General features: G+C 37.6%; 4 protein-coding genes across 4 annotated transcripts; all 4 read left to right on the forward strand.

The window, feature by feature from the left end:
• The first annotated feature begins 11,246 nt into the window (after positions 1-11,246).
• LOC145955009 (uncharacterized) lies at positions 11,247-14,336 on the forward strand. The gene has a single exon (XM_083069703.1). The coding sequence runs from the start codon at positions 11,247-11,249 to the stop codon at positions 14,334-14,336; it is 3,090 nt and encodes a 1,029-aa protein (XP_082925829.1).
• Positions 14,337-14,432: 96 nt separating this feature from the next.
• Positions 14,433-15,374, forward strand: LOC145955010 (uncharacterized). Its single transcript, XM_083069704.1, has one exon. The coding sequence runs from the start codon at positions 14,433-14,435 to the stop codon at positions 15,372-15,374; it is 942 nt and encodes a 313-aa protein (XP_082925830.1).
• Positions 15,375-23,463: 8,089 nt separating this feature from the next.
• On the forward strand, positions 23,464-24,168 carry LOC145955011 (uncharacterized). Its single transcript, XM_083069705.1, has one exon. The coding sequence runs from the start codon at positions 23,464-23,466 to the stop codon at positions 24,166-24,168; it is 705 nt and encodes a 234-aa protein (XP_082925831.1).
• Positions 24,169-49,237: 25,069 nt separating this feature from the next.
• On the forward strand, positions 49,238-54,205 carry LOC109790621 (uncharacterized). The gene is made up of 5 exons (XM_020349808.3): positions 49,238-49,513; positions 50,101-50,177; positions 51,598-51,707; positions 52,630-52,747; positions 53,792-54,205. The coding sequence occupies exons 1-5, from the start codon at positions 49,288-49,290 to the stop codon at positions 54,020-54,022; spliced, it is 762 nt and encodes a 253-aa protein (XP_020205397.1). The 5' UTR covers positions 49,238-49,287; the 3' UTR covers positions 54,023-54,205.
• Positions 54,206-72,089: the final 17,884 nt, after the last annotated feature.

The raw sequence follows: 72,089 nt of genomic DNA on the forward strand, positions 1-72,089 counted from the left end.
CAATTGGTTGTATCGACTTTGAACCCATTCTGCCTCGGAAAGTTTTGCTTCCATGATTACTCTCAGAGACGGTATCTCGACTTCAACCGGCAGAACTGCCTCCATTCCATAAACAAGGGAGAATGGAGTAGCTCCTGTGGATGTACGTACTGAAGTCCTATAACCATGGAGAGCGAAGGGTAGCATCTCATGCCAGTCTTTGAATGAGACAACCATCTTTTGTACTATCTTCTTGATATTCTTATTGGCTGCCTCAACTGCCCCATTCATCTTTGGTCGGTATGGGGAAGAGTTGTGGTGCTGAATTTTGAACTCTTTGCACAGTTCTTCCACCATCTTATTGTTCAAATTGGATCCATTATCAGTGATGATTTTGTCGGGAATACCGTATCTGCATATGATATTCTTTCTGATAAAAGATGTTACCACCTTTCGGGTCACATGAGCATACGATGCCGCTTCTACCCATTTGGTGAAATAGTCAATGGCCACAAGGATGAACCTATGTCCATTGGATGCCTTTGGCTCGATGGGTCCAATAACATCCATGCCCCACATTGCGAATGGCCATGGTGAAGCCAAAACATTAAGTGGCGTTGGTGGGACATGAATGTTGTCGGCATATGCTTGACACTTGTGGCATTTCCGGACGTATTGGTAACAATCCCTTTCAATGGTCGACCAATAATATCCTGCTCTGAGGATTTTCTTAGCCATTGCAGGCCCGGGAATATGGGTACCGAAAACCCCCTCATGTATTTCTTTGATTACATTTTGAGCTTCGACTTGGTCTATACATCTCAATAAGACCGAGTCATAATTCTTTTTGTAGAGGGTTTCTCCAATCAACAGAAATCCCATGGCCCTTCTTCGGATATGCTTTTTATCATTATCGCTGGCCATATCAGGATATTCCCCTTTTGACAGATATTGTTTGATGTCATGGAACCATGGATGATCGTCAACAGCTTCATCTATCAGTAGGCAGAACGCTTGCTTATCGTGCCGCCGGATATTGATGATGGGCATTTCATGCTCCTTATCCAAGGCGAACATCGATGAGAGCGTAGCAAGGGCGTCAGCGAACTGATTCTCCTCCCTTGGAATGTATTCAAAGATGACACTTTGGAAGAATTGTGTCAAATCTTTGATATGCTCAACATATGGTATCAGTTTAGGATTTCGGACTTCCCAGTCTCCTCGTAGCTGATGGATGACTAAAGCCGAATCTCCAAATACTTTGAGTTTGAGGATACCATTGTTGATAGCCGCTTGGATTCCTAACGCGCAAGCCTCGTATTCGGCCATATTATTTGTACAGTCGAAATTGAGTCTTGCTGTTAGAGGGATATGCTTTCCTTGTGGGGAGATTAACACTGTCCCAATCCCCTGTCCAAGCATGTTGGAGGCTCCATCAAAATACATGGTCCACGCATCGTTCTTGGGATCTTCATGTTGTATACTCATTATATGTTCATCGGGGAAATCGTCCTGAAGGGATTGATAGTCATTGGTCGGCCCGTGTGCTAGGTAATCAGCTAAGGTACTACCCTTGATGGCCTTTTGTGTGACATGTATGATGTCAAATTCTGATAATTGCACTTGCCATCGGGCAATCTTCCCAGTGATTATTGGTTTGTCGAACACGTACTTAATTGGGTCCATTTTGGAAACCAACCAAGTAGTATGCCTTATCATGTACTGCCTGAGCCTTTGTGTTGCCCACGCTAACGCACAGCAAGTCTTTTCTAATGGCGTGTAGCGGGTTTCATAATCAAGGAACTTTTTGCTCAGGTAGTAGATGGCTTGTTCTTTCTTTCCAGTTTCGTCCTGTTGCCCTAGCACGGCTCCCATGGACTCATCAAGCACTGTCAGATAGAGGATTAATGGCTTTCCCTCGACAGGTGGCACCAATATTGGTGGATTGGCCAAGCACTGTTTGACCTTGTCAAAAGCTCGTTGACAATTCTCATCCCAAGTTTCGGAATGATTCTTGCGCAACAGCTTGAATATTGGTTTGCACGTGTCAGTCAACTGTGCGATGAACCTTGCGACGTAGTTCACCCTGCCGAGGAATCCTCTAATTTCTTTCTCAGTTTTAGGAGGAGGCATTTCCATTATTGCCTTTACTTTATCGGGGTCAACCTCTATCCCTTTTTCACTGACGATGAACCCAAGAAGCTTACCCGACCGAACTCCGAAAGTACACTTAGCCGGGTTTAACTTAAGCTGATACTTACGAAGCCGATTGAATAATTTTCTCAAATATTGGATGTGGTCCATTTCGTCTTTTGACTTTGCGATCATGTCATCCACGTATACTTCAATTTCTTTGTGGATCATATCGTGGAATAGAGTCACCATCGCTCGTTGGTAGGTAGCCCCCGCATTTTTAAGTCCGAAAGGCATCACCCTGTAGCAGAAAGTTCCCCAGGGTGTAATGAAAGAAGTTTTCTCGCGGTCTTCTATATTCATCTTGATTTGATTATACCCCGAGTATCCATCCATAAAGGAATAGAGTGTGTTTGTGGCGGTGTGATCCACAAGTGTATCGATGTGGGGCAAGGGAAAATCGTCCTTTGGACTGGCACGATTCAAATCCCTATAATCAACACACACTCTAACCTTCCCATTCTTTTTGACGACTGGCACAATGTTAGCCAGCCATTCGGGATACTGGGATACAACCAAGAATCCCGCGTCCAATTGTTTTTCCACCTCCTCCTTAATCTTTAAGGACCATTCGGGCTTGATTCGTCGAGGCTTTTGCTTAATAGGTCGAAACCCCTCTTTTAAGGGCAACTTGTGTTCGACGATGTTGGAGTCCAACCCGGGCATATCATGGTACGACCATGCAAATACGTCCTTGTATTCCCTCAATAATTGAATTAATTGCGTTTTTATTCCATCACTGATACGGGTCCCAATGTTGACCTCTTTCAATTCTTGACCCTGCCCCAAATTCACGGTCTCCAATTCTTCTTGATTCGGTTGGAGTAGACGAGCTTCTTGATCTAGCAGTCTTTGCAGATCCGGAGAGATGGTCTCCTCATCACTGTCCAACTCAACCCATTCACCCTCGGCTTTCGGATCCCGGTCAGAGCGAACAATCACAGACATAATTATTTATTGGTTCTGTTTAGGTTTAGAGTTTATTAATATTAATGAGAGAGAGAGAATAGAACAAAATGAGAGAATAATGTGTGAAAAATGCCTTTTTATTGATATATGAGTGTAAAACTGTATAAAACCCTTTATTTACATGAAAAGGTCCTCATGATCTCGGGTACTGATCATGAGTCCCTAAAAGAAAAAATGTGGAGGGGCCCTATCATGGCTTGCCCTTCTCTCTACTCTTGCTGCGGTAGAGGATTCTTGCTCACGTCGGGCGCCGTCGAATCGAAAGTGACCCACCCAGCGTCGATAAGGTCTTGGACCTTATACTTGAGAGCTCGGCAGTTCTCCGTTGAATGCCCCTGTGCCCCCGAATGGTATAGACATTTGTCTTGTGGATTGTACCAATCGGGGTAGGGTGGATTCACCTTCTTTGGTGGAATGTAAGCAATAAGACGCGCCTCTACTAGCTTCGGCAGGAGATCGCTATAAGTGGTCGGAAGTTTGTCAAACTTCTTCACAGAGTTGTATTGCGATTTTCCTGACTTCGAAGCGGAAGAAGACGGAGCAATGGTTACAGCGTTGACTCCTCCTTCTTTCTTCTTCCCAAAGGCCTTCTTAGCTTCATATGGTTGGGAAGGCTTAGCCAGCTTTCCACTTTTAAGTCCTTGTTCCACCCTTTCTCCAATGGTGATGATGTCCGAGAAGAGTGTCGTTGTGTTCCCTATCATTTTATCGTAATAGGGACCAGTCAACGAGTTGATGAATAAGGACACCGTCTCCTTATCCGACAGCGGGGGCTCTATCTGTGCCGCCAACTCCCTCCAACGTTGGGCGTACGCCTTGAAGGATTCATCGTTCTTTTTACTCAAGGCTTGAAGATCAGACCTATCGGGTGTTAGGTCGATGTTGTATTTGTAGCGCTTGAGGAAGGCGTCGGCCAACTGCCTCCATGTGTGTACTAGATTTCCATCTAGCTGCATATACCAGTTGAGTGCAGTTTCAGCTAAGCTCTCTTGAAAGCAGTGGATCAAGAGCTTTTCATTTGTGGCATATGCAGCCATCTTGCGACAGTACATGGTGAGATGACTTTTAGGGCAAGTCGATCCCACGTACTTTGGGAAATCTGGCACTTTAAATTTAGGAGGGAATTGAATGTCCCTCACCAAACACATGTCGGCGGCATCCTTAATGTCAAAGTCATGCCCCTCCATAGCCCTTAGCCGATCCTCGAGGGCATGGAATTGTTCCTTTGAGACCTCGGGCTCTTTTATTATAATTCCTGCCCCAAGGGGTACGGCGTTTGGAGGATCTTTTTCATGCTCTTCCTCCTCTCCCTCATGATGGGACCCATGATCACTATGATGAGAATCATGGATGTTGTGATGACGCATGAGTTCCATCATTTGCGCCATCTGCTCTTTAAGCTGTGAAAGCTCGGTTGTGAGCTTCTTGTTTTGCTCCTCCAATGCTTCCATTTTCTTGATTTTCCGTGCGCGCGTAAGGATAGAGAGATGACCAGCCACTTTCTAAAATGAATGTTTAGTTAGTTTATTTTATGGAATGAATACACTCTTTAACACGAGCTTGATAAACCTCCATCTTTAAGGCGCTGCCTTTTTAAGACGGAAGTTTACCACCCTTCTTTATCTATGATTTCTCCCCAACGGAGAATCTCTATAGTCATGGGTCTCTTTCACTCATGTCAAGAGGTATTGGTGATCCTAAAATGTATGTTTTCATGAGGATGCATGATGTCTTATTGGTAATGATGTACATGCTCCTCACTTTTATTATATTTTCACACATGGTCTTTCCTCTCATGTCATGGTTTTTTATGCATGGGGATTATTTTTAGACCTTATCACGAGGTTATTTATTAATGCACAAACAATGTCACATAACGAATGCACAAACAATTCACTCATCCACGAACAGTCACGAGCGAATTACGAGGTAGGGGTCTCCTGCAGAAAAGTGCATATTCAAGGAGGATCTAACTGTTCTCACTTGGTCAAAGGCCCCCAAGGTGCCCCCATTATAGGGACCCAATTCCTCTCGTCGTAGGTCGATGGAAAGCTCCAACGCACCGTCGGACTCAAGTTCATGGTTATCACCTTGAGTGATGCTTTTCGACAACGGTCTCATAGGCTCCTATAAACCCATCAACCGGCCGTACTAACATCCACTCCCTATGGATTACCACTCATGCCCCCGGGTATAGAGGGAACTGTTGTGTGCAAAGGTTTGTGTGCAGTTTTTATTTCAAACAATTGCGGAATTTAAGCATACAACAGTTATTTAAAGCCATATAATAAAACATATTATAATACAAGCAAGGGGTAATGAAGTAATTTTAACTATTATTTGTTAAAAATAATCTGTCACTAAATGGGACTGACTCTCAAGGCTTCCCCAGTGGAGTCGCCATCTGTCGCCACCGGCCCGAAACGGGCTTTCGGCATTCGCGAAGGATGGTTGGACTCGTTTATTTTGTTTAAAAATAGTGGATTGCTAGAATGACTTATTCTCAAACTGAGACCTCGTCAAACGAGCAATTTTATTAAAAGGCTCACTAATCCATATTAATCCCAAGCGGGACCCTCCATGGACTAGTGGTTTTCATAAAAGGAGGGTTCGTGGAGTCGCCACCAATGTTTTACTCAAAACATTGGAAAAAGGGATAAGGCAATTGATTTAAAAATCAACTTTGGCCACTACAACCAGAGTTGGGTAAGGGAGTCGGTTACGCGTGGGGAAGGTGTTAGCACCCCACAGCGCCCCTTTCGGGTTCCCTATGACAGATTATTTTCTAAAATAACAGCGTAAAATTACTAAATTACCCCTATTTACTCTAAACAATTATGATTTGACTATCTACATGATGACAGTTTAAATATGCACACAGAAAGCAGTAAAAGGAAGGATTGAAGGGAAACCTCTTGAAGCGTGCTTTTTATAAAAAATGAACTGGGAAGCGTTTTGGCGTTCCCTCGCTCTACAAGCCCGCTCCTCGCTCTCCTAGAACAAAATTTTAACTAAGGGAATCCAAAAGATTTCCCCTCGACTAGGTTCGATCCTCAAGCAAAATGGCTCGGGGCTCAAGAACTTCGTCGGATCAACTCTCCGAGTGATTTCTAGGGCAGAACACTGCTCAAAAACCCCAGAATACTCAAGGAGAGGGTTCAAACTATGTTGAAAAGTGTGGAATGACGTCCAATTGACGTCATATTTATAGGGAATAGGCGCAGTACGGCCTACAGGGCCAATACGGCCGTATTGAAATTTTTGAACTTCAATACGGTCGTATTGGAGTTCAATACGGTCGTATTGAAAGTCAGAAATTTCAATACGCCCGTATTGAGTTCGCAGTGGTCGTATTGAAGTGTCAATACGGTTGTACTGACTTCAGTACGGCCGTATTGAAGCTTCAATACGGCCGTATTAAGTTCAGTACGGCCGTATTGGGCTTTTTCCCTCCACTTCTTTATTTTGAGCTATTCTAAGACCTCTGGACCTACAGAGAACCCTCCTAGGGCCTTCGAGGAGTCCTTCTGGTTGATTATCCTTCAGTCTTCGAGAGTCTTCAAGCTTTATTTCCGACCCGGACAATTTTAGGGGTCTACACCTATGCCTCAAGTCGTCCAAGTCCTGAGGTGGCTTCTTACATAAGTTGTTGACGAAAGGGCCGGGCCTTAGTGTCGTGGTCAGGTGGTGCATTGCCACAACCGGGTCCAGGTCTCGAATGTCATTTTTCCGAACCTTTCCATGAAGGTTCTTAGAGGTTCCTTCTTCTCTTGGCGAATGTTGACCAGTGCGATTGAGGTGAGCTGATGAGGACGGCTCGTGGCAAACTGTATCGCGAACCGGGAAGATAAGGTTGTGAATGAGTTTACCTATCCCGGTGGGAGTTTCGTGAACCAATTAAGTGCTGGTCCTTTAAATGAGGTGGGGAAGACTTTCCACATGATAGCATCGTCGTCAGTATATAAACTGACTTGAGTAACGAATGCATCCAGGTGTTCCTCTGTGTCAGTGGTTCCGTCATACTTTTCTAAAGCCAAGTTTTTCTAATTGTCGGGCAGCCGGGCACCGGCAATGTCTGGAGTGAAAGGCGTCTTCCCTTGCCTTCGTTGTTGATCCAAGGTCGTCGTTGTTACGCCACCAGTCGGCCGGGGGGCCCTCGTTTCTTTGTACCATCTGAAGACTCCCCTAATCTCGGGTTGACTGGGCATTGGGGGTACCATGGGATGGATGCCATGATCGGTTGTCGCTTCTAAGCTCTGCGTTCTCTTTTCTTAGGACCGACAACTCGTGGGTGTCTTTTTCTCGGAGCTTCTTTAGTTCCATCATTTTGGCCTTCAATTGCTCGATGGCCGATGATGGGTTGGGTGGTTGAGACCGGGTTACATAAGACTCCTCTACTCCTTCGTTATGATTCGTCTGTTGCCTGGGTTCTCGGGGCATACCGAGGTTGGGAGCTGCGGCGTTTTCCTGCTGACTTCTGGTTGCTACCATCTTGATGACTCAGGGTCGAGAACCGTTTTGGTTTTCGGCCCCATAGTGGGCGCCAAAATGTTCCTGCATAGAAACACTCCTCTTGTCACTCCTGCTTGATGATCTTCCAAGTCTTCGGTGTCGGCCGAATACTGCCTCCAAGGGGTGGGGAGGGTACCTGCAAAGGCACTCCGACGATCAAGTAAGTGTTCGGTATAGAGCAATAAAGCTTTTATGCTAGATAAACCATACCTTTTCAATCAGTCCCATCAATACCGTATTTATAGTGACGTTCTTGGGCCTGGTGGGCTTTCTGGATTATTGGGCTAGTGCACAAGGTTTTGCACACTGATTACAACTGACGTGGATGTGTTTAATGTAATTAATATCTATTTTTCTTTTTCTCATGGAAATTCGTTATAGCTGAATACCCATTCGATATGTTCATCGGCCGAGGGGGTATTCGGCATGTTCATTGACCGAAGGAGTATTCGGCCTTTTCCTTGGCCGAAGGGGTATTCGGCCTTCCCCTTGGACGGAGGGGTATTCGGCCTTTTCCTTGGCCGAAGGGGTATTCGGCCTTCCCCTTGGACGGAGGGGTATTCGGCCTTTTCCTTGGCCGAAGGGGTGTTTGGCCTGTTCATTGGCCGAAGGGTTATTCGGCCTTCCCCTTGGACGGAGGGGTATTCGGCCTATGGTGGTACTCGGCCTATTCATTGACATGATGGGTATTCGGCCTGAAGGGGGTATTCGGCCCATGGTGGTACTCGGCCTATTCATTGGCCTGATGGGTACTCGGCTTGAGGAGGTGTGTTTAGTGTTGACTTTGACAGGGTAGTGTGTAGTCCCAGTACACCTTATGTTGTGGCTGAAATGCTTTTTTTTCTTCTTACTTTATTGTTTGTTGACTAATTGTAAATTTGTAATATACCAAGGATTACACGACTCGCAGTCAAACATGTGCTCCTAAGAAAGGTTTGCTTCAAGTATTCAGATACATGATTGAATTTCCTTTGGCACAAGGATTTTCGTGTTGGCATTTTACGTTCATCAAGTGCGGTGCATGCTCATAACTTTTTCCTCAATGTTGTATAGGGTGTTCTTGGTATCAAGGTGAAGATCATGCTTGATTGGGATCCTAAATGGAAATAGGGTCTTGCATAACCTTGATCATGCTTGATTTGGATCCTAATCAAATTCGTTGTGTGTTTTGCCACTCATGCTTGAATGTATCTTGAACTTTCTCCTTGTTGGTTTCTTCCACCGTTGAATCATTGTTATAGCTGCTTTGGGCTTCTCATTTGGTTTGGATCATCCCATCTTGTTCTCCTATGACAGTCCATTTACCAATCAGGGGCCTTGAATATGATTGACATCTAGCTAATACCACTTCAACGCAGCTAACACTTCTCCCTCCCTCAAAACTATATATGAAGCACTTATATTTTAATTTGTTTAATGTATTCTTGTCTGATATGTATCCAATACAATATTTTCTTGATGAAGTATTCTAATCTTTAATATTATGAAAATTTTATTTAATTTTAATACTCTTAAATGTTTCACTTTTCACCAATATTTATCGGTATTAATAAAGTATTCAAATTTTTAAAAAAATTATAAAATGTCTATTTCAAGTAAATAAGATATACACACATGTTTAATATGGAAATATATATAGAAACATTGGTAATTGATGAATTGTAAATCAATTTTTTTTTTATGTAGATAATTTTGAAAAAGAAATGAGATTAATAATATTATTTCTACTTGTAAAGAATAAAAGGTAATTTATGATGAAATGATTTATAATTTATTTTTTTTAGTAATGTATAATAAATATGTTTTTAATTTGAATTTGCAAAATAGCAATTATATAATCAATGTTTACGAATTTTGATCAAAATTACAATTATATATTTATTATATTACATGAGTACTGATATATATGATGACACGTATTTTACATTCCATATATTTTTAAATAATTGAATACGACGAGTATCCAATAAATATAACGTTTTGGTGCATCATAGAAAATGACCTTATCTTCAAGGTCGAACACTTCGTAAAGCTCCATGAATGGTTCCATGTTTTCCCAAGTGGTGTTTTCAGTTGGACTGTGTGACCATTGCACTAATATCTATTTCTACAATTTGTCACCTTGTTGGCTGATGCATGCAACTAAAATTGTTATTGATCTCGATAGTAACACTTCCTTTCGGTAAAGGATAACTGATGTTGGCAAGGTTGCCTTTGTAAGCCTTCAATAATGAAATATGAAAGGTTGGATGAATCTTACTACCCGGAGGTAGAGCTATTTTATGATTGAGAATGGCCCAAAATGTCAACCACATAGTTTATGATTGAGCCTCTTTGTAACAGTGGATTGGCTATATATAAAGCTGGAGCTTAACCAAGACCAACTCCCCTTCCAGAAATTGGACATCTTGTCACTTCTTATTGGCTTGCTTGTACCATACGATTGTGAGCCTAAGCAAGGTTCTGTTTTAGATAATGTAAGATAGTGTCTCGGGTCAACAAATTCCCTTCAACAACTTGGAATATTGTTGCCCCTCGTAAATAAGCTGGTATGATGGGAGGTGGACAACCATAAATAGCTTGGAATGTAATCAAACTGTTAAGAGATGCAATGGGCAGCAAAAATATAAAACATAAAAATCATACATAATCATAAAACAGAGAAGATGAAAGATTAGGGAACAAACTAATTTCGTATTTGCTGGATTAACCATGTCATTCTACATGTTTTTCATTCATATATAAGACAAATACATGAAAAATGACAGCCATACATATAATCCATAAATGTTGTCAGTAAAATACATGTCCTTACCATCATTAAGTGTGTAAATTTGTCTAAAATGAGATATTTAGCAAAATATAAACAAACATAAATACAACAACACTTTATCCACTAATACAAACTGTACCGGAGAGACCGTATCGGTCACGTGGGCCAACACGTGCCATTTCGTCAGACACTCATGCATAGCCACGTACAAGCATCACCATCAACGTCGGCTCGGCATGAAGCCGAGAACCGACATCAGTCTGGTTAATGCCAATATGGACCATCATCACTCATCGAGTCGGCTCGGTCAAGTACCGTTCCGACATAGATCATACCGGAAGTATACAGGCTGCCGTATACGGACTAGACGGTTCGGTCATTTGCCGTTCCGACTAGTATTGAATAGACGGCTCGGCCTCTTGCCGAAGGGTTAAGCAAGTCATAACGGTAATCACAATCAAGAAAGGTAAGTACATGATTAAAGCCTAACGACCAATTAGTACCGTATTACCTAATTTGGTAAATATCTGAGAGGGCCCATCACGCTCAGGCCCATGTCAGATGCTATAAATAGGTCACACATAACAAGGTATGTCACTGTTCATTTATTACCCTAGAAAATCGTGCTCACACTGACTTAAGCGTCGGAGTATCTTTTGCAGGTACCTCCCCCTCCGAAGAATCCACCTGAAGCTCTCGTTCGGTCCTCATATTCCCCTGAAGATTACGAGTGTACCCCCAGGCAGGTACATTTTGGCGCCCACCGTGGGGCCGAACCGATAGCTCTCGAAAAAGATGTATCCAGCACTGTTTCGACGTCATGGTGAAGACAAGGAAGACTAACGCTGAACACCAGTCCGAGGAGGAGCATCAGTCCGGGGTCGAAACGGTAGAGGAGACAAACTTGACCGATGTGGTACGACAGATGAAAGAGGAAATGGTTGCCATGAAACAGCAACGAGAGAGAGATGCCGCCGAGATGGCTGCATTGAGAGAAGAGAATGCTGCCCTGAAAAACCAATACCGAGATCCCACATGGAAACCATCCGAGACGACCCATACTCAGGGGTCGTTTCATTCACACGGACACCAGACCCCTGCCAACCACACCTCTATTGCCACCCCAGCCGCTCATGCTTCAGCTAGTCGGCCGATACTGCCGATGCCGGTCGGAGCACATCGGCATCCCTTTACATCAAATATCATGCAGACCGCGCTTCTTGATCATTGGAAGTCGTTGCCTCTCGACAAGTACGATGGGACCACTGATCCCGATGAACACGTAGATGTGTTCTTGACTCAAGTCACTTTAAGCACAACCGATGATGCCGCCCTATGTCGAATTTTCCCAACATCGCTAAAAGGACGAGCTCTGAGTTGGTTCACTCGGCTTCCGGCCAACTCAATTGATTCGTTCAGTACATTGGCCTCCCAATTCACAATTCAGTTTGCTACCAGTAGGCCTCACCAACTGACCTCGTTGGCACTGGTGAGCATTTGTCAGGAGAAAAAGGAATCCCTTCGGACATTCATGAGCCGATTCAACAAGGCGGCATTGGAAATCCGAGACCTAAACCCGGCCGTCGCCTTGCATCATCTGACTACCGCCTTGAAGCCAGGTCCCTTCGCCAACAGTATTTGCAAGAAGCCACCATCCGACATGGATGACCTTCGGCGACGAGCCGATAAGTATATGCAAATGGAGGAGCTAGCTGAGTTCCGCAACCAAGCTAGAGCAGAAGTAGCGGCAAAGCCTGAAAGGCCAGCCGAGAATAATTTTCGAGGTTGCCCGAAAGAATTGGTACCTCGGGAGAGACCCCCTCGCGGCCCAAGGTATTCCCAGTACACACCACTTAACACTAACAGAGCGGCCATACTCGAGCAAGCGCTGGCCTCGGACGTGTTGGCCGTTCCAAAACGAGCTTCGACCCCCCCCAGGGCCGACACAACAAAATCTTGCCGCTACCACCGCAATCGGGGGCATTCGACAGAAGAATGCGCGGCTTTAAAAGACAAAATCGAAGACCTAATCAAACAAGGCCAGCTACAAGGTTTCATCGACCGACCGCACACAACCCGGCACGCCGACCGGTCAAGACGGCATGATCCTGAGCAAAGGAGAATGGAAACACGTCAGTATAGAGAACGGAGCCTATCCAGAGAAAGACGAGATGTCGAACCCTCGTCACAGCCTCGGCGAGTCATCAACACCATAGCAGGTGGATTTGCTGGTGGTGGCTCATCTTCCTCATCGCAACGGAGGCATCTACGGGCCGTTCGGCATGTTCACGCCGTTGAAATAGTCCGTCGGCAATTACCTACTATCACCTTTACCGAAGCCAATTTCAAAGGCATTGATCCGGAGCAAGACGACCCAATGGTAATCAGTGTAGAAATCCATAACTGCATTGTGCGTAAAACGTTGGTAGATCAGGGAAGCTCGGCAGATATCTTGTACTGGAACACGTTCAAGCAATTGGGTATTCTAGAATCCGAATTGGTCCCCTACAACGAGCCACTGGTGGGGTTCTCTGGTGAGCGAGTGAAGACGAAGGGGTATATCAAGCTGTCCACACGGTTCGGATTTGATGAAGCTGATCACCGCGATATCCCAGTCAAGTACGTAGTGGTGCATGCCAACACATCTTATAATATTCTGCTAGGACGACCGTCCTTGAATCGGCTCGGAGCCATTGTCTCCACTCCTCATCTGGCCATGAAGTTCCCGGCTGAGTCCGGACGAATCGTCACCATACACGCTGACCAGAAAATGGCGCGCGAATGTTATTTTAGTAGCTTAAGGTTGCCGAGAATGGAGGAGCCGACCGAACCGAGAAGGGTGCACTCGGTTTCGCAGCAGTCGGCCATCGACCTCGATCCACGAATCGATCAGGATGAGAGGGTAGAGCCCATTGAAGATAAACAACCCTTCCAAGTAGGAACGACAAAATCCCAAGTTACTTACTTGGGAACCTATTTAACCGAAGGGGAGCGCCTAGCCATTCAGCGTGTGGTCCTCGAGAATACAGACTTGTTCGCTTGGCACCCATCCGATATGCCTGGCATTGACCCCAATTTCCTGTGCCACAAGCTCTCCGTTAGCAAAGAAGCTAGGCCGATTGCTCAACGGCGCCGGAAGACGGGGGAAGAAAGAAAAACCGCCATCGAAGCAGAGGTGACCAAGTTGCTAGACGCTCAGTTTATCCGAGAGGTGCACTACACGACTTGGCTGGCTAACGTTGTCATGGTTAGAAAGTCAAATGGGAAATGGCGTATGTGCACCGATTATACCAATTTAAATAAAGCTTGCCCAAAAGACGCCTACCCACTCCCGAACATCGATCGGCTCGTCGAAAGGGCATCCGGCCACAAATTCTTGTCTTTTCTGAATGCTTACTCGGGATACAATCAGATCCGGATGCACCCCCAAGACGAAGAAAAAACTGCATTCATCACCGAAACAGCCAATTACTGTTACCAGGTGATGCCGTTCGGATTAAAAAATGCCGAGGCCACATATCAACGTTTGATGAATAAAATCTTCCACAACCAGATCGGCCGAAGCATGGAAGTGTATGTTGATGATATGGTGGTAAAATCAAGTGATGTATCGGCACATACGCATGACTTGGCCGAAGTGTTCCAGGCGCTTCGGCAACATCAGATGAGACTCAACCCCGAGAAATGTGTGATTGGAGTTTCGGGCGGCAAGTTCTTGGGATTCATGCTATCCAACCGAGGCATTGAGGCGAATCCGGATAAATGCCAAGCCATCTTGGACATGAAAAGCCCGGCAACGTTGAAAGAGGTTCAAAAGTTAGCCGGACGGCTCACTTCGTTGTCTCGCTTCCTTCCCTGTTTAGCCGAGATTGCAGGGCCGATCCTACTCTTGCTGAAGAAAACGGAATGATTCAAATGGACCCAAGGGTGTGAAGAAGCTTTTCAGCAGTTTAAAAACCGGCTCGGCATGCCCCCAGTATTATGTAAACCGGTCGTCGATGCAGACATGATTATCTATTTGTCGGTTTCGGACAGCTCCATCAGTGCCGTTATGATGCAAGAAAACCAAGGTCAACAGCTCATCTATTTTATTAGTCGGACGTTGCAAGACGCCGAGCGACGTTATCAATTGCTCGAGAAGGTTGCCCTAGGACTCGTCTACGCCGCCCGACGGTTGAGACAATACTTTCAAAGCCATAAGGTTGTCGTCCGAACCGACTGTCCGATCGCAAAGGTCCTTCGGAAGCCAGAAATTGCCGGCCGAATGATGGCGTGGTCGGTTGAGTTATCCGAATTTGACATATCCTTCGAGCCGAGGGGCCCTATTAAATCACAACACTTGGTAGATTTCGTCAATAAGCTCACTCCTCCAGGATCTTTCGAAGACCAACCTTGGATCCTTCATGTGGATGGATCATCTAACGCCCAAGGTAGTGGTGCGGGCATAATCCTCGCTAATCCTTCGGGCATCACAATTGAGCAATCCCTTCGGTTCGGCTTCCGCGCGTCCAATAACCAGGCCGAGTATGAAGCTTTAATAGCCGGACTTAGACTAGCAACAGAGATGAATGTTAAGAAGGTCATATGCTGGACCGACTCGAAAGTAGTCGCCGAACAAGTCAACGACAACTTTCAAGTCAAAGATGCTAATTTGTTGCAGTATTATCACCTCTTCCGAAAACTCAAAGATGATTTCACCGAGGTTCAAATTCGGAATATTCCAAGAAGTAACAACGAACGAGCCGATCAGTTAGCTCGGCTCGCCAGCACCAGAAAGCCGGGACAGCTAAGAACAACAATTCACCTCGAAGTCCCCTCTCCAAGTGTGGCCGTCGAGTGCATGGCTGCCGAGGTCGAACTTCCAAGCTGGCTGACTCCTATTCGGAACTTCATCCTCCAAGGAGAATTGCCAACTGATTCGGTGGAAGCCAGAAAATTGCGAACCTAAGCAGCTCGGTACTCCATCATAGCCGGCGAACTCTACAGGCGCGGATTCTCCACCCCGTTGCTTAAGTGTATTGACAATCTCCAGGCCGACTATGTGATGAGGGAAGTTCACGAAGGTATCTGCGGATCCCATTCCGGAGGCCGAACTCTTGCGGCAAAGGTGTCACGAGCCGGTTATTATTGGCCGACTCTAAAAGGAGATTGTGCTGAGTTTGTTAAGAGGTGCATACAGTGTCAACGGCATGGAAATCTCATCCATGCCTCGGCCGCCGAACTACACAGTATCAGCTCTCCATGGCCGTTTGCGTTATGGGGAATGTAGACCCCTAAAATTGTCCGGGTCGGAAATAAAGCTTGAAGACTCTTGAGGACTGAAGGAAAGTCAGCCAGAAGGACTCATGGAAGGCCCTAGGAGGATTCTCTGTAGGTCTAGAGGTCTTGTAATAAGCTCAAAATAAGGAAGTGGAGGGAATGAAGCCCAATACGGCCTCCCAAAAGTTCAGTACGGCCGTATTGAACATTTTGAACTACAATACGGCCGCACTGAACTCAATACGACCGAATTGAAGTTCACTACGGCCGCACTGAACTCAATACGGCCGTATTGAGGTTTCTTGAACTTCAATACGGCCGCACTGAACTCAATACGGCTGTATTGAGGTTTCTTGAACTTCAATACGGCCGTACTGAATTCAATACGGCCGTATTGTAGTTCAAAAACTCAATACGGGCCGTATTGACCCCCAGAGGCCGTACTGCGCCTCATCCCTATAAATATGACGTCAATTGGACGTCATTTGACACTTTCACACTGAGTTTTAACCCTCTTCTTGAGTATTCTGGGTTTTTTTGAGCAGTGCCCTGCCTAGAAATCACTCGGAGAGTTGATCCGACAAAGTTCTCGAGTTCTGAGCTCTTTGCTTGAGTCTCGAACTGAGTCGAAGGGAAATCCTCCGGATTTCCATAGTTAAAATTTTCTAGGAGGGAGCGAGCGGGCTTGTAGAGCGAGGGAACGCCAAAAAGCTTCCCAGTTTTACTTGAATATAAAAGCACGCTTCAAAGGTTTCTTCTTAAGACCTTCCTTTTACTGCTTTCTGTGTGTATATTTAACTGTCATCATGTAGATAGTTAAGTTATAATTGTTTAGAATAAATAGGGGTAATTTTGTAATTTCGCACTATTATTTTTAGAAATAATCTGTCATAGGGAACCCGAAAGGGGCGCTGTGGGGTGCTAACACCTTCCCCACGCGTAACCGACTCCCTTACCCGACTCTGGTTGTCATGGCCGAAGTCGATTTTTGAATCGATTGCCTTAAACTTCTTTTTCCAATGTTTTGAGTAAAACATTGGTGGCGACTCCATGAACCCTTCCTTTTTATGAAAACCGCTAATCCATGGAGGGTCCCGCTTGGGATTAACATGGATTGGTGAGCCTTTTAATAAAATTGCTCGTTTGACAAGGTCTCAGTTTGAGAATAAGTCATTCTAGCAATCCATATTTTTAAACAAATAAAAGAGTCCAACCATCCTTCGCGAGTGCCGAAAGCCCGTTTCGGGCCGGTGGCGACAGATGGCGACTTCACTGGGGAAGCTTCGAGAGTCAGTCCCATTTAGTGATGGATTATTTTTAAAATAATAGTTTAAAATTACTTTATTACCCCTTACTTGTATGATAACATGCTTTATCTATTTGGCTTTAAATAACTGTTGTATGTTTAAATTTTCGCAAATGTTTGAAATAAAAACTGCACACAAACCTTTGCACACAACAGTTCCCTCTATACCCGGGGGCATGAGTGGTAAGCCATAGGGAGTGGATGTTAGTACGGCCGGTTGTCGAATGGGTCTATAGGTGCCCGTAGACCGTTGTCGGAAAGCATCACTCAAGGTGATAACCATGAACTCGAGTCCGACAGTGCGTTGGAGCTTTCCATCGACTTACGACGAGAGGAATTGGGTCCCTATAATGGGGGCACCTTGGGGGCCTCAGACCGGTGAGAACAGTTAGAACCACCTTGACTATGCACCTTTCTGCAGGAAACCCCTACCTCGTGATTCGCTCGTGACTGTTCGTGGATGAGTGAATTGTTTGTGTAAATGCTTATGTGCAATTGTTTGTGCATTAATAAATAACCTCGTGATAAGGTCTAAGAATAAATCCCCATGTATGAAAATGCCATGACATGAGAGAAAAGACCATGTGTGAAAATATAATAAAAAGCGAGGAGCATGTACATCATTGCCAATAAGACCTCATGCATCCTCATCAATTATTCATTTTAGGATCACCAATACCCTCTCGATGTGAGTAAAAGGGACCCATGACTATTGAGATTCTCCGTTGGGGAGAGATCATAGGCTAGGGAGGGTGATAAACCTTCATCTTAAAAAAGCAGCGCCTTAAAGATGGAGTCTTATCAAGCTCACATCGAGAGTGTATTCATACCATGAATAAACTAATTAGAATAAAACATTCATTTTAGAAAGTGGCTGGTCATCTCTCTGTCCTCACACGCGCGCAGAAAATCAAGAAAATGGAAGCATTGGAGGAGCAAAATAAGAAGCTCACAACCGAGCTTTCACAGCTTAAAGAGCAGATGGCGCAAATGATGGAACTCATGCGTCAACATAACTTCCATGGATCAAGCCACAGTGACCATGGGTTCCATCATGAGGAAGAGGAGGTGCACGAAGAAGAGCCTCCGCACGCCATACCTATTGGGGCTGGAATTATGATTAAAGAGCCCGAAGTTTCAAAGGAACAATTCCACGCCCTAGAGGATCGGCTAAGGGCTATGGAGGGGCATGATTTCGATATTAAAGATGCCGCCGACATGTGCTTAGTGAGGGATATTCAATTTCCTCCTAAATTTAAAGTGCCAGATTTCCCGAGATACGTGGGATCGACTTGCCCCAAGAGTCATCTCACCATGTACTGCCGAAAGATGGCTGCATATGCCACAAACGAAAAGCTCTTGATCCACTGCTTCCAAGAGAGCTTGGCTGATACCGCGCTCAACTGGTATATGCAGCTAGATGGAAATCTAGTACACACATGGAGGCAGTTGGCCGACGCCTTTCTCAAGCGCTACAAATACAACATCGACCTAACACCCGATAGGTCAGATCTTCAAGCCTTGAGTAAAAAGAACGATGAATCCTTCAAGGCGTATGCCCAACGATGGAGGGAGTTGGCGGCACAAATAGAGCCCCCGCTGTCAGATAAGGAGACGGTGTCCTTGTTCATAAACTCGTTGACCGGACCCTATTATGACAAGATGATAGGGAACACGACAACGCTCTTCTCGGACATCATCACCATTGGAGAAAGAGTGGAACAAGGGCTGAAAAGTGGGAAGTTAGCTAAGCCTCCCCAATCATTTGAAGCTAAGAAGACCTTCGGGAAGAAGAAGGAAGGAGGAGTCAACGCCGTAACTATCTCTTCGTCTTCTTCCACTTCGAAGTCAGGAAGATCGCAATTCACCCCTGTGAAGAAGTTTGATAAACTTCCGACCACCTACAGCGATCTCCTGCCGAAGCTAGTAGAAGCCAAACTTCTAGCTGATGTTCCACCAAGAAAGATCGACCCACCTTACCCCGATTGGTACAAGCCACAGGACAAATGTTTATACCATTCGGGGGCACCAGGGCATTCAACGGAGAACTGTTTAGCTCTCAAACACAAGGTCCAAAGCCTTATTGATGCTGGATGGGTCACTTTCGATTCGACAGCGCCCGACGTGAGCAAGAACCCTCTGCCAAAGCAGGAGTAGAGAGAAGGGCAAGCCACGATAGGACCCCTCCACATTTTTCTTTTCTCTTTTAGGGACTCATGATCAGTACCCGAGATCATGAGAACCTTTTCATGTAAATAAGGGTTTTTGCACAGTTTTAATACATATCAATAAAGAGGCATTTTTCACACATCACTCTCTCTTTTGTTCTTTTCTCTCTTTCCTCATTAACATTAATAATTCTAAACCTAAACAGAACCAATAAAATAATTATGTCTGTAATTGTTCGCTCTGACCGGGATCCGAAAGTTGAGGATGAATGGGTTGAGTCGGATAGCGATGAGGAGGCCATCTCTCCGGATCTGCAAAGACTACTAGAACGAGGAGCTCGCCTACTCCAACTCGTCAAGAGAAATTGGAGACTGTGAATTTGGGGCATGGCCGAGAGATATAAGAGGTCAACATTGGGACCCATATCAGTGATGAAATAAGGACACATGTTTCCGCTATGATTATAATAAAATCATTCTTCATTGCTTCTTTTCTTGCTTATAATAAAATTCTAAACCACATTATTTTTAACCCTGTTTGAATAAACATGAATGAGGTTAAAATCATCTTAATAATAATAAACCCGCATCATTTTTTTATGTGGAAGTGTGTGTGACAACTTGGAGCACCTTCCCTTGGCCTCGACAAGTGCCATCATGGATAAAAATAAATCCTTTAAAATAAAAGAAGCTCGGCAGAAAACCCAAAAAGGGGGATGCGTAAAAATAAGAGCAAAGAACCCGCTAGGAATCGCACGAAAGGGTGACCTAGGCAAAAATTAGGGTTGCAAAATAAACAAAAAACAAAAGTCCGCTAAAACACCACAAAAGGGTGTTTCAGGCAAAAATAAGGACAATAAAAAAAAACAAAAGAAATCCATGATGGTACCACGAGCCGAATTCAAGAAAGGTTCAAGGGAAGCTATCCAAGTTGTCGAATCACAACACGACTTTTTAACTTCATAAGTGTTTAATCAAACAAGCCTAAACACATAAGCCTACCTTGGCCATCCATTCTTACAAAAACCATTTTTGAAAAATAAATCCCCTCTAAAACACAAACTTCAGAACAAAAATATCTTTCTTTTCTTTTCTCTCTTGTCCCAAAAGATTTTAGGATAATCTAGTGGAAGCACAGAGAAATAAATCATCACTGATAATGGATCTAATCTGAACAACAAAATGGTGGAAGAACTGTGCCAAGAATTCAAGATCCAACACCATAACTCTTCCCCATATCGGCCAAAGATGAATGGGGCAGTCAAGGCAACCAATAAGAACATCAAGAAAATAGTGCAAAAGATGGTTGTCTCATTTAAAGACTGGCACGAGATGTTACCCTTCGCTTTCCATGGTTATAGGACTTCTGTACGCACATCTACAAGAGCTACTCCATTCTCCCTCGTCTATGGGATGGAGGCAGTGCTACCCGTCGAAGTCGAAATACCTTCCCTAAGGGTAATCATGGAAGCAAAACTTTCCGAAGCAGAATGGGTTCAAAGCCGGTATGACCAGTTGAACCTCATTGAAGAAAAACGGCTGAACGCCATATGCCATGGTCAAGCCTATCAGAGGAAGATCAAAAAGGCTTTTGACAAGAAAGTCCACCCTCGAGTCTACCATGAGGGAGAGTTGGTAATGAAGAAATTGCTACCAACTCAAAAGGACAAAATCGGAAAGTGTGCCCCAAATCACGGAGGACCATACGTGGTAAAACGAGCCTTCTCAGGAGGAGCACTGATCCTCACAGACATGGATGGAAAAGAACTTCGATACCCAGTCAACGCTGACGTGGTAAAGAAGTACTATGCTTGAAGACGTTGCTTGGATAGGCCCGCTAGGATGAAAACCCAAAAAGGGCGTCCTAGGCAAAAGTTAGGGCAAAATAAAAAGCCCGCCAGTACAAGGGTACTAGGCAAAACAAAGGCGAATTTATCCCCGCTAGGATATGTCCTAGGCAAAAATTAGGGGCAAAAGAATAAGATACAAAAACAAAGCAAGCAACGATCACTTGAATCGAAAACCGAAAGGCGGCTCAAGTGATTATCTTCTAGAAGCAAGCGTCTTGCAGCATCTACACTCCTGGCTCAGGCATCTCACCCGAAGCAACTAGGGGAATGTAAAGAGCAACAATTACAGATATAATTGTTAAGCCCAATGTATATAGCCTACCCTGGCCAGCCATTCTTCAGAAATTCCTTCTGTATATCTTTCTGTAAAAACACTTGTGAATATCAATAAAATATCTATTCATTTTCTCTTCTCTCTTGACCATGTGATTATGCCTCTAAAATTGGTATTTCATAAAAATTGTACGAAATTCCTTTAATAATCAGTCAATAAAGAAAATTGGAGGGGTTCCTATAAAATCCGTAATCTCCTGCATAAAAGGCTCAGAAAAATCCTCCCTCGCGTCTATGACAGAAACTCCTCCAAAGAAGAAGAGGATAGGGAGAGCCATTCATTTTCTAAAAAAAAAACATCAACAAAATTAACTTGCATTTTTGTGCATCACACACACATTAGTTGCACATTCAAAGACCTTATCATGAGGCAATTGCATAAAATAGAAAAAATAGAAAATTGCTTGTGTATGACAGCAGTCAACAAAGGCCAAAAAAACGACAAAAAGGCAAAAATACAGAAAAAGCCAAAAAATCGACAAAAAAGGCAAAATACAGAAAAAGCCAAAAATCAACAAAAAAGGCAAAATACAGAAAACCCAACAAATTGTACAGAATAACTGAGCCTGGAGAGGCTTGCCGAAATAATACTCTCTCAGAAATAACTGAGCCTGGAGAGGCTTGCCGAAATAATACTCCTTCTTCATACAGAATAACTGAGCCTGGAGAGGCTTGCCGAAATAATACTCCTTCAGAATAACTGAGCCTGGAGAGGCTTGCCGAAATAATACTCCTTCAGAATAATTCAGCCTGGAGAGGCTCGCCGAAATAATACTCTCTCAGAATAATTGAGCCTGGAGAGGCTTGCAGAAACAATACTCCCTCTTAGAATAATTGAGCCTGGAGAGGCTCGCCGAAATAATACTCTCTCAGAATAACTGAGCCTGGAGAGGCTCGCAGAAATAATACTCCCCAGAGAAACCTCAGCTTAAGCTCATGGAACAAATCCCCAGCGAGAGCTATCAAAGCAAGATCGTCAAAATCCCCAATGGAAGCGCGATCATCCAAGCAAAATATTCAGTCAAAGGACTTGAAACTTCCTCAGTGGAAGATAGCTCTCTGACTCAAGCGCTGAGTGAGGCTAAGCCTGCAGAGGCTTCCTAAATAATACTCTGGGATACATAAGATCCCCAAATCCCCAGTCGCCTACTCAAGAGGCACCCCTACAAAAGGAGAAAAATAAAAAATATCAATAAATATTCCCCAAGCGGAATTCGGCATCCAGCCAAAACACCGAACATCAAGATGATTTGCCTAACAGAAGAGGCCAGTCAAGAATTGAATGACAGAATCCCACAGCGGATAACAGCCTACACAGAGGCAGCAAAAATCAGAAAATCCAAAAGAGATACCCGAATAAGGATAACCGGGATACTCCACCAACGTCAAAGGACGTCAGCCAAACATAAGGCATCGCTCAATTCAAGAAGAGCATCTGTGTCTGCACCCCAAGGAGTCAGAAATTCCCCATGGGTACCAACTATGCAAATGCAAGTTGGGGCACAAGAACCTATGAATGACTGCACATCCCCTAGACGGATCCCTGCGTTATCCAGCCCTCAGTGGCACAAAATCAGAAAAACCATCGAAGCAGCATAGTGGACTGTGGAGACAAAAAATCATCTCAGATCCCTGGAGAGGGTAAACTCGCATTGCCGAAGTGATCAGAAGACACGGACGCAGACCCTGGAGAGGGCAAACTCAGTTGCCTAGGTCGTCAGAGACAACCGAAGCAAAGTCTGGAGAGACGGTACTCAAAGTCTGGAGAGACGGTACTCAAAGTCTGGAGAGACGGTACTCAAAGTCTGGAGAGACGGTACTCAAAGTCTGGAGAGACGGTACTCAAAGTCTGGAGAGACGGTACTCAAAGTCTGGAGAGACGGTACTCAAAGTCTGGAGAGACGGTACTCAGAGTCTGGAGAGACGGTACTCAAAGTCTGGAGAGACGATACTCAAAGTCTGGAGAGACGGTACTCAGAGTCTGGAGAGACGATACTCAAAGTCTGGAGAGACGGTACTCAGAGTCTGGAGAGACGGTACTCAGAGTCTGGAGAGACGGTACTCAGAGTCTGGAGAGACGGTACTCAAAGTCTGGAGAGACGGTACTCAAAGTCTGGAGAGATGAATGTTAAGAAGGTCATATGCTGGACCGACTCGAAAGTAGTCGCCGAACAAGTCAACGACAACTTTCAAGTCAAAGATGCTAATTTGTTGCAGTATTATCACCTCTTCCGAAAACTCAAAGATGATTTCACCGAGGTTCAAATTCGGAATATTCCAAGAAGTAACAACGAACGAGCCGATCAGTTAGCTCGGCTCGCCAGCACCAGAAAGCCGGGACAGCTAAGAACAACAATTCACCTCAAAGTCCCCTCTCCAAGTGTGGCCGTCGAGTGCATGGCTGCCGAGGTCGAAGTTCCAAGCTGGCTGACTCCTATTCGGAACTTCATCCTCCAAGGAGAATTGCCAACTGATTCGGTGGAAGCCAGAAAATTGCGAACCCAAGCAGCTCGGTACTCCATCATAGCCGGCGAACTCTACAGGCGCGGATTCTCCACCCCGTTGCTTAAGTGTATTGACAATCTCCAGGCCGACTATGTGATGAGGGAAGTTCACGAAGGTATTTGCGGATCCCATTCCGGAGGCCGAACTCTTGCGGCAAAGGTGTCACGAGCCGGTTATTATTGGCCGACTCTAAAAGGAGATTGTGCTGAGTTTGTTAAGAGGTGCATACAGTGTCAACGGCATGGAAATCTCATCCATGCCTCGGCCGCCGAACTACACAGTATCAGCTCTCCATGGCCGTTTGCGTTATGGGGAATGTAGACCCCTAAAATTGTCCGGGTCGGAAATAAAGCTTGAAGACTCTTGAGGACTGAAGGAAAGTCAGCCAGAAGGACTCATGGAAGGCCCTAGGAGGATTCTCTGTAGGTCTAGAGGTCTTGTAATAAGCTCAAAATAAGGAAGTGGAGGGAATGAAGCCCAATACGGCCTCCCAAAAGTTCAGTACGGCCGTATTGAACATTTTGAACTACAATACGGCCGCACTGAACTCAATACGACCGGATTGAAGTTCACTACGACCGCACTGAACTCAATACGGCCGTATTGAGGTTTCTTGAACTTCAATACGGCCGCACTGAACTCAATACGGCTGTATTGAGGTTTCTTGAACTTCAATACGGCCGTACTGAATTCAATACGGCCGTATTGTAGTTCAAAAACTCAATACGGGCCGTATTGACCCCCAGAGGCCGTACTGCGCCTCATCCCTATAAATATGACGTCAATTGGACGTCATTTGACACTTTCACACTGAGTTTTAACCCTCTTCTTGAGTATTCTGGGTTTTTTTGAGCAGTGCTCTGCCTAGAAATCACTCGGAGAGTTAATCCGACAAAGTTCTCGAGTTCTGAGCTCTTTGCTTGAGTCTCGAACTGAGTCGAAGGGAAATCCTCCGGATTTCCATAGTTAAAATTTTCTAGGAGGGAGCGAGCGGGCTTGTAGAGCGAGGGAACGCCAAAAAGCTTCCCAGTTTTACTTGAATATAAAAGCACGCTTCAAAGGTTTCTTCTTAAGACCTTCCTTTTACTGCTTTCTGTGTGTATATTTAACTGTCATCATGTAGATAGTTAAGTTATAATTGTTTAGAATAAATAGGGGTAATTTAGTAATTTCGCACTATTATTTTTAGAAATAATCTGTCATAGGGAACCCGAAAGGGGCGCTGTGGGGTGCTAACACCTTCCCCACGCGTAACCGACTCCCTTACCCGACTCTGGTTGTCATGGCCGTAGTCGATTTTTGAATCGATTGCCTTAAACTTCTTTTTCCAATGTTTTGAGTAAAACATTGGTGGCGATTCCATGAACCCTTCCTTTTTATGAAAACCGCTAATCCATGGAGGGTCCCGCTTGGGATTAACATGGATTGGTGAGCCTTTTAATAAAATTGCTCGTTTGACAAGGTCTCAGTTTGAGAATAAGTCATTCTAGCAATCCATATTTTTAAACAAATAAAAGAGTCCAACCATCCTTCGCGAGTGCCGAAAGCCCGTTTCGGGCCGGTGGCGACAGGGAATTGACGTACTTGGCCCGTTCCCCATGGCGAGGGGACAAGCTAAGTTCCTTCTCGTGGCAGTAGATTACTTCACAAAATGGATTGAGGCCGAGCCACTTGCTTGCATCTCTGCTGCTAACGTCCAAAAGTTTGTATGGAAGAGCATCATCACCCGTTTCGGCATCCCATATGCCATCATTTCAGATAACGGTCTCCAATTCACGGACAAAAGGTTCAACTCATTCCTCGAAAACCTTGGCATTCGGCACAGGTTCACATCGGTTGAGCACCCTCAGTCGAATGGCCAGGCCGAAGCGGCCAACAAGGTTATCCTTACCGAACTGAAAAGAAGACTCGGCTCGGCAAAAGGAGTATGGGCTGATGAATTACCAGAGTCCTCTGGGCATACCGGTGTACACCACAGTCCACCACTAAAGAAACCCCCTTTCGCCTAACATATGGTGCCGACGCAATGATACCGGTTGAAGTAGGGGAGCCATCATTCAGACGACAACATTTTCAAGAGGACTCCAATGACGCATCTCTTCGGGCTGAACTAGATGTTCTTGAGGAAGTACGGGACAATTCGCAGGTAGTAGCCGAAGCATGCAAGCAACGCATGAGTCGGCGCTTCAATTCTAACCTCAAACCAAGAACATTTCACGACGGAGATCTTGTATGGAGGGCAACCGGCTCGGCAAGGCGCAACCCGTCTGAGGGCAAACTGGCAGCCAATTGGGACGGCCCGTTTCGAGTACGACACGCTCTTCATAACGGGGCATACAAGTTGGAAGAGTTATCCGGCAAAGTCCTCCCACGAACATGGAACTCTACGCACTTGAAGACTTACTATAGCTAGTTGTCTATTTCACAAACTTGTAAACGTTCTAAGGGTGCACTCTTTTCCTTGAACCGGTCTTTTTCCCTCTTGAAAAATAGTGAAAAGAGGTTTTGGCCGGCAAGGTTTTTAACGAGGCATCCATTTATCAATGACAACACGATTCAATCACTCATGCTTTAATTAAATTATTCAAGTCTTTCCTCCCAAGATATCTCTCGGCCAAGGATGTGGCTTTAATTAATTATTCAAGTCTTCCCTCCCGAGATATCTCTCGGCCAAGGATGTGGCTTTAATTAATTATTCAAGTCTTCCCTCCCGAGATATCTCTCGGCCAAGGATGTGGCTTTAATTAATTATTCAAGTCTTCCCTCCCGAGATATCTCTCGGCCAAGGATGTGGCTTTAATTAATTATTCAAGTCTTCCCTCCCGAGATATCTCTCGGCCAAGGATGTGGCTTTATTTAATTATTCAAGTCTTCCCTCCCGAGATATCTCTCGGCCAAGGATGTGGCTTTAATTAAATTATTCAAGTCTTCCCTCCCGAGATATCTCTCGGCCAAGGATGTGGCTTTAATTAATTATTCAAGTCTTCCCTCCCGAGATATCTCTCGGCCAAGGATGTGGCTTTAATTAAATTATCCAAGTCTTCCCTCCCGAGATATCTCTCGGCCAAGGATGTGGCTTTAATTAAATTATTCAAGTCTTCCCTCCCGAGATATCTCTCGGCTAAGGAGACGGCTCACGCAAGTTAAGTTGTTAATCACCACAAGAGTTTACGCCAGTATATAACATAAAGAACGGAGAAATTTCATTAAAAAAAAAAAAAAAAGAGAAGGGTACATTATCAATAGGCGCTATCGGCCCCATAATACAAAAAACATTTAAGATACTACTTCTGGCTCCCCCTGAACTGGACCATCCTCAGGCGCAGCCTCCTCGTTCAGAGTCTCCTCTTCGTTCGGCCCAGCTAGCCGAGCCGGAGCCTCCTCGTCGGCTTCCTGATCAGGTGGAATGGAGGTCATATCCACCAACTTCCCTTGGAAAAAATCTTTTGTCATGTCCAGGTGGAAGTCAGGAGGAAAGTCGCCGAAGTAGCAAGCCTGCCGAGCAGCTTGAGCAAAACCGGCCTGATGCTGACTGAGAACCTTGGCGCGCGCCTTTTCCTGATAAGCACCAAAGGCAGCCTTTTCAGCATCCAGCTCCTTGCTCAGAGCTGTCACCTTATCAGTCTCGCCCTTCAGAGCAAGTTCGAGACGCTGTACCTTTAGGGCCAAGTCATCAGCGGTTCTTCCTCGGCGATCCACCTCGGCCTGGTACTTGCTACTAGCCGTCTGGGCATCGGTCAAAGCAGCCAGTGTCTCTTGAAGAGACTTCTCCTGCTCAGCTAGCTGTTTGCGCAACTCGTCAGCCTCACCGTTCGGCTGCATGACAATACTCTGTGCCATGGCCACAGCGCGCACTTGGAACTCACAAAAGAAGCTCCATTTCTGCGCCGAACTCATTCGGCTCAGCAGCCCCTGGCCTACCTCGGAGGTCAGGTCTTGACTCAGGAAATCCTGAGCGTTAACATTGCCAGCCAAGAAACTTGGTGCCGACAAGCTTTCGGGAACAGGGGGGCTGGCCACTCGGCGCTGTTTCGCCCGGCGACTCTCCTCCTCGGCCCTAGAGTCAGGCCTTCTTTTTTCAGGTTGGGGCCGGGTGGTCTTCTTCGGCCGAGACGTGGGTCCGACCCCGCTACCTTGACCAGCTGGTTGATTCACGCGCGCGGCGGGCGCAGGCCTATTCACGGTATTCGATGCTAGTTGGTTCCGAAGCAAGTTGCGGATATCCAAATCATCATGAGCCGCCATTATACCTGCACATCATTAGTCAAAATCAATGATAACACTTGAATTCAAACAAGTAGGAAAAATACCATACCGATTAATTCTTCGACCACATCGGCCGAATCAAACAATCAGACAAGAGGAGGGCATGGTAAGGGCCGAGGCAACTTGTCTAAAAAATCAAGACTTCCTCTCTCCTCTGGGGACATGCGTGACTTGGAAACCGTGTCATACTTGCGCGGCTTCCGGGTCCAGTAGAAGGGAAATAGTGGATTTCCCTCAGCGTCAAAGAAATACTTTTTCCCTGGTTCCGGCCGAATCATCACCTTCATAAATCCCACTTTAAATTTTTTGTAGGAGGTGGTGAAAGGTTGTAGCAGACAGTCACTGTGGCGAATCAAAGACAGCCACTTGGCCTTCCTCGTCGGCCGAGAAGTATAGAAATGCAAAAATAGATGTGGAGTAGGAGAGAGACCGAGACCCAGACACAAATGCCTGAACCCTTGCATAGCGGCCCAGGTGTTCGGGTGAAGTTGACTCGGCGCCACATTCAAAAGCCGAAGTATACCCATGAAGTAATTGTCAAACGGGAGAGATATCTTCAAATCCCGGAACATATAATCATACACATAGAAAAAGGGGTATTTAGAAGTCCCCTGACTCAAATAAACAAAGTCCGGATTTGACACCCCGTCGCCTCGGCACGGTTGAAAGAAGATGGCAAAAGGCTCCTCATCTTCAGGAAAGTCCAAAAACTTCACGGCCGATACAAAATCCACAAGAGATTTCTTACTTGTATACCGAGAGTATACACTACCAACCTCACCGTGCACCCATGAATATCCCGGAGTTGATATGGGAGGGAACACTCTTGATGATTCTCCACCCCGACTAGGTTGCTCATCGGAACCTACAGCTGATGCCGAATCACTCCCACTTTGAGAATGACCGGACCCAGAAGTCGACTCCACGGAATTGTCCCCATTAGATGCCGAGGCCGATGGTGCATCCTGGTTCGGCGTCGCCCTTAACCTAGATTCCCCTTCGTCCCCAGAAGAGTCAATGTTAACAACATCCAAATTAGCCATTACGTACCTGATGGTTGAGCTTGACCTATCGTTGATAATACTCAAAACGCTTCCAAACAACTTCGGCTCGGAGCAGCTAATGAATTTGTACGAAAGAGCCCTCACCTCCTTACACTTATTTATAGGCGTCTCTAATGAGCACCTGAAACGACACCCCCTCGTGCATACCGTTGGATCATCTAGATCCAACGGTTCGGGATACGCGACTCTTCGCATGCGTCATTAATGCCCAACGGACACAACCCTTCGCCTCCCGCCGCAACTTTGCATGCGTCATTAATGACCAACGGTTATATCCCTTCGCTTCCCACCATAACTTCTCGCGTACGCCATCAAATGCCCAACGGTTACAACCCTTCATATCCCACCATCAGTTGTAACCCTCAGCTTCTTCTTCAAGACACCGACTGAAAAATCCTGTTTTTATTTCATTAACCTTTCGCGTCGCTTCGCTCCTCAAAGGCTGGGGGGCTTGTGTGTACCGGAGAGACAGTCACGTGGGCCAACACGTGCCATTTCGTCAGACACTCATGCATAGCCACGTACAAGCATCACCATCAACGTCGGCTCGGCATGAGGCCGAGAACCGACATCAGTCTGGTTAATGCCAATATGGACCATCATCACTCATCGAGTCGGCTCGGTCAAGTACCGTTCCGACATAGATCATACCGGAAGTATACAGGCTGCCGTATACGGACTAGACGGTTCGGTCATTTGCCGTTCCGACTAGTATTGAATAGACGGCTCGGCCTCTTGCCGAAGGGTTAAGCAAGTCATAACGGTAATCACAATCAAGAAAGGTAAGTACATGATTAAAGCCTAACGACCAATTAGTACCGTATTACCTAATTTGGTAAATATCTGAGAGGGCCCATCACGCTCAGGCCCATGTCAGATGCTATAAATAGGTCACACATAACAAGGTATGTCACTGTTCATTTATTACCCTAGAAAATCGTGCTCACACTGACTTAAGCGTCGGAGTATCTTTTGCAGGTACCTCCCCCTCCGAAGAATCCACCTGAAGCTCTCGTTCGGTCCTCATATTCCCCTGAAGATTACGAGTGTACCCCCAGGCAGGTACACAAACAATCATAATTAATTATAACAGTAAAAAATAAAGGAAAAGTTTTACTGCTTTAACACATACCAATAGAAAAATGGTGGCTAGTATTACAATAAAATTTAGCCCAATTTTAAAACTTGACCCATTTCTTCGGGTGTTCTGCCGTGAATGCTCCGAGGTACTGCTCTAAATACTTGTTTGTTAGTGACCATGATATGTGGAATCCCACGCGACTTAACCACCATTTGTGTGAACAATTTGTCCACCTTAGAAGTTGTATAATTAGGTGGAAGAGACCCAAAATATATATGCATACTTTGTGACACGATCAATGACAACCAAAATGCTAGTGTTACAACCCGTATTTGTTACCCCACAATAAAATCTAATACCACATCTTCCCATATGTGTTCATGCATCTCCAAAGGTTGTATAATCCATTTGGTGTTGTTGTGGAATATTTAATGGTTTGGCAGGTGAGGCATTTCAAAACAAATTCCTTCACATCATTTCGTATTCCAACCAAAAAATAAATAAATTTGGCACTTAAACAAAGTAATGTTCTATTGATCGTTGCATGCCCTTTTGTTGGTGTCTCATGGAACTCTTGCATCAGTAATTATCTGTGATTGTAATACGACATCCCATTGTTAACCTGATAGCACTAATCAATGTCGTGAACCTCTTGGAGTTGCTCATGCATTTCCTTGAGCTCATTACATTCCAAGTTTTCTTTTTGCAGTTGTTCTAAGAACTCAAACTTGCCTGAAGAAACTGAAGCAAGCAAGTTGGCACTTGTGTTTTCACAACGTCATGAAATTGCATCTGCTGCTAAATTTTCTTTGCATGCAGGGACGGATCTAGAAATCCATGTGAAAGAGGGGTAGGGGGAGGAAATAAAGTTCAATAATAAATATTAAATAAAAATTAAATTACAAAAGATAAATATATCGTACCTCTTATTTAAGCTATGCACATCGTTCTTTCATGTCATAAAAATAAATACATCGTACCTCTTCTTTAAGAGTTGCAAGTAATGTTTACTTAATAAATAATCCCTATTGCACATAATGTTTACCAATACTAGCTATTCCAATTTCCACTAAGACAACATAAATTAATTAACAAATAATTTCTAACAAAATTGCTAGCTACTGCACGTACTGTTTTTGAAAAAATTCCAACGATGTGTTTGAAGAACCAGAAAAAAAAAACCGTTGATTTCAATAAAATGTTGTCTTCTTTTCTTTGCTAAAACAACTAGAAAAAAAAAAGTGTTGTTTCCTTTTGCTTGCCAAACCAATCATAGAAGCTCCCTTTGTTTCCAGAAAATGTGCTTGCTAAACCAATCATAGAAAATAATCTTAATAAAAAAAGAATAATGTTACTTGATGCACTTGCAATTGTAGAAGCTCCCCTTGCTGCCTGTAAAAGCTTGAGCACTCACTTCCCTTCCCTTGCAAAGGCTGCAGCTTGAATGTTTGGAGTTGGAATTTGAATGAAAGTAGAAAAAGAATTGACTTCCCTAACAAGATTAAACTTTTGTCTTTTCATGTATATTAATATTAATAATTTAATATTACAAAGTGTAAAAAGTAAAAACTATAAAAAAAAAAAAAGTACAAAAGATGTATTCCGATTCGATTGATGAAATGTCAGCCCAACAAATATTGTTGCCATTAGTCACTGTTTCCACTATAGCATGCAGTTCTCATATGTAGGTTGAAGCTCCTATCATTCATGGCCCAAGTTTTTTTGCTAAAGAATGCCATAGGGTGTCCTTCTTGCATCAAAACTCCTCCTACTCCCACTTTGGAGGCATCAGTCTCTACTACAAGCTCTTTTGTTAAATCAGGTAAGCGAGGAATCGGTGTTTCAATAATCACACTTTTTGTGCTTTTCAAAAGTTGTTGCCGTTGTCTCACTCCATTTGAAACCATTCTTTAAAAGGTCTGTAAGAGACTGCTATTGGCAACATTAGTTGCCATAAATCAATGGTAGTGCCTGGTAAGTCTTAGAAACCCACATAACTGTTTGAGACTTCTAGGTAACGACCAAGTACTCATAGCCTCAATTATCCTCCACTGCATTGTTAGATACTAAGTGCCCCAAGTACTCTATGGTGTGCTGAAAAAGCTGACCTTTTCTTCCTTTTATGTATAATTCTTTTTCAACTCAACATCATAGCACTTGATTTAAATGGAGCACACGATCTTCTATGCTATGGTTACACTACTACTAGAAAAGTGTCATTTTTCTTGCAAATTTTTTTGCAAAAAAATATTCGCAGAAATTTTTTGCGTATTTTCTTGCAAAAAAAATATTTGTAAATTTTTTTTGCAAATTTTCCTGCAAGAAAATATTCGCAGAAATCTTTTGCAAATTTATTTGTAAAAAATAATTTACAAATATTTCTTACAAATTTTGCTACAATTATAATAATTATAGAAATTTTTTTCTATGGTAAAAATTTGCAGAAAATATTGTAAGAATTTTATTTTGTTTCTTGCATATTTTCTTGCAAAAATAAATTCGCAAGTAATGTTTACTAAATGGTAGAAAAATTTTGCAGGTAACTTTTCCTGCGGATTTTCCTGCAAATTTTAATCCCCAGGAAAAATATAAAAAAAATATTTAAATTTATAAGTTTAATATTTTAAAAAAACTTCAAGTCCCACATTGATTGAAAATAAAGCAATTAAAGAATATATAAGTTGGGGGCAACACTTACCTTACAAGTTGATTTGTATGATTAAGTGTTAGACTTATAATCTATAATCTTAAAATTTAAAAGATTATGTATCACATGTTGGAGGCATGAAAACAAATGTTTTGGATGAATTCATTGTGAGCATTTGAAAGTTGAAAAATTATTGATAGAATTTATAGTAATTTACTTATTTTTTTTTTGTAAAAAATATTTCTGCAAAATTTATTGTGAAAAAATTCGCAAGAAAATTTCCTACAAAATTTTTTTTTGTAGGAAACTTTCCTGCAAATTTTTTTTTGCAGGAAAATTTCTTGCGAATTTTAAAATTCGCAAAAAAATATTATCCACGAAGGTATTACCTGCAGATAAAATTTCACAGAAAAATTTGCAGGAACAACGTTTCTTGCGAATTTTTATGAAAAATTCACAGGAAAAGTCGCATGTAATAAGAGAAATTCTAGTAGTGCTATAAATAAGGATGTTATTAAATAATACAATCACATACTGTTGTATAAAGGGTTTGAAGGCCACATTTATTGCCACTAGAAATGTTGAAGGAGCATTTGACAACCCGAAAGGCATAACAACAAACTCATAATGCCCACTATGAGTTTGAAAGGTTGTTTTATGGATATGGCCCCTATCCATTCAAATTTGATGATACCATACCTTAAGATCCAATTTGGTGAATATTACTCCTTCTAGCTCATCCAAGAGCTTATCTGTGGTTGATATTGGAAATAATCCTTGATTGTAATGCCATTAAATGCTCCATAATCAATCCAAAATCTCCACACCCCATATTTCTTTCGTGCTAAAAGCATTAGGGAAGAATAGGGGCTGCTTCTATATGTTGTATGTGTTGTACATTGTTGTTCATTTTCTTGTGATCATACATCTTCACGATCAATTATGAACCATGATTTGCCTTCTTATCTTAAACTTTTACAATTACAAAAGTAATTAACCTGAGATGTATGATAGAACTGTTCTTAAAGACCTATCCCTGTGATGCACAAGTCCTCCCGGATATAACAAGGTCTTCCCAATAATAATTAGAGTAACAGAACTGTTAATTATCAGTTTTTGGACCGCATAATATTTAAAGTTTATCCTTATCGGTTTATGTTTCAGATTTATAATATTTTAGTGGTTTAGTCAATAAATGGTTCCTACACTTTAAGAGCAAGTTAGTTTGTTTTATCTAACATTGCTAAAATATTGGTGTTCGCTGGTTTTCTATTTTTTTTTCAAGTATTATAAATGTAACGTTGGCTGATGAATAAAATACACTTTCCCTATTCTCTTCTTAAATTAAATATTTTCTTCTCTCTACTATTTTGTTTCAATTGATTATTTATGCCATTAGCCTACAAATTGGTATCATGAAGCTTTATTCTTACAGGATTTGTCAAAATGCAAACTGTAACAAGTTTTTCACAAGTTGTTCCTCCTGTTTTTGATGGAGAAAACTATGACTTTTGGGCAGTAAGAATGGAGTCTTACTTGAAGGCTTTGGATCTTTGGGAAGTTGTGGAAGAGGATAACAATCCCACCATGGCCCAAATAAAAAGTCACAAGGAAAAAAAAACCATGAAGGCAAAGGCGAGGTCATGTCTTTTTGCTGGAGTTTCATCAACCATCTTCACAAGAATCATGACTCTAAAAATAGCAAAATAAATTTGGGATTATTTGAAAGATGAATATGAAGGTGCTTAAAGGATACAAAGCATACAAGTGCTTAATTTAATGCAGGAGTTTGAGTTGCAAAGAATGAAGGAATCTGAAACCATCAAAGAATACTCAAACATATTGCTTACCATTGCTAATAAGGTAAGGTTATAAAGCACTGAATTTTTTGATTCTAGAATTCTAGAAAAAAATTATGGCTACAATGCTTGAGAGATATGAAGCATCGATAACAGTCTTGGAGAACACAAAGGATTTGTCCAAGATCACTTTGGTAGGTGTGTTACATTCAATGCAAGCCTAAGAGTAACGAACACTTATGAGACAAGATCGTGTGGTTGAAGGTGCTTTACTAGCCAAGCATCATGAGGTTGGAAATAATAAAAAAAAAACTAGGAGCAACAAAAAACTACAAGAAGTACCTGCCAAAAAATAGTGAAAATATTGCAAAAAACCAAAACACAGGCAATGGTAAAAAGAAAAATTACCCAACTTGTGAGACTGTGGCAAAATGGGTCATCCACCATTCAAATGTTGGAAAAGTCCATATGCAAAGTGCAATAAGTGTAATCATCTTAGGCATGAATAGAAGCAAATTTCAATAGCATGAAGCCAATGCCCAAGTCATTGAGCAAGATGAAGAAGATCATATTTTTGCTGCAACATGTTTTTTAGCAAAGAGTAGTTTAAAATGTTGGCTAATTGACAGTGGTTGTACAAACCACATGACGTATGACAATACTCTCTTCAAGGACTTGAATCCCACTAAAGTTGCAAAGGTCATAATAGGGAACAGTGACTACATTTTCATGAAAAGAAAAGGGACGATAGCAATTTCAACAAGTTCAAGTACAAAAACTATTTCAAAAGATTTTTATGTACCTTACATTGACCAAAATTTGCTAAGTGTAAGCCAGTTGATAGAAAAAGGATTTAAAGTATCCTTTGAATATCAACACTGTCACAATAAAGCACACAAACAGAACATAAAGAAACATGATTGAAAATAGATAAATATTGGGTGTCAGGGATGTTGTGCGTCGGGCGCAAAACAGATGCGTCGGGCTTAGTATTAGTAAAAGTCCAAGAGGTTCCAAATTCGATATCGTGTCGGGCGTGATTTCGACGCGCCCGACGTGGTGGTTCGAGAGACCAAAAATTGATTACTAGGCCGGGCATAAAAGAGTTATGCCTGGCGTGTTGCCACTTACATGGTCAATTTGCCTAAGTTTTTTTCTTTAAGAGAAGGTCTTATCTCCATCCAAAAATAGAGTTGGCTCATTCCTCACACTCCAAACAAGATGTACCCTATATTTACCCACTCAAGCATGATTCTAACAATGAACATATAACACAAAACAAGTATGTATAACAAACATCAGTACTGAAATTTAAAACGCGAATGAAATGAGAAACATATAAAACAAAGTTCAGATCTTTGGGTTGCCTCCCAAGAAGCGCTTGTTTAATGTCCCAAGCTTGACTGAAAGAGACCTCAAGGCTCTCTGAACGAAAGGGTACAATAGAGTCTTTTGACCTCTCCACCCTAATTCTCCTTCTCCTCCTGTTGCTATCATTTCTCCTTGTTGTACGTTCAATCTTAGGATCATTCGTAGCGGGTCAGGATATTTGGTCCCTCTAGTTCAAATAGTGCCTTGCATACAGAGAAACAGAAGACTAGAGTGCACAAGTCAACTTGAAGAATGAATTGCTAAAGTAAAAGTCACAAATAGCTATAAATACTAAATTACCTTAACTAGTCCCTGACAACGACGCCAAAAACTTATTGAGATTTTCATTGAAATTAACTTTTGTTCTCATCATAAATCGTTTTAACTCTGGCAACGGACTCAAACACGGCAAGTATACCGATCGTTCAAGTAATAAATTTAAATCATATCCACAGGGACTAGTTAAGTAAACAAGAATTTAATGACTATTTATGACTAAAGAATAATTCCAATTTTTCATAGATTGTCATGCATTTGAAATAAAGATTATGACTATTGGAATTTCAAAACTACAATATAAATTTTGTGTGTGTGGAAGGGACAGAAATCGTGTTGTGAGTTTGTAAGATTGTGGGGTCAGATATCACTAAACTTCACACTGATGAATCTTTATTCTCTTGTTACATTCATTGCCTAGTCAACACTCAAACCTAATCCCTTAGAGCAAGAGCCTAGGTGCAAGTAATGAATATCAATTCCTTGAGTATCCAATACATAAACCTGGATTACGGGTTAGGATTTAAGACTACTAATGGGCCAAGCTCCATTCCTAGATACATTTCCCACTAGGTATTTTGTTTCAGAGCTAGTTTCAAAGGCTATTTTCCAATACCCAATGGACTCTATATCAGGAAAAGGAAAATCAATCCAAAGCAAGCATTAAGAATAGAAACATAACACAACAATGAATGAAACAACATATATATCATTAATAAAGTGAAGATTACAATAGAGTTTCGTTGGTTACAGCTAACCCCACAAAACAATGGGTAAAACTGCTCAAAATAATGAGGGTGAAACAAAAATAAAGATGGAAGAGAGATGGAAGAATCGAAAGAAAGACCCACACACGAACGGTCCCAAGCACCGGGAATCCCTTCCACAGCTGTGACACCCTCTACCCCAACATATATATATATATATATATATATATATATATATATTTATATTTATATAATAATAAAAAGAAATATCTTATTGGATAAAAAAAAATATTTAAAATTAAAGCGACAATTCCAATAATCATGTGAGTAGAGAATTCACATTCATGTACTTAATCCAAATAGAAAATAAAATTACAAAGAATAAAAATTGAATTTTCCAAAATATATACTTTAATAAAACATAAACAACATCATATTCTAATTCTATCTATGTCCCGATGTCACATGTCCTATCAGAGCAAAATCCCACATAGAAGCCTAAGCTCCATCGCCCACATCCTCAGCCTCATGCTGATAATAACCTGTATGACAGTTAGAGAAATCAACACAAGAGAAAAGGGAGTGAGAAACATCTCACTCTGGCTCACAGTGTAGAAATACATATCGGATAGCCAAACACAAACATGACAGATATAGCATAGATATATTAACAACAACATTACATCTCACTCATCCCAGACATAAAGGTATTAATTCATCATATAACATTAAAAATGCACATGTATGGACACAGACTACATATTATCATGCATGTGGCGCCAGTAAAACATCACATGGCATATTGCCGCTAGCAATACACGAAGAGTAGTCTAGGAGTACATGTCGGGTCACACCCTCTGTGCACTCTCACTAGAAGGATATACTACCAGAGTCTCGTCGGGATAGCTAAGCCGCGCAAGATACATCTCATGCACACAATGGGCGAGACTGGGACTTCCAAACCGAGTTATCCCCAAGGACTAATTCCCAAAGCTTTTACACTAGGGGGTCTTCTCTGGCGGTGTATTCCATATCGTACCGTTAAAACACTTATGCAAATGATGCATGTCAATCAAGACTCTATGCATTCTCATATCACATTATCATTTTCCATGGTTATTTCACATCATCACATTTCGTCATCATATTTCATTATCACATTTCATATCTCATATCTCAATCACATTTCACATTATTTCATCATATTCACAAAGCCTCCATAGAGCACTTTAATTTATATCAAAACTCGTTTATTTATAAAATTAAACACATATTTTTACATATCATCAAATAAGGAATATAATAGAATAATCAAAAATCAAAACAGAAAATATTCATATTTTGCCTATTTCTCATAGGGTTTCCCGCAGGAACCCATAGAGCACTCTAAATCATATCAAAACATATTTATTTTTAAAATTAATCACATACTTACACATTACATTTAACAAGGAATACAATAGAGCAATCAGAAATCAAAACAGAAAATATTCATATTTTGCCTATTTCTCATAGGGTTTCCCCATAGGAACTCATAGAAATCTCAAATCATATAATTAATTGCATATAAGAAAAATAATAAGCAAAATAGATACAATTGGGAGAAATCCCTCATACATGAGCATACAAAAATACAGCAATACACAGGATTGGGAGCCAATCCCACTACCCAACATATATTCTCACACCCAAAGCAAGATTTCTCACTCCCCCCTTACCTCGATAAGCAGGAGCTAAATCTTGTTGGTCGCCCCCTCTAGGTTCCCCTTCGTCTTCAGAGAGGAAGGAGGAAAAAGGTCAAAGTTAAAAATGCATTTTCTGGAGTGCCGGAACGCATTTATAGGCATCAGGCCGCGGCCAGAACGGCCTGTTCCGAATCCGGAATGGCCCGTTCTGAGCCCGTAGAACACGTATAAAAGCCTCTCTAAGAACGGTCCGTTCCAAAACCAGAATGTCCCGTTCTGGGGTTTTCAGAACATCCCGTTTCAAGGTGGAACGGCCCGTTCTGAGTCAATGCTTCGTTCTTTTAAATCACATCCGGAACGTAAAACATAATTTTCTTCAAATAATAATTATAACAAAATATCATAATTAATTATATTATACAAAATAATTTTCATAAATGATTATTAATAAAAAACCTTTAAAAAAATCAATCAAACCCATTTAATTAATCAAAATAATTATAAGGAAATAATCTTCATAAATATAAAAATAAATAATAATTATTCGTAGTATAAGTAGAAAAATTTGGGGTGTTACAACAGCTCCTAGAAGTTACCTAATGTGTGAATGAGGCAGAAAAGCCTTGAAGCTTTGCTCAAATACGAGTTGGGTGAGACAGGATAGGGTTTACACGCCCGGTGCGTTATACTTTGCGCCCGACGCAAGGTCTTCCAAAGGGGTAATTACTTTCTGTCTCGAAGCACGCCTAGCGCGGAGACTCTTGCTCCCGGTGCAGTGCTGAGTTACAGAGTGTGTTGCTCTCTGTCTTGATTAAGCCCAGCGCGAGCACTCTTGCGCTCGGCGTGATATTACTTGTCCTGCTCCTTTGCTCTTTTAATTTCCAATCCAATGAGTCTTCAACTTCAACTCTTCACTCAATACCTACACAAAAAATGAGGTGTATCAGGGTATTGTTAATTAGATGAGTTTTGGGTAAGTTATATCTGCACAAAAATTGAATCAAAAAGAGAATAATTATATTGCAAGAGTGCATGGGGTGAGTAGAATTGTTCAATAATTTTTATCTAAACATATGTATAAATGAGACTTAACACTTCTTTAGCTTGCACCACTATCAACTTATCATCCACCACGAAATTGAATTTCTGGTGGAGTGTGGAAGGTACAACTTTAGCTTGGTGAATCCATGGCCTTCCCAAGAGGCAAAAGTAAGCAAAGGTGATGTTCATCACTTGGAACTCAATGTTGAAGATAGTGAGCCCTATCTGAATACACAAGGTGATTTCTCCCACTACCTCCCTTCTTGATCCTTCAAAAGCTCGAACTATTATGTTGCTCAGGCTCATCTGGTTCCCTTTGGTAGATAGTTGATTGAGTGTGCTCTTAGGTAGCACGTTCAAAGCGGATCCATTATCCACCACTAGTGGAAAATTAGCATATTACGTCACCCCTTTTACGTCAGAAATACGAAAATCTGACGTAAAAAAAACGCGGTGGCATTTTTGTAATTATTGTGAACTTTTTTACGTCGGACCCTACCAGGTCCGACGTAAAAAAGGACGCAAATTTGAATAAGAGAGCGCGAGGCACACCGCGCCCATTCACTCTTCATCACTTTTCATTTTTTTCTCTCTAAACCCTCTCCCTCTCCTTTGTTACTGAATCGTTTTTTTGTCTTTTGCAGAGGGATGAACTCTTTGTTACTCATTTGCACATTGTTGTTGCTTCTCAGGTATGAATCAAGGTTTCGTTAGCACTTTTCTACTTCGCATTGCTACTCTGGCTATCTGTTTTATTTGATTTTTTGGTTGTTCTATTTGTATAGGTAGCGGGCGTTTTCTTTTGGGTTGTTATACGAAGCTGAATGGCTTGTTCTGCAAGCAGAACGGCCCATTCTCCAAGCAGAAAGGCTCGTTCTCCAAGCAGAACGGCCTGTTCTACTTGGAGAACAGGGCGTTCTGCTTGCAGAATGGGCCGTTCTGCTGGCATTTTTATGTTTTTTTTAATATTTTTTTTCCTACTTTTTTACGTCGGATGTCTTAATGTCCGACGTAAATTTACGTCGGTTTTGAAGATCCGACGTAAAATTTACGTCTCCCGCTTCTACGTCAGTACGTTTTCTGACGTAAAAAGCTGAAAATGTCCGACGTAATACACCTCTTTTGTACTAGTGCACCAAGACCTTGGCGATGAGAAACCCTTTACACTTTACAGAGATTTCTAAAGGCTTGTTGTGGTTAGCTCCACCAACCAGAAGGTAATGGTCTTTGCCTCGAACAAAGCCCAAAGTAGGAAATCAAGCCTAGCGCCAATTGCATTTCCAACTCCTTAGTTCTTCAATCTTAGCTCTAGCAAGTCTCAATCCCAGGTATCTTCAACACCAACCTCTTCTACTCAATACCTACACAAAAAGGAGGTGTATTAGGGTATTGTTAGATGATTTTCAAATTAGCTATATATGCACAAAAAATTGGATCAAAAGAGGATAAAGAATGTGCAAAGTTGAATGGAGTTAACATTGCTCAAGAATTTATAACCAAAATTAAGTAAATATGAACCTTATCATTAATTCTCCATAGTATCATTTTTATGTTATAGGTTTGGTATTATATAAAAATGAACAGATATTTTTTTAAAAAAATTATACGTTTTATATCAGTTGTGTCATAACCCATGTAAAATACCATTTTTGCATCCGTTGTAACTAACAAATGTAGAATGTGAACTTTGTACAGTTTATTACTATAACCAATGTAAAAATCTCTCTAGTAAATCAGTTGATGGCCCGATGTGAAATTATTCTAGTTTTACAATCGATGCAAAAAAACTCGTTTTAACCAATTATAAAGACCTCTCACTACCCATATCCGTTTATGATATCATTTAAATAACAACTAAAAGGGGGTGCGGGAGGGGGAGGAAAAAGGATTTGGATAAGTGGTAATTAAGATAACTAAAATTATAGCAAGTGCATACCCTCCCAAAAAGATTGTATGTATATAGTATAGCAAATTGCTGCATCTTTTCTTAACTAAATAAATAGATTGTGAATGAAAAGATGAAAAGAAAATGGGCAAGGGTTTGTGAAGTAGGTTTCGGGTTTCCCTCCTCAATTTCACTTTACTTTGATCACATACTAGATATAGGCTATGGAAGTAATCTAACATAGCTGTATTGAAAGCGATAGTCGAAAGACAAAGAAATGTATGCATTCATAATGTCAAAATTATTAATTGAAGATAAGCTAATTGTGTTAGACCTCAAACCACACCCTACCTACTTTTCTATATTGAAGCACACACGCAATATGAGAGAGAAAATGAAGTGATTTTATCTTGTGATTATCCACTTAATCTTAGGTTTAGGAATTTTCGAACGATTAAATTTTAAATATAGCAACTATTATTTTAAATTTTTATGTCCTTTTATAATTATTTTATGAATTTATTTTCACATGTACACTATTTTTACTAAATCTTCTATAATTCAATCATCTATAGACGGGCCAAAACATCAAATGAACCACTAGAGTCACCTCAATAAAGAGAGGCTAAAATAATACACTAATCTCATCAAGTTCAGATTTTGTCATTTTCATTGTAATTTTTACTAATAAAAAATGAAACAATAAATTAAAAAGTTATTTTATTATATTTAATGAAATCTATCAAATTATTATAAACTTGTCAATTCATGTATTATGCTTTTTTTTTTCAAAAAAACTTGTTATAATTTAAAAAAGAAAAATTGTATTCACTTCTTCTGAGATTTCTTTAAATGATACATACTTCTCTAATTTTTAAAAATTACTAGAAATAATGCCTTTAGTTAAAGTGAGAGATGGAGAAAAAATAAAAGTCATTTCATATTTTGTCAATTGTAAATGCGTCTATCCTTCATTTGTAAATCACGTATAATACTCCATCTTATTTATGAAAATTTTCATTATTCTTCAATTTTAAAAATACTATTTTCTTAGCCCATTTGAAATTATTCTCTAAAGTTTATATATTTTTTTAATCACAACACACATAATATGTAGGATATAATTTGGGAGTTAAAATTGAGTAAAAGATTAAGACTCATTCAATTTAGTTGGTATTTAAATTCTCTTAACAGTGCACAAATAGTATTATCTTATATAAAGAGTTGTATGTGTCACTTGGATAAATAAACAAGAAAAATTAATGTTTACTTAAAAATTAGAGGGGGTGTGTTATTTAAAAATATCTTAGAGAAGATCTGGGTAATTTTTTCTTAAAAAATGTTTTTATAAAATAATAAAATATTAAAAAGGTTGAGTTCAATATCCCTCCGATCAACAACTTGATAATTAATTATAGATGTAGTTTGCATAGTAGATATAATTCCACATTTTTATTCATTATAGGAAATAAAAAACAAGCAAGAGGGCAAGAAAATTTGTGTGAACCTGATGTATTTGATGAAAAATTATGAGGATGCATGTGAAGCAATTCAAGATTTGAGGCGGGTTGTTTGATTGGATCTTTGCAAGTGATGAATGAATAAGGAACATTCTTAATGGCAATATCGGGAAAGCAAACATACATCGCAAAATTAAAAGAGATGCAGCCACAAGTCAAGATTAGAATGATGCTTGCTAGCCTCTTAACCAATAATAATAAAGTTTGCCTTGAAACATGTCAGACATGGTACTATTAGTCACTGCTATTGGCGATATGGTACTATTAGTCACTATCGGCAATAGATACTGCAAAAATGAACAAATTTTTTTTTATAAATAATGTTAAAAATAATATTTATTAAAAAAATCACATTTTACGAATATAAATTAACCTAATTAATTATCATTTTTTAACCATTACTACATCAAAAATACTCATAAAAAAATAATAAATAAATAAATAAGTTAAGGAGTTGCTTCATTTTCTGCTCAAAGGAAGAGAAAGTGTTAGGAAATTGCATACTTTACTGCTTCACGGCCACTCATTGACCTTGTGCCATCAAAATTGCGGCTATATAATACTAGCAATGATACGAACCAATCATTCAACATTTGAAGGCTACTCATACTTTAGGTGAATTCAATTATTTTGTCTATAATGTTTCGAGTAAATAGTATATACTTCACCGAGTAAAGAATTTTTATATTAATTGATAACCAATCAAAAATCATTGTATATGCATAATAATACTTTAAAATTTATATCTAATACGATTTTTAATTAATTGATATTGTTACACATTACATAGAAACTTTAAACTTATGTTATTCCTAAATTAATGTTGATAATAAAATAATACATATCGTACTTAATAATAACTCTTCCAAAATCAGGGTCTCTTTAACTACATTACGAATTATAAGAATTAGATAAATAAAGGCAGAAAAAAATTATTTTTGATCATCATTCCACCACTGATCACTAATTAACAAAGACAGGTAAATACGTCTCCATGTCTAGATACATAGAAACACAAAGAATGAGGTATGCATCCAACTAATAGACATTCTAAAGTGAACTTATGCATATATTAAATTGAAATAGAAAAACACATAATTCAAAACTTGAAATTTAGCTGTGTTATTGATCTTCGTTTCGTGTTGCTTCATATTTGCATTGGTATTTTCCAATAAAGTCAGATTAAAATATGTTTAAAATAATTTCTTTTGCCTTTAGATATATTGATTAGAAATAGTTTTCATCGAGAATTTAATTTTGAATTTCCTGCACCCAGCAATATAATAAGCAATCTGCAAAGACAAAAGTCAAACCGTAAAAAAATATATTTTATATTTATCCAAGGACCATGTAATTTTCTTTCCAACTCTAGTGGAAGTTAATAATTAATAATGAAAAAAATTAGAACCAATCGGGTCAGGCGCGATGATGAAAGATTGTGGAAATATATATACATATATAAAGTTTAAAATTCGAATTTTGTTCATATCATGAAAGTTTTACTGATAAAAAAAAAATATATTGTATAACATATCCCAATCATGACAAGAATGTTAAACAAAGACTAAAAAAAGCAATCATCATACTTATACAAAAACACGTGATTTTTAAATTTTTGAGTTGCAATTCATGGATAGATAATTACCTAATTCTATTTCTATCCCCTTTCTAATTTGTCCAATAAAAAAAGGTTACGTGTGATTAAAACCATCACATTTTCTCCTTATTAATTTTTTTTGAAGTACCAATTATTTATTAGAGGAACAAGGAAAAAGGCATACAAAAGAGGGTAACTAGTTTGAATCCACAATTGATATACCTCATGGTTCCGTAATTGCTTTGTTATTATTGAGCAACTGGGAAACAAAACAAAGATAATTAACTTGCTGTGTACTGTACGCAACACACAAAGCTGCTACTACAACAATTGGGGCCACAATAACAGCAGATTTCAAACACGTTTTTGTTTCGTCCTACGTAGATTATACATAGTTTCAGTGATTTACGAGTCTTCCCTATCCTACTTAATCAATGTTCTTTTCTTTTACTTTTATTGGTATGTGAATTATTCTCATGTTTATTTAGTCTCTCATGGCTTTCTTTTAACTTGATTATCATTAATTTCCTAATATTTCATAGTGTATATCATCTTATCCTTAATCATGTCCTAAACTATTAAACAAACAAAAATCTTATCCCCTAAAATTAAACTTCTTTCAATAATTATTAATTCACGAGAGTGGTTATATAAGTGGAAAAGTGGCTACATGCTATGTCATGGTGGGGGACCATTAAATATAGAGCATGTGGGAATGGAAGCAATAAAATAAAACAAACAAGACTTTTCAAAGTTTTGGAATTAAAATTCCATTTGTCTGACATAATAAGGAATTGAAACCGTAGTTGTAGTAGATACTAGATTACACCTAACAGTGATAAACGAACATTATCAACAATGTCATTTAGCATTGTATTGAAGATTAATTATCCCTTTGTCACTTTCACAAAGGAAAAAGAAATGGACAATGTCCTTTTGTTCGTTTCTTTCATTCTTGATAGCTTGTTTAACTCATTCCTCCTTGGAAAAGAATACCATATAAAAAAAGTATACCCTAAACATTCCTACCCCAGGATAAGAGAAAACAATAATAAAGTGGTGTGAATGAAGAAGCATACCTTTTTTCTATTTCTTTTTTTAATTATGTTATTATCAGTTTGGTCGATATATGACTAATAATTTTTGTCACAATTGACCATTTTTTAATAAAAAATTTCTTTTAACTAAATTTTTTCTATATATAAAATTTAAATTCGAGACTTTTCTTAAAAAAAAAATCAAGTTGAATACCATTTGAATCACAAGTAACATATGAGTAGCTTTATTTGTATGTTCTTTTATGGGTTAGCTAGCTAGCAATAGGGTATACGTGCATGGAAGTGGGACCACCTTGTGATTAATAAGGGATAGTCAAAGTCAAGCAATCAAAGGCTATCCGAGATGGGAACCAGTGGTGGTCCATGATTTTTGATGGACGACGATGCATGGGAACGTGGCCCATGTATACATAATGAACCATTAGAGAAATTCTAAGCATAAGGTTCCTTTTTCCATGGTGCTTGAAATTTGAGGGTAGTTTAGTGTTGAACACGGCAGCACAATTACAAAGATGAATGTATGGGTCCAAAAGTAGGCACCGTCTATTATTGACGTGAAGTTGATTGGAATCACAGAAAGAGAAAGGGAAGGCAATTTGCTCTCTTCTATTTATTCACAATCTTGACTAAAAGCAGCTTTTCATTTTTTGAGTTTTGTCAATGTCAGCCATTAGAATTGATTTCAAATAACCAAATATTTATTTTAAAAGGGAAAAATATTTATCATATAAAAATATAAGACGATGAAAATTTATTTTTTGTTAAGCTTTTTGTACTTTCAGTTGTCTGAAAAGAACTTTTTATTTTTTATTTTAGTTCGTCCCTGGAGTATCCAGGACTGATAGTAGTGACTAATCTCTTTGTTACGAGGGAGATTCCTCAAAAGATGGGATAGCTGTTCCTAAGATTTAACCCGGCTGCATACACAAGGCAGGATTCGAACTCCTGACCTTGCTTAAGCGTGGATCAACCCCTACCACTAAACCACACGCTTGGGATTATTTGAAAATAACTTTAATAATTGATTTTTTACAAAATCATTCTCTTTAAACCTCTAAGATATATCATATATATACTTATATTTAGGTCCTTTAGGTGTAGGTGTGGGTCTAATCAAAATTTCTAATTATAGCCGTACATTTGAATTAATCACAAAATACTTTACAATCATATTTGGATCCTTATACATGTAAATAACATCTAGTCGCAGAGTTGGTTTAGCTGATGTTTGAATTAGTTTATGCCAAAAATATTAACTAAAAACTTAAACTATATATTTTTATGATGTGTGTTTTAAACTTTGGTTAAAATTTTGTCTTTTCACTAATATATTTGTCGTAAAAGTATTAATTTTCAAAAATAATAATTTTTAAAAAATATTTTTCAATTAAAAAGTGATTTTGTAGTTACTTATATCTTTATCTGCGGATCTTATACCGATGGGTCATGCACGAGTGACTACAAATACGCGTCTTAAAAGGTGCATGTGATATGTTCTAGGTATTTTCCTCGTGAGCTTTTAGATTTAACACGTGGGAGAGAGAGAGAGAAAGAAGTGATATATAAATTATGTGGATAAATTGTTTCACACGTATTTTGGTAACTGAGTTTTCTTCTAAACCTGAATAATTAATGAACATAATTAATCATTTTTATATATTAATAAATGCAGAGTTGATATGGAACTATACTATCTGCTAAGATAGTAAGTAGTAATTGAAGTTTGGAAACGAATTAGTTGACTGATTAAGCTTGACTAAACCACTCATTAGAAATATGATTTGAAGCACATGCGGCGATATTTCCTAGTTCTTTTAAATAAACTCAATAATTATTCACAAGAAGACTTACATCGGTTTGGTGTTGCATTAATTTTTTTTTCCGGAAATAACTAGAGTATAAATTTAAAATATTTAAAAATTAATGTAATTATTGAGAGGTGCAATTATTTTTATTTTAAAAGTGTATTTTCATTTCTTGAAAAGTTATATATATAATTCGTTTTAATATGAAGAAATTATTATAGTTTTCTAAACTTTTATTTTATTTAACTTCTAAAATTATCAACAACTATTTTAAAACATTGTATTATTAAATTTTGTACTTTATATTATAATATCAATTTTTTTAAATTGACACCTTTGTTTCATCTTCTAAAATTTTAAAGAATATAGGAAAGATTCAAAACTAGTCATTCCGTTAATGCTGAGAATTGTAAAATCTAATTGATAATAAGAATGTTTGCTACATGAACATGAGCTAAATCCAAACTAAATCCAAACCTAGAGTTATTCTATTGTTTATATATATATATATATATATATATATATATATATAGGGAGCATATCAAGTGAGAGGAAATTTATTATGAGAGATGAGAGAGTTAAAATATAATCCATAGATTAATTTCCTCTCACTTGATTAAATCCCAAATTTTTTCTAACTTGATTAATCTAAGGGTTATATTTTAACCCTCTCATCTCTCATAATAAATTTCCTCTTACTTGATATGCTCCCTATATATATATATATATATATATTGTGTGTGTGTTCATATCACTTTATATGTGTATATCAAATTTTGTTAAAATTGAACAATAACTTGAGGGTAATCAAAGTGTTCATATTTTAGTATATTTTGAAAATAAATATATTACGTCAATTTTGTTTTATAAGAATGAAGTATCAAATCATCTTGGATTAATATAAAATTTTTGTATATATGATCTAAGAGTAAAGAACTTTCAATCTAACGGTTGGATTTACAAAATTCACATTTAATATAAAAGTTATTGAGCCGTGTAATACTTAGTAAAAGTTACACCAGTATTGTTTGAACTCTCTCTCTCTCTTTCTCTCTCTATATATATATATATAATGATATTAATAGGAATATATATGAATTTCGCTAGAAATTAGTCTTCCTTGAAATCTTGAGGACATTAAAATTATCTCTGTTGATATTATTTTTTTATTAAATTTAAAACTCAAATTTGATATTTTGATGTTTAAATATCGACAGTATACCAACTAATATGGATAGAACTATTCTATTCTTAAAATATACTTTTACAGCATTTTTTTATATCACTTTTGTTTGTTTTTTTCAAAGCAATTAATGATCATCTTAAACCATTAAGAAAGAAAACGGAATCCAGTGTTTCTCAAACCACACGTTTCATTATTATTATTATTATTATTATTATTATTATTATTATTATTATTATTATTATTATTATTATTTTCGCGTTACAATCTATACCAAACGGAATGTTCAATATATATCCAACCAAAAAGGATAAAAAGAATTTTTTTTTCCACGCAAACAAAATAAGACAAGATATACATATATAAGAATATATGAAAAGTATATGTTTTAATAATAATATCGTTTCTTCTGTAAAGTCATTGACCTTGGACACATAGAAAACATTCTATGGTTTATGCTGCTTTCATATATTAGATGCAAAACAAGTCTTATTTATATATATTCTTCCATTAAGCTTCTCTTGCTGTTGCTGCTGCACATCGTGAAGGTGAAGAAAATGAAGAATTCAAAGAAAACGGGTGTACGGAAGTACCACAAATCGGATAATCCACGCTTGCGGTGGACACCTGAACTCCATGAATACTTTGTTGAAGTTGTGGAAGGTCTAGGTGGAAAAAACAGTAAGTTTTTCCTTCATATACAAGATCTAGGGTTAGCAGATTCATTTTTTCTGGTCCATATCCATTCATAGAATTTCTTTTTCAATTTTTGCCTTCATGCTTGATAATTATTAAGCTAGATTAATTTCTTGCATGTGACTGTGAGTTCTATTTATAACTTATTTTTTCTTTATTTTCTGTTGTTTTTCTTCTAATTCTTCTTGATACTCTCACAAAGGCCAAGAGAACAAAGATAGGATATTGGGGGAAGAAAATGAAAAGGATAAATTAAAAGATTGTTTACATACAATTTAGAAGTATTTTTATAAAAAAATAAAGAATTATTGAAAATTTTTAGTAGAGTAATTCTAATAACTTATATGCAAACAGACTCTAATATTATTAGATAAACAACTTGATTGAGCATTTTGCAACATATAATATGAAATATATCTGCTAAAGCATAGTAGCACAAATGATAATTAAGTTATATTGATTCATCTCCTTTTTCCTCTCTTATAAGTGTGGTATGAAACAAGTGGGTAAGGGATCTTTTGGCTATGCTTCAACTATATATTGCTAACAATTTTTCAAACTGGATTTTGCAGAGGCAACACCAAAGAGCATTCTGCAGATGATGCATGTGAAAGGACTGAGGATCTCTCACATTAAAAGCCATCTTCAGGTATATATATAGTTATCCCATGTGGTCCAATATTCTTACATATAGAAACATAATACTTGTGTACAAGCTTTATTTGTTTCTTTTACAACTAATATTAAACCTGAGTTAGTTTTGGTTTTGGGGCTGTTTTAGAAAACCCCAAGATTTGAAAACAGTAATGTTTTTTTTCTCATATGAGAATTTTTTGTCACTGTGCCAAGATCAATTCTCCTCCCTCACAAGGGAAAAGTCCTAATCTCTTGTCTCTATATATTTCTTTAAAATCAATCAAAGCATGAGACAAAAAATACGGTCTAGGGTATTTTTCCGTACCAACAATTATTGCTGAAACAACGAAAGGAAAATACTGTAGTTTGTGGAAAGCAAAATTTGTCACAATAGCTATATCCTATATATATGTATGTTAATTCATTCATGATTATATTCCATTACTTTTCAGTTCACGACAAAGCACTCATGAAGAGCCATCCCATTATTATTCTCACTTCTTTGTGTTACTTTATTTATTTATTTTTCTTACTTTTTATATGTTTGTTTAATTACTTGGTACAAACAAACACATAGCATATTCGCTATCTCATACTCAGAAATGATCATATAATATATCTTTTGTATTTACATTACACCCTTCATGTTATACGTCTTCCTCATCAAAAGAATGAACGAACATTGATTTAGTATTAAAATGCATTTTGTGCACGCGCAACTTATAAAAATAATAATATATCTGGGTTAGGTACATTTGCATACTCTTCACGAAGAAGTATATAAATTTTATCATGTGAACCTTCTTTTCTCACCGTCTTTCTTCTTTGGCAGAATCTATAAAAACAAGCTTGTTACATTGTGAATTTGCAATAGAAGAAAAAAAAAAGTTAGTTACGTTGTGTAGCTTGCTTGCTTTTTGAGATGCCAAAAGTGTATAACTGTGTAAGCTTTAAAGAAAGTGAAATACTTTTTTTTTCTCTTTCCTTTATTAGGCTTGAAATTTGGTTCCACACTACACCTATATCTTCAGTTTCAATGTACTATCGTACTAGGCTTTAGCAATATTATAGTAGGCCTTTATAACCATGCGTTCTAATGTTATTAAATGAAATTGAGTACAAATATATATGTGAGAAGAAAAGAGAATGAGAATAAGATGATATTCCACTAGAAATTGAATGTTCTATATATATAAAGCACTTTAACTTACGTACGTATCATAATGAAACTCTTATTTTAATTGCGGCTATACCTACTAGAATTCTCTTTTTCTTCTGGTTGCCTCCTAAAATAATTGCTGGCTGGTGAACTACTGATTTATATAAAGCAATTGTGTGAATATTAATTCTCATTTCCTTAGACTGAGTCTTTCAAATGAAATAATTTAGGGTTACATATTTCTTCATTCTAAGAGAAACATTCTGGGTTTTAGATGTACAGGAACATTAAGGGACATTCGATTCTCACATCAATGCATCAGGAGATGGAAGGAAATGAACATGTTAACGATATCCCAATGTGCTCCAATTGTTCATCTCAAAGGTAACCCATATATATGTCTAAACAATTACAAAACGTATTAAAAAGATTTGATAATCGTACATGAACTAATTTGTAATTAGATCAATCTTTAATCTTTTTTTTATTTTTCTAATTTAATTTATGAGGTTAAAAATTCATTTGCAATTTGTTAAATTTACAAAATATTCTTTATATATCTTCATATTTAGATAATCATATTAAATTATTATTTTATGTGATGATCTATAGATATTAAGTTTTAATCCATAATAGTAGAATTTCCTGGTAATCTTCCTAAGCATAAGAATTTTGAAATAATAGAAAATTTTATTGAATAAAGATTAAAACTTGATACACATGGATGATTCATGAAATAATAATCTAATATGATGATTGTTCATATATGAGATTATAAAAATATTTTATAAAATTTCATGGATTATATAAACAAAATTTTAACTTTCAAAAAACACTAAAAAAAATGTGATTTTTAGTGACTAAAACATAGTGATGAAATTGTCGCTTTGTTACTATAATTTGATTAATAGTGTCTAAAAATATAATTGTTACAAAAAAAACAATTGACACTAATGTCTACAAAATTTTATTTTCTTATTTTAAAATTATCACTAAATATAAATTCTACTAAACATAAAATATATTTGTGACAAAAAAAAAATTGACTTTATCACAAATTTTATAATTTGTAATTAACTATTTTTGAAGTTATATTTTTTTAATTACAAGTAATACGTTTTAGAAAAGTTAGTTTTAATTTATAAATAAATTTATTTTTATTTTTTCTTCGTATTTGTCTTCTTAAAAGTACTTATGAGGAAAAACAATTATCTAAACAGGCCTAAAATACATTTCTTACTTCAGTATTACTGTTTTATCACTCATTTTGATCGTATTTCTTTTACATTGTTTACATACTCTTCAGATCACAAGAAAATAAAGTAAGAGCATCAAAATATGATACGGGGATCAATCAAGAAATTTATCCGTTAGACAATAAAGGATTTTCGCAGACCAGTGAAACTGATTACGATCTAAATCAGGTACTATATATTTTAATTTACTATTTGATATACCACACATGTCTCCTAATTTCCTTAGCTTTAGCAATTCAATCTTTTCAAGTTTTAAAGCATTGAACCATTGCTTAGAAAACCTTCAGCAAGTTTGATTTGTACAACGTTGTTTCTATTTCTTGATTTTATATATTATAAAAATATCATGTTACTTATATTTTCCTTGTTTATGTGCGAATTAATAAATTATTATCTGTGTAATTAATCATCATTTATAAAAAATTTATAAATAAAAAAGTAAGAATGACAATACTTTTCATCAGAAAATAATTGAATTAAAGAAGTTCAAACGAGTATTCTAGGGTTTTGTTTAAATAAATTTATCTTCAAGCGCATATAGAGGATGAAAAATTAAGAAGGTAAAATGCAATGAATTTCATCACAAGATAAATTAATCAACCTATCTAGCTACCTTAACTTTTAGAGAAGTTAAAGAGAGAGATTTTATAAAATTAATAGCATAAATTGATTTTATCTTATACAAGAAATTCAAATTATTTTATCTTCTTATTTTCTTCTCCCTTATATGAAGTTTGTTCATATAGGTCTATCTGTCTCTTATGCAATGCAAAACCCATTCATATTCTAAAAAATCTCCCTACTTAAAAAAAAAAAAAAAAATTCCACCAACAAGGCACCTATTTGAAAATTATTTCATTTTAGGAATTAAAAAACAATAATATTTTCTCCGATTAAACAAATTTTATGTTTGGATACTTATGTAAGTGGGTGAAGTAATTAACGTAGTTTTACTGATATTTCCCATATAATTTTGGTTCTTTATTAATAGTACTCCTGATTGAGTTTACACTTATATTTCTTCATAATTTACTTTAATATGATGTAGCTTTGGCTTGTACTTAATTATAAGTTGAATGAAATCATTGAATATTAACTATTAACAAACTACCAAGTAACTGAATGGCACTTTAACTTATACTGAGTAATGAATAAACTTCCACAACTCCTTCTTTATGATATTGAAATAATATTTATTATACTATTTTGCAGGAACCTGAATCAAGTGCATTACTTAGTGATACGTCAAATGAAGAAAATTGTAGGACAATGAAATTTCTTGATCTCTCATTCTCTTTTAGCTCTCCTCTAATTCCAACGATGCAAAATGAGCGAGAGAGGATGCGTTTTTCTCCACCAAATACAGCTGATAATCATGTCGTTGATTCTAATTCTGTACAATCTCATGGGAGCAATTATATAAATTTAAACCTTACAATATGAACAGAATATCATTTATGTAAACTTAATTAATTACTAGCAATACTTATCGTAGGTTTAGTTTTTTTTTTTTGGAAAATTAAAGTTTTGTAAAAGTTAAGAATTATTTTTTGTTGACACCAAAAAAGCTAATGAATTATTGTATTATCTCTTATAATTAAAGAGGTTTTAGCAGAGCTATATTTAATTAAGTTATTGCTTAATATTGTTTTTATAGAGTTATCTTTTGTGACTACTTATAACATTAGGGATTTAATGATTTTCTTAGATCTAATTTATGACTAAGAACTCAAATTAAACTTTTTACTTGAATTTTCACAGCTCAACCGCCTGACCATAGATGCAACTAGTTACATGAGTTTCTTGGCTTAAATTGCACGTTTTAATTAATTTATTTATTTATATCATATATGATTTTAGTTCTTTAAGTTTTTTAATTAATTAGATTTTTTACTATTTTAAAGTTGTGTAAATATAATTGTTATATTTTTTTAAAATATTTAAATTCACATTTTTATTCAAAATTTTAAAATTGAGTTGATTTTTTTAATCTTTCTAATTCTATTCAGAGTTCATCGTGAAAAAACTAAATTTCACCGGAAAAAAGAATATTTTATATTCTATATTTCAAAAAATATTTTAATTAATTTTTATCAAACATAGACTCAATTTCTAAGATCTAAACTTTTAAAAAAAATTCATATTTCAAATTCATAATAAAATTTTAAATATTTAGATAAAAATAATAATAATGTGTGAATTTTATATAAAAAAACTACATAATAAAACCAAATTTGTTTACTTGTAAAATTTAAGAAATTTAATTAAACCAAAATAATATTAAAACCATGTATTAAGTATAAATTAAAGAAATTAAAAAATAATTGTTTACTATGACACCCTTTACCCCAACATTAATACACAATAAATGTAAACAATAATTTTTTTTTCTCTTATTGAGTAAATAAAATCTTTCATAATTGACAACCTCTTTCATAAATAAAATAATTGTTTAAAATATCATAAGGTAGAAGATTCACATTCGTAACTCATAAATCCTATAAAGTCAACATGTAAGTATTAAAACTCAAGAAATCATATAAAGAAAAATATAGATTAATTCCAGCAAAGGTGGCACTGCCTCCTAGTTAGGAATTAATTTACAACTTTCAAATCATATAATAAAATAATATAACAAAGATACACATTTTGGTCTTTTGTCAAGAACGTTCAAAATTACAAAAGAAAAGTAGACTAAGGCTTTTAAAACAATAATATCTCAAACTAAGCCTAGTTATGCCCGATGTCACATCCTATCAGAGCATGTCCAACTGAAGCCTTAAGCCTCATCAACAACATCTTCATGATGATGATCACCTGCAACATAATTTAAACATATACAAAAATAACAAGGGAGTGAGAAACATCTCACTCAGTTTCAGGTGAAGAAATAAAGGTTAGATAGCACACACACAACAAATATAAGTCACACGTAAACAATACACATACATAATCAATATCAAATATACACTCATTTATCATGCTATGATGTCATGGACTCGACTCATAAATGCATGCATGTGGCGCCATAAGGAAGTTTTACATTTCATCACTGGTGACCCTAAGGTACACCTGGTTACATCACTGGTGACCCTAAGGTACACCTAGTTACATCACTAGTGACCCTAAGGTATACCTTGTTAGCATGTTACATCACTAGTGACCTTAAGGCACACCTTGTTAGCATGTTACGTCGTGGGTGACCCTAAGGTACACCTTGTGTAGCATGTTACGTCGTGGGTGACCCTAAGTACACCTTGTTAGCATCACTGGTATGCAGCTTCAGCGGCACACCTGGAGTCATATATGTATATGATGCATGTCACACATTCATTATTTCATTGACTCAACATTTGACTTATTACAAAATTTCATTTAGTACATCATGTCCATTTTTCATATTTTCATCATCATAATCTGTCTCAATAGTCCATTCTTTTGTCTCATGTCATTTGGGCATATTTCACATATTCATGTCATAATTATTCCTCATAAGGCCCGTACAGGAATCCACAGAGAGCATTCTTATTCATATTAAACTTATTTATTTTTAACATTAATTTCATATTCATTATTACTTCCAACAAGGAACAAGGTAGAGCAAACAGAAAATAAAATAAAACACATTAATACTTTGCATGTTCAAAGGAGCATGCAACAGGCAAGGGATTGGGAGCCAATCCGACAATCATACTATCCAAAAATTATTCCCACACCCACGAGCGAGGTTTCTCACTCCCCCCCTTAACTGGATAAGCAAGAGCTAAAACTTGAGCAGAACCTCCTCCTCTGGATTCCCTCTTTTTCTTTCTCTCTCTTTCTTTCTCTTTCTCTCTCTCTTTCTTTCTCTTTCTCTCTCTCTCTCTTTCTCTCTCTTTCTCTCTCTCTCTAAGATTTTTACCTTCTCACTAAGTTATAAATTTTTCACCCCCTCCCTTCTATTTATAGGCATCCTGGTGTACCCGGACCGACCCATACTGAATTCGAAACGGCCCGTTCCGGAGCCTTCGAATATACACAAAATTTTCAACTAGAACGACCCGTTCTACAATTAGAACGGCTCGTTTTCAAAAAGCAGAACGACCAATTCTAAAATTAGAACGGCCTGTTCTGGGGTTCGTGTTAACACTGATTGACCATAAGTAGAACGACCCGTTTCCAACTTAACTTTCTAGGTATTTTTAGAATCTCGGAATGGCCCGTTTCCCTTTGAGAACGGCCCGTTCCACTTTTGGAACGGCCCGTTTTGCTGCTTCAAAAATAGCTTATTTTCTTCGTTTGGAACGGCCCGTTCCACTTTTGGAACAGCCCGTTCCGGCGTAAAAAAAAATAGAATTTACAAAAATTTTCACAAATAATTTAAATTATTAAAAACCTTTACAATATTTTATAAAAAACCCTTTTAATTAACTAAAATAACTACAAGAAAATAATATTCATAAATATAAAAATAAATAATAGTTAATATTGTATTTAGTAGAAAATTCAGGGTATTACAATTTTTCCCTCCTTTTAGAAATTTCATCCCCGAAATTTACCTGAAAACAGAAATGGATAAGCTTCTCGCTTCTTGCTTTCTAATTCCCATGTAGCACTTTCTTCAAAATTTCCTCCCCAAACGACCTTAACCAAAGGGATTTCCTTTCCTCTCAGTTGTTTCACCCTCGTGTCATCAATCCTTAAAGGAACCATTTCATAGGTAAGATTATCCTTCAACTGAATGTTGTCAGACTCAATGATATGGGAAGGATCATGGACATATTTTCTGAGTTAGGAAACATGAAAGACACTATGGAGATTTGAAAGAGATGGAGGCAAGGCAATTTGATAGGCTACTTCACCGATCCTTTTAAGAACTTGATAAGGACCGATGAAACGTGGAGTAAGCTTACAGGATTTCAGTGCTCTGCCTATTCCTGTCCAAGGAGTGACTTTAAGGAATACATGATCACCTTCTTTAAACTCAAGGTCTTTTCTCCTCTTGTCATTATAACTCTTTTGCCTACTCTAGGTTGCTCTCATCCTCTCTTGGATCATCTTAACATGTTTAGTAGTTTGTTGAACTATCTCAGGTCCTAACATGACATTCTCTCCAGATTCTGCCCAACATAAAGGTGTTCTACATCTTCTACCATACAAAGCCTCATAGGGTGCCATCCCAATATTAGAATGGTAGCTGTTATTGTAGGTAAACTCAATCAAAGGTAGGAAACTATCCCAACTACCCCCATGTTCTAAGATGCAAGCCCTCAACAAGTCTTCCAAAGATTGTATGGTTCTCTCAGTTTGGCCATCTGTTTGGGGATGGTAGGCTGAACTCAATCTAAGCTTAGTGCCTAACGCCTTATGCAAACTCTCCCAAAATCTAGCGGTGAACCTACGATCTCTATCAAACACTATACTAGTAGGAACTTCATGCAACCTCACGATCTCACTGATGTACAACTTGGTTAACCTCTCCAAAGGGTATCTAATATTAATGGGAATAAAATGGGCAGACTTAGTCAATCTATCCATAATGACCCATATAGAATCCAAGTTCTTCACAGTCTTAGGTAACCCAACTACAAAATTCATAGAGATGCTATTCCATTTCCACACAGGCACATCTAAAGGTTGCATCAGACCTGAAGGTTTTTGGTGTTCTACCTTATCTTTCTGACATACTAAGCAAGCATACACAAATTCCTCCACTTCCCTCTTCATCTTAGGCCACCAAAACATCTTTTTAAGGTCTTGGTACATCTTAGTGGCTCCTGGATGGATACTAAGGATACTCTTGTGACCTTCATCTAGGATTGCTCTCTTAAGCTCTAGCACATTAGGAATGCACAACCTATCCTTAAATCTCAAGACTCCACCCACTCCAAATCTAAACTCACTCTTCACACCTTGATTCAACTTCTCTACTTGACTCAATAAGAAATGATCTATCTTCTGACCTTCTCTAATCTCATCTATCAAGTTATTAGTCACTGTCAAAGCTCCCAACTTACTTTTAGACGTCAACTCACACTCTAAGCTCATATCCCTAAACTCTTCAATCATATGCAATTCCCTAATCATCAAAGAAGACATTCTCAAAGATTTTGTACTTAAAGCGTCAACTACAACATTAGCCTTATCGGGGTGATAATTCAATTGAAAGTCATAATCCTTAAGGAACTCTAACCATCTCATCTGCCTCATATTCAATTCCTTTTGGTCAAACAAGTACTTAAGGCTTTTATGGTCACTAAAATCCTCAAATCTAGATCCAAACAAGTAATGTCTCCACAACTTAAGTACAAATACTACTGCAGCTAACTCAAGGTCATGGGTAGGATAGTTTTGCTCATGAGTTTTAAGTTGTCTAGAAGCATAAGCTACTACCTTACCTTCCTGCATAAGCACTCTTCCTAAACCCAATTTAGAAGCATCACAAAATACCTCAAAAGTCTTACTAGGATCAGGTAACACTAACACAGGGGCACTAGTTAATCTCTTCTTGAGCTCTTGAAAGCTTTCCTCACACCTAGAATCTCACACAAAAGGCTGGTCCTTCTTCATCAGGTTAGTCAAAGGAAGAGCTAGCCTAGAGAAATTCTTTATGAACCTTCTGTAAGAACCGGCTAGTCCTAGAAAACTCCTAATCTCAAATACTGATTTAGGTGTACTCCACTCTGACACAGCTTCTACCTTAGCAGGATCTACAGCTATCCCACCCTTGGAATCACATGTCCTAGAAAGTTCACACTATCCAACCAAAATTCACATTTTGACAATTTAGCATACAACTGCTTTTCCTTAAGGGTTTGAAGAACGATCCTAAGGTGCTCAACACGATCCTCCCTAGTCTTGGAATAGACTAGGATATCATCTATGAAAACCACTACAAACCTATCCAAGTAAGGGTGAAAGATCTTATTCATGTAGTCCATAAAAACACCAGGTGCATTAGTAACACCAAAAGGCATAACTAAATACTCATAGTGCCCATAGCGGGTCCTAAAGGCACTCTTAGGAACATCCTCAGCTCTCACTCTAATCTAATGGTATCTTGACCTTAAATCTATCTTACTGAACACACAAGCCCCAACTAGTTAATCCATAAGGTCATCTATTCTAGGCAAAGGATACTTATTCTTAATGGTCACTTTATTCAGTTGCCTATAGTATACGCACAACCTCATGCTCCCATCTTTCTTCTTAACCAATAAAACAAGCGCTCCCCAAGGCGAGACACTAGGCCTAATGAATTGTTTCCCTTGCAGTTCCTCTATTTGTTTCTTAAGCTCAACTAACTCCTTAGGGGACATCCTATAGGATGCTATAGATATAGGTGAGGTATCTGGTACTAAGTCTATGCTAAACTCAATCTCTCTCTCAGGTGGTAAACTAGACACATCCTTAGAAAATACTTCTAGGAATTCTCTCACTAAGGGAATCTCATCTAGCTTACTATCAGTCTCAAGTGTTAAGGAAGCGAAAATCATGTACACTCTTTCATTTTCTTTTAAACAAGTTTTAATGTCGGCAACGCTAAGAAATTTCGTACTCTTACATTCACCAAAGGAAATAGATTTATAAAAGCAGTTTAAGAGGACATGGTGGGAAGATAATCAATCCATACCAAGAATTACATCTAATTGACTAAGAGGCAAACAAATTAAGTCAACTAGAAACTGCTTATCAAAAACTGTCAAAGGACATTTCAAACACACTAGGGATGTAGTCACGTGACCATTAGTAGGGTTTCAACAACTAAATCAAAATCTAACAAAGACACAGGCAAATTCAATTTTTGGACGCAAGAGACAGAAATAAAGGAATGAGTTGCACCAGAATCAAATAGTACAACAAAAGGAGTCTCAGCTATGAAACAAGTACCTTGTATCAAATTTTCCGACCGAGCAGCTTCAGCACCACTAAGAGTAAATACTCTCCCTATATTCTTTGGACGCTCAATTTGCGAACCCGATCCAATAACACGTGTTCTTGATGGTTCAGGACATTGGGTGCTGATGTGACTTTTACCATTGTAGTTGAAGTAGGTAATCTCCTTGTCATGACACTCAGACTGATTATGACCAGCACGTCCACACTTCCCGCATCTTTCTAAAGGAGTGGACACAGACCCTCCAACACTTCTAGTAGCACTGACAGTGGATACTCTAATAAATGACTTGCTTTTATTAGCAACAGCTTTACTCCCTTGAAATCTAGTAGGAGCGGAGTAAGGCTTACTCCTACCTGAAGTACTAGAACTTACAACACGGATAAGACCTCCAACTCCTTTATAGAAAGTAGCACGAGCACGGTTGTCACGATCATAAATGCTGCACTTATTGACCAGAGTGGGAAAGTGATATATCTCCTGATAGTTAATTGCAGTCTATTCACTTCAAGACGCAAACCATTTACAAATTTTATGCATTTAGCTCTTTCACCACCCTCACCATGGTACTGTGTACAATAACGGACCAAAGCATCAAATATGGCAGCATACTCTGCCACTGTGTCGTTCCCTTGATTCAGTTCAAGGAATTCCATTTCTTTCCAACTCCTTACATCATTCGGAAAATACTTCTCAAGAAAGGCCTTCTTGAAGTTGTCCCAATTCAAGTGCACCCCTCCATCAATCATCCTTCGAAGTGCTCCTTCCCACTAAAAGTGAGCATCAGCAGTCAAGATGAAGGTGGCCAACTTCGCCTTCTGAGAGAGGGGACAATCCATAACATTGAAGATCTTCTCGATCTCCGTTAGCCAATTCATAGCAGCATCTGGGTCATATCCTCCTTTAAAGGTAGGTGGGTGATTTCGCTGAAATTACTCCAACCAGTTAGGAACGACTCCAGCACTATTGTTATTATTCATAGCTTGTGCTAATGCTTGAAGAGCATCAGCAATCGCACAATCATTTCTACCAGCCATAGTCTAAGAAAATAATACAATTAATAAACATAATCAATCATTACACTAGTATATCAACAAGTTCCACAATCAATTCAATCCATCATTCATCTATCAAATAAGCACAGTAAACTCATAACTCTCGGTCGATTGGATCGACCTGCTCTAATACCACAAAATGTGACACCCTCTACCCCAACATTAATACACAATAAATGTAAACAATAATTTTTTTCTCTTTCTGAGTAAATAAAATCTTTCATAATTGATAACCTCTTTCATGGATAAAATAATTGTCTAAAATATCATAAGGTAGAAGATTCACATTCGTAACTCATAAATCCTATAAAGTCAACATGTAAGTATTAAAACTCAAGAAATCATATAAAGAAAAATATAGATTAATTCCAGAAAGGTGGCAGTGCCTCCTAGTTAGGAATTAATTTACAACTTTCAAATCATATAATAAAATAATATGACAAAGATACACATTTTGGTTTTTTGTCAAGAACGTTCAAAATTACAAAAGAAAAGTAGACTAAGGCTTTTAAAACAATAATATCCCAAACTAAGCCTAGCTATGCCTGATGTCACATCCTATCAGAGCATGCCCAACTGAAGCCTTAAGCCTCATCACCAACATCGTCATGATGATGATCACCTGCAACATAATTTAAACATATACAAAAACAACAAGGGAGTGAGAAACATCTCACTTAGTTTCAGGTGAAGAAATAAAGGTTAGATAACACACACACAACAAATATAAGTCACATGTAAACAATACACATACATAATCAATATCAAATATACACTCATTTATCATGCTATGATGTCATGGACTCGACTCATAAATGCATGCATGTGGCGCCATAAGAAAGTTTCACATTTCATCACTGGTGACCCTAAGGTACACTTGGTTACATCACTGGTGACCCTAAGGTACACCTGGTTACATCACTAGTGACCCTAAGGTACACCTTGTTAGCATGTTACATCACTGGTGACCCTAAGGCACACCTTGTTAGCATGTTACCGCGTGGGTGACCCTAAGGTACACCTTGTTAGCATGTTACGTCGTGGGTGACCCTAAGTTACACCTTGTTAGCATCACTGGTATGCGGCCTCAGTGGCACACCTGGAGTCATATATGTATACGATGCATGTCACACATTCATTATTTCATTGACTCAACATTTGACTTATTACAAAATTTCATTTAGTACATCATGTCCATTTTTCATATTCTCATCATCATAACCTGTCTCAATAGTCTATTCTTATGTCTCATGTCATTTGGGCATATTTCACATAGTCATGTCATAATTATTCCTCATAAGGTCCGTACAGGAATCCATAGAGAGCATTCTTATTCATATTAAAACTTATTTATTTTAACATTAATTTCATATTCGTTATTACTTCCAACAAGGAACAAGGTAGAGCAAACAGAAAATAAAATAGAACACATTAATACTTTGCATGTTCAAAGGAGCATGCAACAGGCAAGGGATTGGGAGCCAATCCAACAATCAGACTATCCAACAATTATTCCCATACCCCCGAGCGAGGTTTCTCACTCCCCTCTTACCTGGATAAGCAGGAGCTAAAACTTGAGCAGAAGCTTCCTCTGGATTCCCTCTTTTTCATTTTCTCTCTTTCTTTCTCTTTCTCTCTCTCTCTCTCTCTCTCTCTCTTTCTTTCTCTCTCTCTCTAAGATTTTCACCTTCTCACTAAGTTATAAATTTTTCACCCCCGCCTCCTATTTATAGGAATCCTAGTGTACCCAGAACGGCCCGTACTGAATTCGAAACGGCCCGTTCCAGAGCCTTCGAATATACGCAAAATTTTCAACTAGAACGGCCCGTTCTAAAATCAGAACGACCCGTTTTCAAAAAGCAGAACGACCCGTTCTAAAATCAGAACGGTCCGTTCTGGGGTTCGTGTTAACACTGATTGACCATAAGTAGAACGACCCGTTTCCAACTTAACTTTCTAGGTATTTTTAGAATCTCAGAACGGCCCGTTTCCCTTTGGGAACGGCCCGTTCTGGAAAAATCCAAATAGGCCTTTTTATTACTTTGGAACGGCCCGTTCCACTTTTGGAATGGCCCGTTCTGCTGCTTCAAAAATAACTTATTTTTTTCGTTTGGGACGGCCCGTTCCACTTTTAAAACAGCCCGTTCCGACGTAAAAAAAATAGAATTTTACAAAAATTTTCACAAATAATTTAAATTATTAAAAACATTTACAATATTTTATAAAAACCCCTTTTAATTAACTAAAACAACTATAAGAAAACAATCTTCATAAATATAAAAATAAATAATAATTAATATTGTATTTAGTAGAAAATTCAGGGTGTTATATTTACTCTTTTTGACAAAAATTAAATTGCTAAGTATCTAAGACCCGAATGGTGATGAAGACAGGATAGGATATAATATATATGATAGGATAAAAGTAGGATAAACATTAATCCCATGTAACGTTTTTTTTTACATCATAATAACAAATTAAATAATATTACTATATATGTTTTGTATTTCTCTTTTATATACATTACACATAAATGTTTTAAAAGATAAGTATTAATTTATTTTTTTTAAAATTCAAAGTTAAAAACATAATTTTAATTATATAATATAAAGTTGTTTTTTTATTTACATAGCTACTTTTCCTAAAATTATATAATATTTTTAAAATTTTAATTATTTAGCAAATACTTTTATAAAAAAATATTTAAATAATCATTTTTTATTTTAATATCCTAGTTAATAATATTTTTATATTGACATCTCAAAATTGTTATAATTATAGAAAATAAAATACTAATGTGAATTTCTTAAAATATATTATATAAATTAATATATAGATTATAATATATAAATTTATATTATATATTGTTATTTAAATTAATATTATACAATATATTTTATATATTTTATAAATTTATATTTAATAATAATATAGTATAATATAATATATGACGTAATATAGAGAGAGAGAGAAGGATGAGAATTTATCCTACTTCCACAACATGTATTAAGTAAAAAGGTCAAAATATCGATGTTGAAAAGCAAATAATATTGTAACATTTCATGCATTTACTATCAAACATTGATAGGCTCGAGAATGAAACCCAAAAACAAACCAAATTAAAAGTCTACTATAGGAGGAAGAATAAAAGAGTGAATCAGTTAGTTAAGAATCTATTATGAATGTATTTCAAAAATAAGGTGTAACGGGTCAGTTACAGTTGCTGATTTTTTTACTATAAATAACTCTAATTGGAGAGGTAGACAAAGGGAATGTTATGTTTTAGGCGACTGGGATTTCCGGTGTGAAAGGGGAGGGCTCCTTTGAGTGCATTTGTGTATAAATGTTAATGGTTTAGTGATTCTAGCTGATATAGAGGCACTATTTTTTTGTCTTTTTCATTATGTTTTTCTTGGTGTTCATTTCTGTCAAAGAAAGGATCCTAACAAATTGGTCCGACTTGTCGGATCATTCAAGAACGAGATGGAAAATCGAGTGGAGAATTTGGAGAAGTTGAACAGCGAGCAAGGAATGAAATTAGCGGAGTTGAAACGTGACATTGTTTACATCAAAGATAATATGTCAAACATGAAACAAATTAGGGAACTGATTCTTTACTGTATGAATAAGAAGAAAGAACCAATTTCTAAGGAAGGGGATAATGATTCAGTCAACAATGTGAATGTGTCTGAAGTGAAGGAGGGAGGAGAGTTGTTAGAAGGAGAGAATGGTGGAATTAATGCACCATTCTTGGATGGAAAAAGTGGAATTGCCCACTTTTGAAGGATGTTACCCATTGGGATGGATAACTAGGGCAGAAAAATTCTTTGAAGTGCAACAAGTCAAACCTACAGAGAAATTGCGTCTAGCATTCATAAGTATGGAAGGGAATGTTGTTCAATGGTTCCAATTTTAGGGACAAAAGTCCAAGAATCCGTCTTGGGAGGAGTTCTCGATAACTTTGTTGAGAAGGTTTGGTGGAAACGGTTGCAGCACGGTGTATGAAAGGCTAACAACACTAAAACAGACTTCGAGTGTGGAAGACTATGTGCAAGAATTCGAACTGTTGGTGGCACAAGCAGTTTCGGCACCTGAGGATTAGTTGCTGGATTATTTCCTAGCGAGACTACGTAAAGATATCAGGGGTCAAGTGTGTCCTCATGATCCAAAGGATCTAACCCATGCCATGGAGGTGGCGTGCGATGTGGAAGAGGCAATGAAAGAAGCGCGCACATATCACTAGTGAAAAAAAAGCTTTTAAAATCAGTTATTTTCAACTTTTAAAATCGGTTCTCTAACCAATTTTTAAAAGAGCCGATTTTAAAAGTTAGACTTTTAAAATCGGTTAAATAACCGATTTTAAAAGTTAACTTTTAAGATCGGTTGTTTTATAACCGATCTTAAAAGTCTTGGCTTTGTAAAAATTAAACTGGAACGGTCCATTCCAAAACTAGAACGGTCCATTCCAAAACTAGAACGGGTCGTTCTAGGTTGTTAAAAAGACCTAAAATTGTAATTTGGAATTGGCCATTATAGCATAGTTTGGCATGAGTTAAAACCAATCCAGAACGGGCCGTTCTGATTGCAGCACGGGTCGTTCTCATTGTAGAAAAGGCTATTTTGATTGCAGAACAGGTCGTTCTCATTGCAGAATGGGTCGTTCTAGATTCAAAATTTACCCAGAATAAACCAACAACGAAACTAGAGACACGAGAAGTGCATGAGAAGACGAAAACAAACCCGCAGAAACACCAAACGCAAGCATAGACGGTGACAAGGTCGTGATCCCGGTGCCCACGGTTGAAGCAGTGGTGGTTGTCACCGTTGAGAACAACGACGCCGAAGACGAAAATGAACCCGGTGCCTTCAACCCTCCTACATCCCAGAAAATCAAAAACCCATTCTTTGGCTTGAAAATAACCCTATTTTTGTGTGAAGAGAAAAATCTTGTTTAAAATGTCTCAACAATCCAACTATAGTGAAAGTGATAGCTCTCCTAAAAGCATTTCTTACTTAACAAAAAGAGTTAAAATCACTTAAACTATGGAGGAAGCAAGAGGCCATCCTAAAGGAGAAGGATAAAATTGAAAGGGAGGTCCAACTTGCTATCCTTGATGAAGAATTGAGACTTCTTAAATAAGAAGAAGAAAAACTTAAAGAAGACATGAGAAAACACAAAAGAAGAAGACAAATAAAAATCAAAAGAAAAGAAGAAATAGAAAAAAAAAGAAAGCACTTTGTGTATGGAAGAGTAAAGAGGAAGAAATATCCTCTAAGGGATTTGTGACTAAAGAGAATTGTTTTAGTACTAAAAATCCTATGAAGAAAATTCTCTTTATTCATAAAGATCTTAACTCTTGCCCTCCATGCTGCCCCTAGTCTTGAAGAGGAGATTCATAAATCCATTATTTTTAAAGAAAAAGAGTCTCAACTTCAAGATTTAGTGAAGAAGAGGTGGACTTCACTTAGTCTTACTTCTTGTGCTACTTCCTTAGTGGTGCCCATGGTAGATAACCCTCCTTTGTGTAAGACTCTTCCTACCTTAGTTGTTTTAATAAAGCACCCAACTCTTGGAATATATTATTTGTTGGATACAACATATGAACCTTCAAGGTTCCTTGTGACAAATCTTTTTCATAATTGTCCAACAAATAATATAATCCAAAATTGCTTAGTAAATTTTCTAGTAGTATTTTCATTATTTTCCATGGAATGCCTAGGTTACCACATAAGGTACTTTAGGCAAGATGTTCTAGTTGTTAGGATTAAGTCTTTAGGATGTTATAGTCATAGTTTTAGCATATTCTTAGGATTTAGTAATATATCTAGATTTTGTTTAGGAAAGGATCGTCTTCATTATCTTAGAAGGTCTAGTATCATTAATTTCTCTATTAGGTTCTATGAAAGGATTCCTTATAGGATATACCTTTCACAGTTATTAATGGACAATGTCACCTCTAATGAATGTTATTATATACTTCTAGGTATGGTTGACCATCATGAAGACTCTCGAGATTTGAGGTCAAATCTTTTTCAAGAAGGAGGGGATGATGGAAATATGCCAAGGCCAAGGAATCCAAGAGGTGATACTTTAAAAGAACCAAGAGGAATGGGATGATTTTGAAGACCTTTTTCATATGTTGTATATAAACTTGTACATAGTTTCCTTGTATAGGCTTATTTTTGTCTTTGTATTTGTGAGACACTTTATTTCATTTTATAGACCATTGTATATTGTTTCTAGGGTAGGTTACTTGGAGACTTTGACTCCATTTAACCTCATTTTGAGGTACACTCATTTTCTATTTTTTCAGTAGTAGAAGTGGGGTGACATTTAGCAATGTTTGAGGGTATGACTAGCAATTGGGCTAGAATTGGGCCTAGGCAAAATTTTATATATTAGACTCATTTTGCTCCTAATTTTTCATAGATTTGATCTAGCTAGGTCTCATCATTTTTGGATGGACCTAACTAGACCAAATCAAACATTTTTTAAAATAATTCAAGGAGCCAAAATGAAGGAAATCCACCTAGCTCACCTAGTTCTCCTTGGCCGAAATTTGCTTCTCCTTCTTCAAGCTTGGGAAGCTTGTGCTACAAGCTTCTCCTTAGCTTGCTTCCCAAGCAAGCTAAGTGAGAAACTTGCTCCACAAGCCTCTTAACTAGCTTGGACGGTCAAGCCAACCAAACCATAGTTCACTTGAACCATGGTTAAGGTTAGCTTGCTCCCTAAGCTACCTCCTTCTATATATTTGTAACTCCAACCTTTTCCTTCACTTTTGAGTATATGAATTCAGAATTTTTCATTAAAATTCTCTCTCTCAAGAGTCATAAATTTCGTGGAGAAGAAGCTTCTCCCCTATGCTTCTTAACAAAATAATTCCTTCTTTTTTCTTTGGTTCCTCAAGTTTCTTCCTCTTAAAGGAAGAAATCGAACCTCCTCAAGTTGCTTCTACAAGCTTTGGAGCTTGTGTTGGCTTCATCAAAGTCACCATTGAAGACCTCAAGAGCTAGATTGGGACTTGAAGGTGGAGCTTGGAGAGGAACATCAATCACCTCCTCAAGTACTTCTATCAGTAACCGATCTTAAAAGTTGTGTCAGACATACCTTTTAAGATCGGTCATAAAATAATCGATCTTAAAAGTGTTCACATTATTTACAAAATTGTCACCGTGTGACTTTTAAGATCAGTCACCTTTTAACCGATCTTAAAACCCCGATTTTAGAACTAATTTTTGCACTAGTGTATGGTGGTTCTTTTAATCGTCAAAACGCAAGTTCATGATACCAAGCAGGAAGGGGAATTGTATCGCAAGTGGGCATTGGAGGAGTGAGTAATTCCCAAACATCTAATGGGATGTGTCGCCATGCACATGGAAAAGGTAAGTCAGGAGTCGTGTCTTTTGGAATAAAACCAAGCGAAAGTGTGAATTCATGGTTGAGAAATGGAGGAACGAGAAACCTATCTTATCCTGAATATGTGAAAAGGAGAAAGAAGGGCAGGTGATTTCATTGTGGACTAGCGTATGGACTAGGTCACCATTATTCAGAGAAGAATTTTTACAGGTCTTAATTTTGGCTGAGAATGAACACATTGGAGTTGAACAAGAGGAGGAGCTAGAGGAAGAAGGAGGAGAAGAACCGGAAGTGGTATGCCAATGGATGGACCTGTCCATGTGTTTAGTTGGAGGGTGGACCCAACCTCAAACCATGAAACTCCAAGTGATGGAGTTGGCAAGTGAAGTGAAAGGTATTTCTTCCTTTTCCTACTCCAAGCACACGGATCTTCCTCCTTGATCATGGATTCTGAATTGAAGAAGAATTTGAGGTTAAAAAGAAGATGATTCCCTAAGCTAAGATGTGTGACACCCTCTACCCCGCATACCATAACACATAATAATAAAATTTGAATAACATAAGATTTCATAATTAAAATATCAAACGTGTTCAGATAAAGAGTACCACATCCATAACTTAACAAAATTAGCGAAAATTACAAAGAAATAAAACTAAAGTTTCCAAAATAATTTAATAAATGAAACATCTTAATCTAATCCTATCTACGCCTGATGTCACATGTCCTATCAGAAAAAAGCCTAACTCTAAAGCCTAAGCTTCATCACCTACATCTTCAGCCTCATGCTGATAATCACCTGTATAACGATCAAAGAAAAACAACAAAAAGAAAAACGAGTGAGAAACATCTCACTCTAGCTCATAGTGTAGAAATACACACAAGATAGCCAAACACAAACAAGACAGATACAACATAGATATATTAACAACAATATTACATCTCACTTATCCAAGACATAAAAATATCAATTTATCATATAACATTAAAAATGCACATGTATGGACACGGACTACATATTATCATGCATGTGCGCCAATAAAACATCACATGGCATATTGCCGCTAGCAATACACGAATAGTAGTCTAGGAGTACATGCTGGGTCACACCCTCTACGCACTCTCACTAGAAGGACATACTACCATGGTTTCGTCGGGATAGCTAATCCGCGCAAGATACATCCCATGCACACAATGGGCGAGACTAGAACTTCCAAACCGAGCTATCCCCAAGGACTAATCCCCAAAGTTTTTACACTAGGGGGCCTTCCCTGGCAGTGTATTCCATATCGTATCCTTAAAAACATTTATGCAAATGATGCATGTCAATCAAGACTCTATGCATTCTCATATCACATTATTATCATCACATCTCATCGTCACATTTCATCATCACATTTCACCATCATATTCCATCATCATATTTCATCATCATATCTCATCATCATATTCACATTATCACATTATCACATTATATTCCACTACAAGAAAAATGTAAATTTCTGACGGAAAATTTGTGACGGATATGGATCCGTCGGAAATTTCCGATGGATTTATATTTTTGTCAGAAATTTCCGACGGATATATAAATTCATCAGAAATTTCTGACAGAAACTTTTCGACCTGTCAGAAATTTCTGACGGAAAAATAATTCTGTCAGAAATTTCTAACGGAAAATTTCTGACGGAATATTCCGTCGGAAATTTCTGACGGATTTATTCTGTCGGAAATTTTCAATAGAATTTTCCGTCGGAAATCTTATTTTTAATTTTTATTTTTAATTTTTATTTTTAATTTATTTTTTTAATTTCTTATTTTTAATTTCTTATATATATTTGTAGTATTAAAAATTTTATATATCTTTTAAAGGTATAAATATATATTATAATTATTTATTATAAGTTTTTTATATCTACGATTAGTATTAAAGATGAAAATACATTAGATCATACTATATTTTATTATAATTTACTTGGTTTGAAACTAATTTTCTTTAAAAATATATATTTTAAGTATGACTTATTTATCTATCATAAATAATTTTTAAATGTTTGGGTAGAACTACAATCATAAAGACTTATTTTATAATAATTTAACACTATTAAAAATATAAAAATAAATATGTTAAATTTATAAAAATAAAGTTTAATTTATTTATGATATAAATATGTTTTTAATATCTAATATATATTTTTAGATGATAATTTATCTTAAAATATATCTTATAATAACAATTCTAAATGGAATATAAATCTTATGATTTTTCTTATTTTTATTTTTTTAATCAATGTATACAATTTTACTATTTTGATTTTTTCAATCGACGTATATAATAAATAAAAAACACAAAAGAGAAACATGCATGCTACAAATTTTATTTTATCAAAAAATTATTTGTTTTAATATATTACATTATATATGTGAATATTAAGATATATATATATACATATATATTATAATTAAATTTTTTTAAAAAAATTAATTCATTATTAAGAAATTTTTTTTATCACATGAGAATTAATTTCTTTCAAAAATTTGACAGATATCAAATAAATAAACATTTTTTCTGAATCTATTATTAGAATATAATTTTATTTTTTTAAAATATATTATTATTTTAGATAAAAAATTATGTATATGTCAAATAGTAGTGAGGGCAAGTGCCTCACTATTCCAAACGTGCAGCTGTCCATGTATATATATGTATGTATATATATATATATATAATATAGGGGGTTATAATTATACTGGTGTAACTTTTACTAAGTATTATACCGCTCTATAACTTTATATTAAATGTAAATTTTATAAATCCAACCATTAAATTGAAAGTTCATATCACTTTATACGTGTATATCAAATTTTGTTAAAATTGAACAACAACTGGAAGATAATCCAAGAGTTCATATTTTAGTGTATTTTGAAATGAATATATTACATCAATTTTGTTTTATAAGAATGAAGTATCAAATCATCTTGGATTAATATAAAGTTTTGTATATATAATCTATAAGAGATATGAACTTTCGATCTAACAGTTGGATTTACCAAATTCACATTTAATATAAAGTTATTGAGCGGTGTAATACTTTGTAAAAGTCACATTTAATATATATATATATATATATATATATATATATATATATATATATATATATATATATATATATATATATATATATATATATATATATATATATATATATATATATATATATATATAT

The sequence above is a fragment of the Cajanus cajan genome, chromosome 2 (assembly GCF_000230855.2).
Source record: "Cajanus cajan strain Asha chromosome 2, NIPB_CcT2T_4, whole genome shotgun sequence".
In the NCBI taxonomy this organism is placed as follows: Eukaryota; Viridiplantae; Streptophyta; class Magnoliopsida; order Fabales; family Fabaceae; genus Cajanus; species Cajanus cajan.

Bases quoted from the DNA above. Each gene is read 5' to 3' on its own strand.
- LOC109790621 (XM_020349808.3), top strand. From the start codon at position 49,288: ATGCTGCTTTCATATATTAGATGCAAAACAAGTCTTATTTATATATAT. The intron at 50,178-51,597 runs GTATATATATAG...TCTGGGTTTTAG, and splicing joins ACATTAAAAGCCATCTTCAG to ATGTACAGGAACATTAAGGG. The intron at 52,748-53,791 runs GTACTATATATT...ACTATTTTGCAG, and splicing joins CTGATTACGATCTAAATCAG to GAACCTGAATCAAGTGCATT.
- LOC145955009 (XM_083069703.1), top strand. From the start codon at position 11,247: ATGGTGAAGACAAGGAAGACTAACGCTGAACACCAGTCCGAGGAGGAG.
- LOC145955010 (XM_083069704.1), top strand. From the start codon at position 14,433: ATGATTATCTATTTGTCGGTTTCGGACAGCTCCATCAGTGCCGTTATG.
- LOC145955011 (XM_083069705.1), top strand. From the start codon at position 23,464: ATGAATGTTAAGAAGGTCATATGCTGGACCGACTCGAAAGTAGTCGCC.